The 71696-nt window shown below is 46.5% G+C and overlaps 1 protein-coding gene across 2 annotated transcripts; it reads right to left on the reverse strand.

Annotated features, from left to right (window-relative positions):
- Positions 1-17388: 17388 nt before the first annotated feature.
- ZBTB40 (zinc finger and BTB domain containing 40) lies at positions 17389-56299 on the reverse strand. Of its 2 annotated transcripts, XM_081145646.1 has the most exons (18): positions 56215-56299; positions 49709-50461; positions 49131-49264; positions 41589-41781; positions 40831-40973; positions 36876-37068; positions 35043-35179; positions 34402-34603; positions 33904-34037; positions 32154-32322; positions 31386-31850; positions 30395-30601; positions 27947-28111; positions 25165-25379; positions 23876-24038; positions 23095-23181; positions 21744-21970; positions 17389-19570 (listed from the first exon to the last, which is right to left on the reverse strand). In XM_081145646.1, the coding sequence occupies exons 2-18, from the start codon at positions 50385-50387 to the stop codon at positions 19376-19378; spliced, it is 3708 nt and encodes a 1235-aa protein (XP_081001772.1). In that variant the 5' UTR covers positions 50388-50461; positions 56215-56299; the 3' UTR covers positions 17389-19375. The 2 variants fall into 2 exon arrangements, with proteins under 2 accessions (XP_081001772.1, XP_081001773.1); XM_081145647.1 differs by lacking the exons at positions 34402-34603; positions 35043-35179.
- Between the last annotated feature and the right edge of the window lie 15397 nt (positions 56300-71696).

The raw sequence follows: 71696 nt of genomic DNA on the forward strand, positions 1-71696 counted from the left end.
GGTGTGCTGACCCTCTCTGAGCCCCTCAGACTCCTGGGGGGGGGTAAAGGAGCTCGGGGCCCCAAGGACAGACCACCACTGGGCTACAGCAGGGGATAGTGTAGGGAGGGTCTGCCAAGTCCAGGGTCTTCAAGGACTTGCCTGGCCCTTGGCTATATTATTGAGCCAGAGTTGGGCTCTACCTCTCACCTTGACCATGGGAGAGAGCAGGGGCCCTCCCTCGGGAGTGTCAGGGGACTGGGCTTCTGGGTGGCAGTTGGGGGAAAGTCTCTAGATTCGTTGGGAGGCAGCAAAGACCTTGGGCTCCAAAGTCAGACCTGGTTCAAATCCCAGGCCTGACCCTGCCTGTGTGCTGTGTCTCTGGGAGGTCACTTTACCTCTCGGAGCCTCGGTGTCTGGTCTGTAAAATGGGGACACCACCACCTGTTCTTTAGGGTTTTGGTGATTAAAAGGGTGCCTGGCACATGGTAGGCCCTGTGTGTCCCAGCTCTCCCCACCCAGCCCCGAGACCTTCCTCAGAGAGCAGGAGAGATCAGGCAGTGGCTCATTATCAGAAAGAGGAGCATTAATATCCCTGATATTAAAAAATAACCTTATTGTCATTCTACCTTGTTGGAGATGAGCCCCCATCAGCATCCTGACAGATGGGGAGCAGCTCCGTGTTTGCAGGAGACAGACAGACAGACAGAGATGCAGGGAGGAAGGGAGGCAGGGAGAGACAGTGAGTGTGTGTGTAAGAGAGGGAGAGCTGAGTGACAGTGACTCGCCGGGGGTGGGGGTTGTGTATGGGTGGGAAGGTGGGTGGGTGGGTGGTGATGGCACCTCTCCCGAGCAGGGGAGTAGTTTCAGGAGGGTGACTTGGTAATATCCAATATCGAATGTATTGAAATGCTAAGCAGCTCTCTAGATCTCTGTCTGCTTTTCATTAAAAGCGCGGAGGCAGAGGGTGTGATGGGAGGGGTAGTGGCTCCATCACCGCCTGGAAGGTCTGTCGCAGGAGCCAGAGCCAGGGTCTCGACCAGCTCCGAGGCCATGCCCACCGCACCTCCGCTGCCCCCTTCCCGCCATTCCCATCACCAGTCTCCACAGCACGGAGGACGCCCTGGTCCCGTGTTAGGCCACCTTGCTCATGGAGCCGCCTCAGTCACTGTCGCCGCAGGCTGAGGGCTGCCACCCCTGGGCTCCACTCGGGCAACCCCCCTGCCTTGCCTCTTGCCTTTGTTCCTCCATCGTGTGGGAAAGAAGAGTCCCTGTCCCACCCCCATCCCATGCCATCCACCCACGTTCTCTGAGGCCCAGCAGTCGGGATGGAGGGCTGCGCTGGGTCCGGGGACACGTCACCTGCCCTCCAGGAACTGCTAGTCTGATGGTACAGACAGGCCTAGAGTAGATCATCTCACGGCAGTGGGTGGGAACACCCAAGCTACTGCAGGGCCAAAGGAGGGAGAGCCAAACAGGGTGGCGATGTGTGCACGTGGGGAGGAGGGGAGTCGTCGCGGCCTAGGGAGGGCAGGTGGTCTCCCCAAGGTCACCCAGCGAACTGAGATGTGAACCCAAGGATATCTGACTCTCAAACCATGTGTGTCCCCCTCGGCCGGGCATGTTCTTCGAAAGGAGACAGAGTGTAACTCGGAAGCTGGAGACCCTTCAGTGGACCAGTGTCACCTAGAAGGAGCTCCCAACAGTCCGATTGAATTTGGAATCGTCCCAAATGCAGATTTACTCCCTGGGATGAGAGTGGAATTGGGGCTGAGAGCCCAGGGCTGCGGGGCCGGGAGGTTTGAATTCCGGCCAAGCTGTTCCGGCCTGGCCCAAGGTCATTTGTTGGGGAAGAAAAGCAGCTGCTCAGCCCTGCGCACCCCACCCGCCCTGCTCAGGGCTGGGAGCTGGGGAGGCTGAAGGACAGTGTTCCTGGTGAAAGCAGATTACCCTGCGAGGGGGCTGGCGGGGCTGGATGGCACTGTGGTGACAGGTCCATCAGGCCCTCGCCTCTGCCTCTCAGAGGGGATGTTTCCTGGGGCTGCTGGTGACAGGCCCGGGGCTGCGGAGGGAGTGCTGATGAGGTGGAGTCAGCCGGGCCCCAGCCTGGAGGTAGCGAAGGGCAGGGGCTCAGCTTCTCTGCCTCCCCCTGAGAAACCAGCTCACCACCATCCATAGAACGGAATCCATCCCCTCTTTAACTCTCTCGCCTCCCTCTCTCCTGGCCACAGCCTCGGGGGGCCTCCCTGCCTCCAGTGTCCTACCTCCAACCCCACCTTCACCCCTAGCCAGGATGATCTTTCTAAAGCACGACACACCCTGTTCACCACCTGCAGTGACCCCACTGTCCCAGGAGAAAGCCCAGCTTCTCGGCCTGAGGAGCGAAGACCTTCATAGTCTGGCTCTGCTTCTCTCTGAGGCTGCGCCTGGTGCTCTTTTCTCTGCTTGGGGCCTTTGCACGTGCTACTCCTTGCTCCTGGCACCCTCCCCTCACCTGCCACTTCTCCCACAGGTCTCAGCTTGGAAGTCACCTCCTCCGGGAAGCCTTCCCTAGGCTGAAGCCGTGCAGGCTATGTTGGGTGCCCCCCAGTGCCCCCAGAACTCACCCTTGGGTCATCCTCACGACCCCCACAGCTCGTTGTGATAGACTCTGAAGGCACGCGGGGCATGTGCTAAGTATTGTGCCCATGTTGCCTCATTCCACCCTGGCACCGACCAGAGTGTGGTGAATGCTTGTGTCCATCTCACCCACCAGGGGATGCCCTATGATCACCCACTTTATGAAGGGGAGCCATGTGCTCAAAGGTACCAGCAGGTGCGGGGCTGGTATGAGGCAAGGATTCAGGGCTCCTGACTACCCCCACTCCATCCCACATCCCGCCCTCAGTACCTCGGCTTCTGGGGGCTGCTCAGGGTTCGGCTGGAGCTGCTAGAACTGTCTGCAACTGCTCGAGTTCCTGACCTTCCCCAGTCCTGTCCCCCTGGCTCCTGGATCTCACCCCCCGACAGTCCCCGGATGCCCATCTCCACACTTCGGAGCAGCCTCTTGGCCCCACCCGCCTCCAGCTTGCTGGCTCCATGTGGTGGTGGGTGACCCTGGACCCCACCTGAGGCCCTGCCCTGGTCCTCAGTCTGGGCTTGGGCTTCTCCTGTCAGCCTGTCCTCCCATCCGAGCTTTGAACCCTAACATGTGAGCTCAGCACTCCAGCCCCACCTCCTCTCCCCACCACTGCTGAGGGGCTGAGGGGCTGAGGCGCTGGGGGCTGGGGGGCTGGGGATGATGAAGTCATCTCCGAAGAAGGAAGCTAAAGATGTAAACGAGTCCATGAAATCACCCCTGACAGCCGTGACCACTGCGGCTCCAGCCATTAAGCACGGAGCTTTAGCGGCCCCCGAAATACACCTGGGGCACTTGTCAGCAGCTGCTGCTCATCACGCATGCACATGCGGGCCGTGCACACGCCTGTAAACGTGAGCATGCACACCCAAGCTCAGTGAGCAGCACACAGGGGTGGGATAGGGACCCCGGGGGGTGGTTCCAGCAGTTCCCTTGGCCTGAGGATGGGGAACTGGGGTCCAGGGTGGGGGCCCCAGGCACCCTCGAAGTCCACATCCCTCAGGGCCTTCCTGTCTCAGATTGCATGTTCTATTTGCAGAGCACTCACCCGTCCCCTGCATCCTTCTGAAATGGCTTTGATGAGGGTCAGGTGCTATTTAATATCTGCCCGGCCCCTTGTCCCCCAGCACAGCCTCAAACATGTGGTTCGGTGCCTGGCACACAGCAGGCACCAGAGCTGCGTGGTCACCGAATACACTCAGCTGCATCAGCCATCAAGGAAGGCTCCCAGGCGAGACCCTGTGCTTTGTCTGAGGCCTACTTGGTGGAATTCAAAGCCCCGGCTGGGGAGCCTGGGCTCTGAGTTCTGGCCTTGGCACTAACTCCTGTGTGACCTTCGCCTCCTATGTGAGCAAGGCCCCCCCCTTTGGTGTCAGTGTCATTATCTGAAAAGCCCCTGCCCTGCCCTAGTTACCAGAGCAGCCCGTGGGGTTTGTCTGAATCGCTTGGTGAATGCTGGCCCGTCTGTGGTCCCTGCAGCCTGGTGGGGATGGTGGCCTGGCAGCTGTGGGAGCTCAGAGCCGCTGAGCACTCAGGGCTGAGAGGCTCTGTTAGGGGTCCTTCCTTTGTGGGCATCATTTTTGTTCACACAGCACTAAGCACAAGGCATGTAGTAGGTGCTCACATAGTAGGAAGCTTGGTTTGGACTTCACTGTCAACTCCTATAAGTTTGAATTTTCAGGAAGCCTTCAGAAATCCCTTCTGGGTCATTTCCCCATGGAGAGTTCTGTGTCCTGGCTCTTGCTTACCTCTTCAGCTGCGGATCTCACCACTCCTATGTCCCCACTCTAAGCTGTAACCACTCTTGACTTCCAGTTTCCCCAGTGGGTCTCTGGCTTCCCTCTGTCAGTGCCTCGGCTGGCACACTCCTCTGCCCCTTGCCCTATCCCTTTGTCCGGTGAACTCACCTTCAAATTACTTAAACTTCAGGTCTCTGGAAAGATTTCCCTGGTTCTCCGTGTCAGCACTGGGTGTGTCCTCAGCTGCTCAGCACACAGTGGGCATCCACGAGGACTTGCTGAATGAATGGATGGTCCGAGGGCTGCTAAGGGCTGGCAGGTTCTGAGGCCCATCCTGTGGCTCCCACTGGTTCCCATCATGATTTCAGCACCCTCCTGGCTCTGCAGGCGCCTGAGGACCTACCACACACAGCCACTTCTGGGGCCCAGAGCCCCCGCTGGGCTGCCCATCCTGGAGAGCCCAGGGCCGCTGCTCTCACACAGTGGGCGTTGCCCATTGTGCCACAGGCACGCTCAGCTGGGACCATCCTTCTAAAGCGCCAGGCACAGGGCCAGCTTGACAAAGGCCATTATTCTCTCCTGGGCACCTTTCCCAAAGCCAGCAGGCCCCTCTCTCCCTTTCCTAAGGGCCTCAGGCTCAATCTTTCCATCCACGTCTCCGTTACTTTTGCCCTTTCCAAGGGTTGACAACAGGAAACAGGTGCCCAGGACTTTTATTTTAAAGAAGCCAAGCAGAAAACTGTACTTGCCTGGTGGCAGTTTGTAACAAGACCAAACCCTGAAGGATTTATCTGTGGTGGGGAATGTCAGAGGGCACCTTTGGGGGGAGGGGACAGGTAATGGTGGAAAAGCAGGCAGGCCTTGCTGCAAGTGCAGGTGACTCCAGGCAGTGGGAATAGTGACGGCCCCTCGGGCCCTTGCGGGTCAAGCCACCTCCCTCCGCCAGAAGGGACTGCCAGGACAGTGGGCAGTGTTGCCAGGAGAAATTTAAGTGCAAGCAGATGGCAAAGGGCAGGCTCAGGACAAACTCCAGACCCCGGGTTTGGAGGTTGGGAAAGACCGTCTGTGGGGAGGAGCCGTGAGCAAGCTGCTTTACTTCTCTGGCCCCATTTCCATCTGTAAAATGGGGGGGACGATGCTGGTAGCATTTCCATAGGGCTGTTCTGGGGATGACGTGATTGGACACAGATGCAGCCTGAGAGCCGTGCCTGATGCGGATTAGCTGTGGTGGTGACTGACTGCACACAGGCCTTTGCTATTGTTACTATTATAGTAACGGCGATTGCTTACTGAGCAGGAACAGTAGCTCACTGAATCCTCCCATAGCCTGTGGGTAAGTACCCTCACTGGGGCTTCCAGAGGAGGCCTGAGGACAGGGCTTCTGGTCACACAGCTAGGGAGCAGCAGAGGGACAGGGCAGGGACAGTCAGGCCTCTCCCCGGGGCCTCAGGCTCTCCACCCACCCAGGCGTCTGTTTCTAAGTCCCCAGTTCTGCTGGGCAGAGGTGGGGGGAGCAGATGTCGGCCTGGTGAGGCAGGTGCTGATCCAGTGAGTGGGCTCTGAGGGAGCCATCGGTGACCTTGGTGGCCGGGCAGGTCAGCGGGAGGGGAGTATGGAGGGAGGGGCCTCCATTCCCAGGCCCTGGGATGGTGATCCGCCCAAACCCTCTGCCCACCATCTCATTTCCAACAGGGGCTCGTTTAAAAGCAGTGACCAGCTTGCTCGGGAACTTCAAAGATAGTATTTGATGAGTTTTAGCAGCTTCAGCAAAACTCTAATTTGAATTTCAGGCGCTGGTGTGTGATGTCCTCGGTGACAGCTCCGAGGGATGCTCGGGCTCGGCTGTCATCCAGTGGGGCCTCACACCGCCTGCCTTCCCGAGGAGGAGATGGGAGGCTGAGGGGAGCCGGGCCTCCACTGAAGCTCAGGGAGGAGAGGCATGAACAAGTGACAGGGAGAGAGGGGGGGACAAGGGAGGGGGCCCAGAGCAGAGACAGAAACTGAGAGAGAGGGAGGGGGAGCGACTGGAGAAGGGAAAGAGTCAGAGAATGAGGTGAGGTTAGGGGCCTCGGGGAGAGACAGAGCCACCGAGAACAACAGGGACAGGAGGGGAACCGTAAGAAGACCCAGAGGGGACAAGGCAGGGCAGAAAGAGAGGCAGAGACTGACAGGCCAAAGGCCAGACTGAGGGAGGGAGCAGGAGACACCAGACAGACAGAGGGACCGCCAAGAACGGAGGACGGGGGTGGAGACAGGGACTCAGTGAGACAGAGGAAGGCAGGAAAAGACGGTGGGGATGGGGAGGGTGGGAGGACAGGCACACACTGAGGGAGAGGGGTGAGGAGACCCCAAGAAAGACGGTCCACCCACATTTACCAAGCACCTACTCGATGCCAGGCCTGGGAGGGCGGGGGCCCAGCGGGGAACAGGACAGGCCTGTTCCAGGGGCCGTGGAGAGGCCTGGGCTCAGGGCACTGGGAGAAGGGAGAAGGGGCGGGAGAAGGGAGTTCTGTCTCCAGCCCCAGCCCCCTCCCGCAGCTCCCTCCCACCTTGATAGGGCTGTCCCAGGGTGAGGGGTAAAGTCCCGAGTCTCCCCGATCTGAGTCCTGCCCCGACCCCCAGCAATGGGACAGTTTGCAACAGGAGCTTCATGCTCAACCCCAGAGCTGCGTGCGGGAAGGGGACTCATTCCCGTGTAGCTCATTCACCACGCACACAAACGCACACACACGCACGCACATGCACGCGATGAGGCCGGGATGGCGACAGGAGAGGGGAGACAGCGTGAAAGAGGGACCTAGGAGCAAGGAGAAGTCACTTCCTCTCTCTGAGCCTATTTCCTCCTCTGTAAAAAACCAGGAGCAGAATATCACACATCTTACCTGGCTCCTGGGAGATAAAAAGGGCTGACCGTGTAACGGGCTGAGCCCAGCACCTGGCTCAGTTGAATCTGAGCTGAAGGGACACCCACCCGATAAAATGCAGCTGGGTTCTGACACCTGTTCCCCCCACGCCCTTCCCCACATCGCCCTGCTGGGGGAAGGGGAAGGGGAAGGGGAAGGGGAAGGGGAAGGGGGAGGGGAAGGGGGAGGGGAAGGGGAAGGGGAAGGGGAAGGGGAAGGGGAAGGGGGCGCCTTCTCCCCTCCGTCTCCTCCCCAGCTGACAGGGAGGGAAGCCTTACCCAGCTGCGTGTACCTTCAAGGCCACGCAGGACTCCACCAGCCTGGGAGCGAACCCTTGGTGTCACAGGCCCTGTAGCTGTGGCGCAGACTGGCACTCAGCCAGGTGGCAGGGGTTGGGGGAGAGGTGACTCTGGGCCTGGGCTCTCCCGGATGCGGGAGTGAAGGCTGGGGTAGGATAAGATGAAAACTGCAGCCCAGTGTAGCGTGTGGCTGTTGAGCACATGAAATGCAGGTCGTCTGAACTGAGGTGACATCGTATTAAAAATGTGAATATTTCATTAGTATTTATACTGATTGCAAGTGAAAATGAAAATAGCTTGGATGTAATGGATTAAGTACAACATATTACTGTATTAATTTCACCTTTTACCCTTTTAATGTGGATATTAGAACATTTAAAATTACACATGTGGCTCATTATACTTTATTAAAAAGTTTTTTTTTTTAAGAGAGAAGGGGAGAGAGAGGAACATTGACCGGCTGCCTCCTACCTGCCCCTCACTGGGGACTGAGCCCACAGCCCAGGCATGTGCCCTCACCAGGAAGCGAACCCCCCACCTTTCGGTGCTCGAGATGACGCCCAACCAACTGAGCCACACCAGCCAGGGCTCATCTTATATTTCTAATCAGACTTCGCTGTTCTAGAGCCATAATACATCCAGGACTCTGAACCCCCCGTGTACAGGTGGGGAGACTGAGGCCCAGAGGGGACTTGTTCCAGGTCACACAGCTAGAAAGTGTCGGGAAATGTGAACTAGGTCTCAGGGACAGGCTGGGGAGACAAACAGGTGAGAAGGCATCGTTTCTGAGAGTTCAAACAACGGCGAGGTGGGTTAGGAGCTCGAAAGGCTCCTGCCAGGGCTGTTGGAAGATCCTGACCTTGGCCTAAAGCCCTCAACAGTGACGGGGGCCAGAGAATTAATGATGCCGCAGCCACTGAAGAGTGTGCTCATTTAAAAAGAAAAAAAAAAAAAAAGCCAAGCTCAACTGGACAATAATGAAGGCCGCAGTCCTTACTGCTGAACGAAGGGCAGAGCGGAATTCTGAAACTGACCCGCTCCTCCCTGAGGCCCTCAGGGACCGGCAGAGGGCCCTGCGAAGGAAGAACAAAGCCCCCGTCTTGGGCTGAAGCTGGCTGGGTGACCTCGGGCCAGTCAGTAGCCTCTCTGGGTGCCAGCTTCGTCTGTGGCTCAGTGTCTGAGTGCAGGCTTTGGAACCACCGGGCTGCCACTTATCAGTGATCCTGGGCCAGTTAACCTCTCTGGGGCCACACTTCCTCCTCTGAAGGATGGTGGGGGTGGGGCTGGGGGCAGACGTGACGTGCTCAGCCCCTGCTGGGCACGTGGGAAGTACCATGGGCTCTGCAAACATTTGCTGCTGGGCTCTGGGGCTCCAACTGCAAACCAGACAGGCCGGGTCCCCGCCCTGCAGCGCTGATGGCGCAGGTGAGGAGACGGACCAGTGAGTAATTTATTTAGACCATGAGTGCAGGAAAAAATTGAGAGCAAAAGGATGGAGAGTGGCAAGGACTGTTTTAGGCAGTAAGGACAGGGAAGGCTCTCCAAGAAGGTGACGTCTGAACTGTTACGAATGTTGGTAGAATCCGAGAATCCTGGTGTGGGAGGGTCTACAGAGGCCACCGATCTCAGCCCTCCACCTCCCTGTCCCGCACTGGCGAGCCTTCCCGCACAGCTGCGGCTGACAGCCGACTCCAGGCTTCCGTCCCAGGTCTGTCTCCTACAGCTGCGTGACCCCCGTAAGTGCCTTTACTTCTCCGAGACCCCATTTCTTCACTTGTATAGTGGTGATGATAATGCACGAGGCTGCTCTGGCCCCACTGTGAGGGCCAGCCGGGCAGTTGGTCCCCAACAGATGCCGACTCTGACCCGGCCCTGTGCTGGCGAGGCCGACACAGACAGCTGCTGTGTCACCAAATCCCAGGATGGGGAATTTAGCAGAAGCACTTCCTGAAAAAGGTGGCATCTGAGTCGAAGCTCAAGAGGTCTTCAAGCATAAGCAGTTGTTGCCGGGGAAAACGGGAAGGACAGGCCTTGGGGACAGCACCATCAGAGGCTCAGGCAGCAGGCAGCGCTCTTCCTTCCTGGCCCAGAGGTAAGAGGTAAGGCCAGGCAGAGTGTGGGAGCTCCCAGCAGCTTGATAACCCGGAGAGTGAGGTATGAGGCCGGGGGCCGTGAGTGATGAGGCCGAGGAGAAGGCAGAGGTCAGATCTTGGAGGGCCCTGCCTGGCCAACTAAGCCGCCAGGACTTCACCTCGGTGCTGTGGGGGTTGCAGCCAGGGCATGATGCGGTTGGATCCGCATCCTCAGCAGAGCCCTCTGACAGTTGGAAGGTCTGTGAAGACAGCTCTAGAGCCCCTTGGGCCTTCCTTTTCTAGCTTGGGGCCTCCAGGGCCTCCAGCTGCCCCCGAGCCCATCTCCTCAGCACGTGTTCTGCTTGTCAATGGCACCCACAAGAGCGAGAGATTGTGGCAACTCCCTGGAGTGAGAGACCTTTGGGCTGGGCCCTGGAGGATGGGGAGAAGCCGGGGGGGGGGGGGGGCACATGCAGAGGGCACGTGCAGAGGGCAGGGGGAAGATGGGACGGGCCAAGGCCGACAGGGAAGTTTGGCCCCTGGGTAGGTGCGCTTGGCTGGGGTCCACAGGATCTCATGCTGGGAATCTTTTGGCCTTGTCACCTCCCCATCGCCCCTGGCAGCCTGGATCCGAGCCCTAGGAAGCCTTGAGAAAAAGCTTCTGATCAGAAAATACGGGGCAGCCCGTGGTAACCAGGGGACCCTCTCTCCTCAGGCTTCCTGAGTGGTGGGTTGAGGAAGCCCCCACAAACCTGGGGTTCTGGTCTTGATCACCCAGCCAGGCCTAACCTGGGAGACTCTGGTCACAGAAGCAGCAGCCTCAGGCCCTGACTCTCCCTGTTAGTTCTGAGGTGACGGCCTCAACAGGTCAGGAGGGGAACCCTTACACAGACTACCTCCTTCTAGTGCCTTGTGGCACCAGAGCCCAGACTCGAAGCACAGCCTCCTCCTGCAACAGCTGGCCTTCCTGGGGTCAGGCCCAGGGAAGCTAATACTAACCCCTGACTGAGTCCCTTCTCTGCCTGCGTCACATGGGCACCTTCATGGGTATTAGTCTATAATCCAGAGGCAGGTGAATACTGTTATCCTCTGCGTGTCATAGGTAAGGAAAGTAGGGCTCAGAGGGGCTAAATGGCTTGCTCAGAGCCAGAGCACTGGGCAGTCGCAGTTGACATTAGTCCGAGCAACTCTATAGCCCCGACTCTCAGCCTTCAGGCTATCCTGGCCTGAGTTGTGCTTTTCCTTGTGAAGTGGCCGTAATGCTGGGGCCAGTTGCTCTGACTGCGATTCAGCTACTGACTCCTCATGTGACTGAGTGGTGCTGCCTCCTGGAACCTCAGTTTATTTGCAAAATAACAATTCACACTCCTCTAGCCTCAGAACATTGCTGCCAGAGTCAAGCAAGTAAACGATTAAAAGTGCTCTGAAATATGGGGACCACAGGGCCGGCACGGAGCGGAGGGAAGAGCATGCATCTGCTGATGGAAAGCTGGGCCGCTATCAACCTCTCATGAGCGGAGGACCTTTAAGTCCACAGAGGAGGCCGCGTCTGAAGTCCTTCACTCTGAAAGGGGTAACAGCGAAGGTAATACTCTAAACTTTCATGTTACCGTGGGGATCAATAATGTAGATGACAGTGATCTGGAAATAGCAGAGTGGTACTCAAGAGTAAGGCTTGTGGGACTGCGGTTACCAGAACCTAAACGGGGAGGCGAGGGAGGCCAATGTGGGCCGAGTACTTGTCACCACCTCTCCTTTCTGTGCTCCCCTTGCTGAGAGCCCTGCTCCACTGGTGGTGGGGGAGGGCTCTCTGCTCCAACAGACCCGGTCAGGACAGAAACCAGGTACCAAATGGATACCTGGTACCTGGTATTCTGCTGATGCTGGAACAAGACACCGACTCCACTAGGGCCACATGGCCCCGCCGTGGGGTTCAGTCACATCTAGGAAGTCCGCCTGCGTTTGTGACCATAGGACCTTCTCGGCAGCTCTGTGGCACAGCAGGGGGCGGCATGGGGAGCAGGGTCCCTGCCAGGCATCCACAGACCCCGCTCTACTCCTGATTTTGCTGCTCACTGAGTCATACAGCAGGTGTTCCCTGCGTACCAGCCATGTGCCGACACGAGGAAGTGGGCACAGAGAGGGGGAAGACCAGGCCGCCCTCCCGGGACTCTGTCCAGCCTGTGCTCTTTCTTCTTCCTCTCGCCTCCCCGCAGGAGCCCATCTTACCGGAGCTTCAGAGGTGCCCAGAGGGGTCTCTGCATTGGCGCGGGGACCACCCTGGAGCTTTGGGTCCCCGATAACGTGACTGGTAACATTTTTATTGAGCACTTGCTACATGCCATTATCTATACCAGAGTCTTTTAATCTCCACAATTACCCCAAGAGTTTTTTTTACAGAAAAATTGGTAAAGAAAGTTAATATACCTAGAGTCACACATCTAATGAGACAGAGCAGGCATCTGAACTCAGATCCGAGTGGCTCTAGAGTGGCTCTGAATCACTGCACTAAGTTATCTTGTTTTCCGATCCGATACTTCCCAAGAGAATGGGTGCTGCTCCAGAAAACATTTTTCCTTTAGGGGCCTGGAAATAGGGGAGAGACTTTAAGTCAGATCAGCCACGATGCTTCTCGGAGCTGCCTGGGTGGGGAACCACCCTTGCACACTTGCGCCAGGCGCTGTGTGGGGCTCAGCTGACCCCACGCTGTCCTGCTCCACTCAAAGGAAGGGCCCCAGTGGAGCTGCCAAGTGTGGGCTGAGGACTGGTGAAACTGAGGGGCAGGCCTAAGCCACGGTCTAGTCCAAAGCAAAGGCAAAGGACATGACCTGTCGCTACTGGATGCCACACTTCCAGCTGATAAAAGCAGTTTTAGGCCTGGCTGCAGTCTCAGTCAGGATGGGAAGAAAAAGGAGAGAGCAGGTGGGGAGACTTGGTAGGTGCTAGGACAACAGTCCAGGTCTGACAGACCAGGCTGCTTAAGGACTGGGAAGGATGGCTAAGTTTTAAGCAAGCAGTGCTTGAATACAGCATGGTGTTTAAGAGCAAGTTCTAGAGCCAGAGGGACTGGGTTCAGGTCCCAGCTGTGTTGCTCACTGGTTATTAATTCAGGTGACTTCTCTGGTGGTGGTTTCCTTATCTGTAGCATGGGAAGAGTAACAGCATGGCATCATGGTGCTGGTGACATGAGAATTACACGACACTCTTCGTCCAGTGTCCAGCATGTGGTGGGTGCTTAACAATAGTAACTATTAATTATGAGAACATTTCTAAAAAAAATTAATCCCCACCCTCATGCACGGGCATGTGTGTGTTTCGTACTTATTTCTCATATATAACCCTCACGTGGCCACGGGTTAGCAGTCCCCTGGGAGCAGGACCCACGCACCATTTAGCTGGATACGGCCCCAACCTCCACAGCATCTGGTGTGGGACCGAGCACCTGATAGGCCCTCAGAGCCTCCAGAACTTCAGGTCTAAGACACCGATGTGCCAGGCTCCCTGCACGCATGCATGTACGAGTTAACAAGAATAATGCACAGTTCTTGCCCTTGAAGGGGTCACAGTTTGGCGAGGGAGGACCTGGAGTCATCCTGTGATAATCTAATAACCCTGTTCTCTCAAACCCAGTGGCTCCAACCTGCCATCTCTCACCCCAGTCACACCCGCACAGCTACCCTTTCCTCATTTGCTTCAATTTCCTGGGCTCACAAGCAGCTCTAGCCCTGGCCTCCCTGGAAATGCTGGCGTTGGGCTGGACTCTGCATGGAGCACAGAGGTTTCAACCCTAAATGGGATGAAAAGCTGTTCAGTCCTGTGCCAGCCCCATGGGCTCCTTTTCCCACCTCCTGCCCATTCTTATCAGACCCTCCTGATGGCAGGTCTATGAAATCTCCCCTGGAGGGGACTGTGGGTCCCTGGACTGACCTTGTCCTGATGTGTTTGATCAGCTGTTTCTGGCTTGTGCTGGGGGAACCAGAGCAGAAAGGGCCGGCAGGAGTGGTGTTTGACCAGAGCAGCTGGGAGCTCCGGCCAGCTAGCTGCTCTTAGTCTCCTGCTAATGTCTCCTTAGAAAACAAAGAAAGGAGGAAGCTTGGACAGACCAGCCCACAGGTCACTTGGGAACAGCCTTGCTGGAAGGGAGATGGAGAAGCTGGGTTCTCCCTAAGTGGCCAGTGAGGGCAGCACTGCTAGGTCCCAGCGGAGCAACAGCAGCTACTAAGTACCCTGCACGCACGCAGACTAGTGCAAGTATCGGGGGAGACACAAGTGTCTTTGTGGACACGAGACCTGTGATCTGGCAGCAGTGGGTGACAGGGCAGAAGACAAAACATGCACAGAAAGAAAAGGAGCTTGCTTTCTATGCCTGTGTCCTAGACCCTCTCTTCTCAGCGAAACCTTGAGTCCCAGGTTATTTCCCGTGAAGGGTGAGGGCTCTTGGCATAGGGCAAGTTACTTTCTCACACCAAACACACCCCTGAGCCCAAGGAGGGTGAGATAAACAATGAATGCGAAAGCACAGGAGGCCAGGTGGGAAGGCCAGAGATCAGTCCATACTCAGTGCTCCATTTCCCTTGCTCTTGCTGTGTGTCCCTACCTGACACTTAGCCTGTGCCTTTACTTGGACGTGACCTCTCAGCTGCGGTGCCACAGAGCTCTGAGCCCCTGCTCCAACCCCCTCCATCCGTCTGGTCTGGGGCACTGGCTCTGGTTGCTATGGTGTAGCCCAGAGTAAGTCTTGCCTCAATCCTGGGCACCCTGCAGCTCAGCTCATTCCAGGCCCTCGACCTCAGGACGCGCCAGCCTTCCTCCTTTCCACCCTCTGCCCTCTTCCCCATGGCTCTTGTACATGGACAGACATCCTTAACAGAGCATCTGTACTCTGTTAGGCATTTGATAAATGTTAACTTCCCTCCTCACAATCACTGTTAGGAGTCACTTGCCCAAGGTCATCGTCTAGTCTGAGGTGGGCTGGGAAGCTCCAAGTTCAGGCCTGAGGTGACTGGGTCACCAGGGACTCACTCGGCCCATTCCTACCTCTGCTCCATCACTCCTGTGCTTCCTTCTGCACAGTCACCTTCACGGCTGGAGCCAGCTGCACGCTGCAATTACCCCCAGCTGTCTGGATGCTCTCAGGATTACTGCTCCAAAGATGACAGCTCCAGCCTCTCTCCAAAGACATGGCTTAGGCAGAGGGGCATTCCTTCACAAGGCCCTGTGGGCTTGGGACAAGTCGACTGGGCGGGCTACTCCAGGGCAGTCCTGGGAGAAATTAGAAGAGTCCCCCATCCCCCGCTTCCCCAGCCTCAGCTGACCTGAGCTGAGAGGCTGCAGGATGACCCCTTCCCTGGCCTCACACACTGGATCTTACTGCAGAAATCACGACAGCCTCTCTGTGCCTCTTGTTTCCTTGTTGACTGCCAGCAACGTGACATTTCCAGTTTCCACCACAAAAGGTTTCTGCTTATTTCACAGTTATCTGCTCAGCATTTTATGCTTTGGGGGCAGTGGAGATTCTAGAGATAAATGAGAAGTGGTGGGTGTTATAAGGATCCCTAAGGATTCGGAGAGACTGCAAGAAGAGACGTAAACGTGAAGGAATGAACATTTTCCTCAGTGCTAGAAATTGCAGGGAATGGCTGGCCTGTATGTGAAGGACTTGATTATTAACGACTAAAATTTCCAACACTAAATTCATTAAGCCCAGGCTTTCAATCCCTAATACAATTCTGTAGGATAAATATAGTTAATTTCCCCCATTTATAGATGGGAGTCAGAGGAGGGGGCTCAGAAAGGGTAAGTATCTCATCCAAGGTCACACAGTCAGAAAGTGGCACAGCTGGGACGTGCCCAGGTCTGATACTGCTCCGCAGGGGCTCCCTGGGAAAGAGGGTTTAGGAAACAAGACTCCAGAGGACAGGAGGCCATTGCTCTCACTAACATGGCCTGAGGGTGCACAGAACCCCTAGGACACCAAGCCTGTTTGACAGCTGCCCAGAGAAAACATCATCACCGTCTATCTGAATCTCACGCAGCATCATGGCTTTCGAAGTAAATATTTATGTAGAATAGAGCAAGGTGAGCACGAGCAATAGTTTGTAATCCAGTTATTCAGCATCATGTGCTGGTTAGTGGTCCTGACTATGGGTGGTGGTGGGGGGGGGAGGCTGGCCCTGGTGAGGGAGGTGACAGATAATTCCATGAGTTGGAAGTGATCTAAATTAAGTTAGCCCAGGGGATACAGTTTTCTCAACAATGTAATCCCCAAAGCAGACAGCTTCTCTTCGCTACAGGCCAGTCATAGGTGTAGCCGGTTTCTGAGTTCTGACTGCGCTTCTGAGCTTTTGGCCCAAGTCTTACCAGCCCAGGGTTTTCCATGGCAACAAAACAATTATCAACTTGCCTCCACACTCCCTTTAACCCCAAGTCTTCCTTTCACTCCCATTTTCTCCCTACCTCCCAAGTGTCCCTGGGATGCACTGGGCCACGGTAGAGCAGGGCTGGGCTGGGCTGCTGGACCCTTCCTTTGGGAGGACTGATTAAAATACGCCAGCACTTTGTCCATCATGGTCAGCTTCCCAGCCCCAGTGTAATAGAAACATTGCTTGTATAAGCCATTCAACATAAGGTGAACAGTTTTCTCCATCCTTAGTTAATTCACGGGTCTCAGGCACATGAGATTTGAAGGCACATCCCGCCCTACTCGTTAATATGCCATCAGGCTGTGGTGACCACATTTCCTGGGTGAGAGAGACCCTCAGGGCCCACCTCATCTCCTCCATCCTAGGAGTATTTCTGATTAGACCAGGCGCAGAGAACAGGGACCCTGTCTCTCCATTCACCGTCTCGGGCTTGACTTCGTTTCATCCCTCGGTCCCTCTCGGGACTCTTCCCTGGGGTATGAGGCTGAAGTGTGTTCCATGGTCAGCAGGAGGGGGGCGTCAACACTTCCTCAGAGAGGACTGGAGTCACCAGGGGGAACCCAGGATCCACACTGTAGACCACGGGAGGCCCCTGCCTCAACGTTTCCAAACACAGAGCTTCCGAGTCAGAAGAGCTTTACAAAATCAATGAGGGAACACCTTTGTCTCTGCCCCTGTGCTACACCCCTGGCCCCAGGCTCTGCTCATGTATGTGGACATCTTGCTCCCGAATCATCTATGTGCTTCTCACTTACCTGGGATGGGTAAGTCCTGCTCTGCAGTGAGCTCTATCCTTCCCACCAAATTAGACTCCAGCTCAGAATCTGCCTGCCTGTTCCTCCTGACCAGCTGCTTCATGAGCTCTGCGAGCCTGCAGGGCAGCACCCATGGCAACAAGGCAGAGAGAACACCACTGCCGTAAGGAAGTCACTGATGTGGACCGAGACCACGGTAACAACGTCCTCAGTGGCAGCAATTCACCGCAGAAATGGGAGAAAAGAATAAAACAGCCAAATAGAGCTAGAAAAAGTTTTTGTACAATAAAATTCACACCTGGGCATCTCTAGGGAGTGACTGTCAAATCAGCACCAAGGCCGTGTCTCGCAAAGGTCTCCCTGGAGCTAAGACTAGATTCAGGACGGCCTTTGTCATCCCTGACCAGAATGAGCAGGCCTGTGCCTCCTGATGAGTGAGCCATGGCAGGAGCCTAACGGCAGCAGTCACACATCTGTGTTTGCTCCCAGTACGGTGACCTGCTAGTCCGGTGACTGAAGAAAACGCATATCCTATCACAACCCATGTCCATGAGAAACTGAGAAGGGTTTCTCAGTACTGGAAATGATTTGACACTTAGGTTTAATACGAACAGCTTTCTTTATTCAGAAGACTGTTTAAAAAGAAAAATCACTTTCTCCTACAGGCCCTCAGCGATTCATTTTTATTTGTGTTTTGGCTGGAAGATGTTTTGATGACATGCAGTTCCCAGCCGTGGCCGTGGCTCGGGAGGAGCTGCATTCCCATCCACTGGGCTTGGCCTCACAGCACTATAAACATGGCCACTCCACTCTCTTTCAGTGAGTTTTATCTGGTGTCAACGGGAGATTCAGTGCCATTTTGCCACTTGCAGATCGAGAGCTCTCCAGGTCTGATAGCTCACAGGACTGAAAACCTTAAGGAGACAGAGATGGGCTTGGCAGAGCAGCAAGGGCTTCCCATGGAGGCAAGTCTTAAAGGTTTGAGCACCATCTTCTGGTCAGTTTTTGGCTTTTGAGGCCCACTTGCCTCTGAAGAGCTCATTTACTTCAGAATGAAGATCCCTGGGCTGACAAGCTCAAGTGATTTGCATATCACAGTGAGGACACACTAGAGGCCAGGGCCTTGTGGGTGAGCCGGCCCAGTCTGGAGACTGGAGCTTGCTGCCTGCACAAAGTCAATGGCCAGCTGTGAATGGCTAGCCTGAGAACACACTGGTCAGTGCTAAGGATCCACTTCTGCCTTTCCAGCAGTGTGTGGTGGCAATAGAAGTCCCTCCCGTGACCAAATCGACCTTTATCCCTGCTTGCACATGTGAAATGTGCTTGGAAAGGGGTGGGCTAGTCTTCTGCCACCTAGAGCTGAGGGCCAGTGATGAAGCTGGGCACTACCCTCTGCAGGTGGGTGTGCAGGGATTGTGCAAGCCCTGATGTGGCAGGGAGCCCGCCTATGTGTAAACACTGCACTAGCAGGACCTTCTGGCACAGAGGAAAGGAAGATAAATGCTAGTCATTCCCTCCAAACGGCGGGAACCTACATCCATCTAATTGCACTTCATAATGGACTCCACAAACCATTAATTATCAGATTACATGTTAGGAACTGAAAATAAAGGAGCTTGGTGAAATTCAGACTCCAAGGGATCACTGACCTGCAGTAGCGGTGGCAGCCTGGAAGAGCTCAGACAGCAGGCCATGCTCCCAGTGTGGAAGCCGGTGGCAGGAGGCAGAACCAGGGGTGGTCACGGTCACCACTCCACCTGGCGCTGGACACTTAGCTATAATACATGCTCCAGAGGGAGGGCAAAGCCTCCAGGTCGGGCAGAAGTATAGGCGTTGATTAGGGAAGGGGACGAGGCCAGCGGGGGAAGGCTGCAGGGTCCAGCCTTCAGGTACAGAACAGCATGAGGATCCAGAGGGGCAGAGACCGGCTTTGCAGCCAGATGCCTCACACTGAGCATGCCCAGCAGAAACACTTCAAAGGCTTCGTTTTAAGAAGGGCTGACTGTACTGACCAGGTGGGTCTCCCCGTGTGAATGAGGCCCATGTTAACCCGCTGCTACCTGTCCTATGACCACCAACAGCTGGGAGGATGAGAGAAGGGAGGAAGGAGCCAAGTGTGCTCGAGACTGGGGCTCCCTGGATGGTCTATGGGTAATTTTCTCTCATTTTCAAGTGGCCAGAAGGCGCTGACAACATCTGCAGCCCCACTGTGTGGGCTATGGTCCCACGCCTGCCATTCTACAGAGGGCTGCCCGCTCACTGCTCTCTGGTTACCCTGATCACCAGCTCCTGCCCATGGCTCTTTCAGACTCTATTTCAGAAGCTATACTCCACTTAGGGAGGGACAGTGTTGCGGAGGCCATAGTAGGCCTGTTGGGAAGTGGGCCGGCCTGCTATGGAGGGCTGTGGGTCAGTGTTCACTCAGGCATTGTTGGTTCTATGAGAACGACGACTCTTCTTCAGTCTGTTTTCCAAGTGAGACCATTTTGGTTGGTGCTAGGCTAAGATGCTCACCACTCAGGACAGTCAGGGACCAAGGGCAAAGGGCCTTCTATCTGCTTCGAATGCCTTCACCAGATAAGCAACCACTCACTTGGCCTCACCACAGATCAGGGTCACGGTACCATCCAGCAGATCCTCTACGGTCACCGCCACGAGCTCAGAGCTGGTCTGAGATGCCTGCGAGTCTGGCAACGTCACAAACACCTGGGAACCAGCAAGCTGGGTCTCCTCCAAAGTGATCACCTGCTCTGTTGAGGCTGCTGGCTCTGAGGCTTGAATCACCTGAAAGGGAAAGACCATGAGGCTGCTCTGGGCAGTGTCCACAGTTAGCTCCCCAGAATTTACATGGTTTTCATCTCATGATGTAATGATGATATTTATGTTTTCACCTGAGGAGAGCAATCACATGTGCCTAATGGGAAGAGGCAAATCTTACACACCACTGATGCAAAAGAGAAGGCAGGCAAACAATTTAAATAACCGTGTGCTAAATTGCTATAATTTAGCTCAGTATGCCATCTCAGGGGGCCCGGGCTCTATGATTACACACCAGTGAACGCTGGCTCGGTTTCTCACACTGGGTTTTCCTATCTTGAGGATTACACTGCAGAGGTAAGTACCATGTAAAAGGAATGCTACTGAAGGTGGTTAGTTTCAGGCTAGAACCATGGAAACTGGAAAGATTTACCAGAAGCCTTGACTTGCCAAAAGTAGTGTTTCTGGACTTCGATCAGGCTAAGAGCCTTTCTCGGTGGCTACACGGCTACAGAGCTAATGGCTACAGAGGAAGAGCAGGTGGACGAAATGTGACTTCTGTCACTCACTCATTTGGCGCACCAGGCTGTTAAGACAGGCACCTCCTTCTCTCCTCCACTGGCCACATACCCCTTCCAAATCTACATCCATTAAAGATGACCTTCCCATCTTGGGGGGTACTAGTCTGTGTCTAAATACAACCAGTTCCTGCTGGAACCCCCAAGTTCATGCTTCTGAACTATGGAGCTCAGAACAGCTTGACGCCCCCTAATATTTTCAAACCAGATTGCCCGCAGCTGGCACAGGTACCCTCGCTCTTGAGAACTAGCCAGGAGCGGGAGGCAGGGTATAAGACAAGAGTGGGCAGAAGTGGGGCAGCCAAGCTCAGCCACATCACTGTGCTGTTGGGAGTGAAGATACCAACTGTAATGTTCAATCAAAAATCATACAGGAAGCCTGGCCAGTGTTGCTCAGTGGTTGGAGCATCGGCCCACAAGCTGAAGGGTTGCAGGGTTGATGCCCGGCCCCAGTCAGGGTGTGGGGACAGCCAATCGATGTAGCTCTCTCACATCGATGCATCCCTCCCTCCCTCTCTCCCTCCCTCCCTCTCTAAAAATCTATGGGGGGGAATCCTGGGGTGAGGATCAACAAAACAAAACAAAAATCACCTAGGAGAGTAGTTTTCGAACTGTTTTTTCTTTTAGCAATGGAACTATTTTTCCCCAAAGGACATCTTACCAAGAATCCTAATGGATGAAAATGCTAAAAGCAGAGCCGCTCTGGTTAATAAGGACAGAGAATCACCCAGAGGCCTGCTCACCTGCTCGCCCTCCGTGCCCCAGAGGCTGGAACCAGTTTATAAACGATGCTCCAGAAGGCTGGGTGGCCTGCAATCAGCCTGCAGCTCCTGTCCCGTCCACCCTCACATTACTGCCAGTACACAGAAGGGAGCTGCTTTTCCTTCCTGCCCACCCTTTCTGGAGAAGATGGAAAGACCAGTGAGCCCAGCTGGGAGTGGCTCAGCAGTTGAGCATCGACCTAGGATCCAGGCAATCGGGGTTCGATTCCCGGTCGGGGCACATGCCCGGTTGCGGGATTGATCAATGACTCTCTCGCCATTGATGTTTCTATCTCTCTCTCTCTCTTTCTCTCCTTCTCTCTCTCTGAAATCAATAAAGATATATTTTAAAAAAAAGGAAGACCAGTGAAAGAGGGGCTGGAGCAAGCTTAGCCTTGACACACATTAGGAGAGGCAGCTTTCCACCCCAGTAAAGGCGAGAGGCCCAACACGCCACATGTTCTGTGCCCAGCCCGGAGGAGCTATCAGAGTGTTCCTACTGAAGTGCTCCCAGCAAAGAGCTCGTCCACCCTTCTCTGAGGTTTCCCACAACTCTTGCCACACCCCACAGTGTTTCACCGGAGGCAGGAAGTGCCAAGGTGGTTCTGCTTTTGGAAATTCTTGTTCTAGGCTCCTATTACTTAGGGGTCATCTTGCATGTGGCCACCAGGACACTAGAATTTTCTGTTCTGTTTGGTGAGAGACCCAGGGAGACTCTTACAGGTCATCTTGGTGATGAATGTATTGCTTATAAGACCCTCTGGGAGCCCCAAGAGAGAAGGCTGGGTGCTGTGAGAGACCCCTAGAGAAGCCTTAGGAACCCCATGTCAACACCTTCATGTCAGGTGGCCCCACAGTCACCTGCACCACCTGCGAGGCTGCTGCTTGGGTTTCAGTGCCCGCCACCTTTGGGTGTTCGGATTCCAGGTGACCCTCCAGCTGGGCCTGGGATGTGAAGAGCTCACCACAGAGCTCGCAGGGGAAGGTGCTCTCCGACTGTTTGAAGTGCTCTGTGGTGACGTGGTGCTGCAGGGCTCCGGGGAAGCGGAAAGTGGCCGCACAGTACAAGCATCGGAATGGCTGTGACCCTGGAGGGGGAGACAGGGAGATGAGCTGTGGGTGAAATGGCTGAGAGAGACAAGGGCAGGGCAGGAGAGAGGACGCAGCAGCGAGGAGCACAGCTCAAAGGCAGACCTGGGTTCTGCAGGACCCGAAGCTTCTCTGAACCACAGACTCAGTAGCACTAGGTTCAGGCTAAATCCACCTCTGCTGAAGCCCGGTACTCATTCAGCTGTAGAGGGTGGTGCTGACGACACTGCATTTCATCAAATCTAGGAAGCACGTTTCAGCATCTCTGAAATGGACTCAATGGCATTTAATGACTGCTACGGGAGAGGGGGCAGTTGGGCATCACTGTCAACGCCTGTGCATGTAGAACATTGGAACCTGCTGAAATCCTGCACCAAGACCTGCAGGATGTGTGTCAGGGCTTGGAAGAAAATCCGTAAGACACAAGTGGTTAAAGCCTGTCTTTAACTGAGGCAAGAAGTGAATGTTCAGAATGCCTGGGTATCCCCAAAGCGGGAATCAAAAGTACACTGGTTTCACATGGTGCACAACAGACCAAGCCAGAGGCCTCACTACGGGCTCCATCCCCAGGGCTGAGGGCAGAGTTTAAGACCACGTGCAATAACATGCGCACAAACAATCTGAACTGAAAGCTACTCTGAGAAGCTGGGTTCTTACCTTAATTTATTTCTTCTGTTTTCCTTTTTTGCACGCACACAAGAGTATATAAAAATCTATGTCAAATTAAGTCCAAAACAGCACTTAGCATAACCTGTAAGTTCTAAGTGAGAAGGAAGCATAGTTTAATTGGCAGTTGCTTTTCTTTCTTAATGGTTCATTAAAAAGGGCGCCTCTTATGACTGGCATTTTAGATTTGATGAGACACAGCAGTAACCATAATAACCACAGGTAATGCTTACGGGACTCTCACTGGTGTCAGCCGCTATGTGTTTTCTGTCTATTAACATATTCAATTGTTACAGCTCCCTGATGAGGTAGGAACTACACCTGTCCTCGTTTTATAGCTGAAGAAACTGAGGCACAGTTAGCTAAGTTACTTAGCCTGGGCTGCACAGCTGTGAACAGTGGAGAGGAGAGTCACTGCCAGGCAGTGCCACTCAATCGCATCCCCAGGGGCACTGACCTGAATGTTGGCACTTGATGTGAACTTGAAGCAGAGCCTGTGTGGGGAAGAGCTCCTTACACTGGTCACATTCATGGAACTTCATATCTGCAAAGCACACGAAGGAAGAACAGAAGGATGGCTCCTAAGGCTGGACAGTAACAAGACTGGGCAGGGAGTAATGGTTAACACTTAGCAAGTGTCTACCAAGTGCCAGGAACTGTATACCTATGATGTTAGTGATCTCTAGAGGCAAAGACTCAAGGTCTGGAGCCAGACTGCCTGGGTGCAAACAGGGCTGTTGTGAGGGTTAAATGGCAAAACACACATGGGGTACTTAGCATAGTGTCTCGCACATAGGAAATGTTTTATAACTGCTGGCTGTTGTAATTATCCCCAAATTTACCTGCAAGGTAGGTATTAAAAACAGCCATTCTGAAGAGAAGAAAACAGGCTCAGAAAAGAGAAGTTACTTGACAAGGTTATGTAGCTGCGGTCAGGACTTCCACCCGGGCCCATCTGCACCAAAGCTGCCCCCTCCAATGTGCTGTGATTTAGAGTCACTCAGGGGCTGGTAGGCGCTTACACTGCCCCAGGTCTCTGAGTTTGGGAACCACTCAAGCTACTGTTACTTGGCACCAGTGAGGCATCCGTCAGGTGCACTGGGGCAAAGCTAAGGTAATTACCATAGCATCCCCCATTCTAGCACTGTAAGTTGACGTTTGGGCACAGAACCGAGGATGCATGTCACTAAGCCACTCCCATTCATCAGCCCCCACTCAGTCTCTGGCGCCCCACTCACCTGCATGTTCTGTTTTGATGTGCTTCTTGTGTTCAATGGTGTTGGAAAAGGTTTTGTCACATGAGCTGCATTGGAGTGATGAGAACTTAGAAGATCGATGGTTCTGAGCAGCAAACACGTCAGGGTGGTGGGTCCGATTGTGGTACCACAAGCCAGACAATTGCTGCAAGGAATGTGACAAGTGTTCACATTAAGAACGTTCCAGCAAGCTGGAGCACTCATACAGCCCTCACATGAGAGGGAAAACCATTCTCAGGTCAGCTTATGGGTCTAGAACCCCACTCCTACCTGTCACACTGAGTGCTGACATGACAGAGCCTAGTGTTTGCAGGAACAGGCACTGGGGTACTTCCGGAGAGGCCACTATGGGGCAGGCTCAGCGAGAAACTCACTCCTCACAACAAGCCAGTGAGGGAGGAGTAGGACTCTTTTGAGTGAGGGATTAAATGACTCGCCCAAGGTCACACAATTAGTAAGTAGCAGGAGCAGGATTTTAATCCTGCCATCTATTCCTCACTACTGAGCCATGTCTCAGTGCTTCCCAGGGTGCCAGTTTCAGTGGAGACACCTGCTGGAGCAAGGCACGCATAGCCCCTACTCCACAGGCAAGCGTCCCCCTCCTTCCAGGGTTCAGAGCAGCACTGGGACACTCTCCCTACAATTCCATGGTTTCCTAGAGACCAAGCTTGGGTCTTACTCAGCTTTGTAACTCCAAGGTCACAGCACAAGGCTTGGTACAAGGTTAACTCTCAATCTTTGTTGAAATGGATTTAACTGCTGTGCTTTTCTCTCTGACTCAAACCTTACAGGTGTCAGCAAGGACCATCTTTTCTCTGTGGTCTTAAGGGTTTCTCATGGATGTGGTTTCTTTGTAGTTCTATATGGAATTTTGCTTTAATTACATACCAAATTCTAAGGTAAAAAAGCAGAGCCCTTCCCTGGGAGTTAAAAAAAAGAAATTGTGCTAAATAAGATAATTCTAGGCGGTATTACATACCCTACTGTCATTCTCATGTCCCTGACACACAGGGTCAATAGAGTCTAAAGAATGTTGAGTGCCCCAAGGCGAAGCAGTATTCATTTCAGAGGGGTGAGAACTCTGCTCCAATTAGAGCTCCCTCTGCATTGCTCCAACCAGATCACCTTAGAGAATCTGAATTACAGGCTGCACCGTCATGAGAACCAGCCAAATCTTCCTCTCTGGAGACAAGATGTGCTCCACAAGCCAGAGCAAAGGGAGAGTAAGTAGCTGAGGGACAGGGAAGAGCTCCCAGGAGAAGCTGCGTCACCTGGTAGGCCTTGTTGCAGATCCCACAGCTGAAGGGCTTCCCTCCAACGTGGGTCACCATGTGCCGCTCCAGCATGGAGGGGGCGCTGAAGATCTTCCCACACGTGGGGCAGGGGTGATACTCCTTGGAGTGCACCTCATGGATGTGCTTGCGGTGATCCTGCAGAGTGGGGAAGCTCATCCTGCACTTCTTGCAGTCATAGGGATCTTCTATGTCTGGTTCCATGAACGATATCCATGAGAGGAAGGCACGGGGAGGAAAAACACCACAGGCAGCAGTCAGTAAGGTGTGGGTGGTTGTGCACAGCTCCAGATACAAGACTGTTTAGAGGTCATGCAAGGTCACAGACTCCAAGGACCAGAAGTCAGTACAGTGATCACCTGACTACCCCCTACCTTTATCCTGGGAGGTGGGATTCCTCCCAGGCTTCTGGATCAATCATCTCTGCAGTGTCAGACAGTCCACCTCAATTCTCCATTTTACACCTTACAAATTAAATTCCACTTGACTGCTTTCCAGGGTGCGTCTATCGCTCTTGCCCTTCCTCTGCTTGTAGTGGGCATTTCTGTTTTCCAACTCTCCCTAGAGGTTTCCAACATACTCCCAAGAGCATCACTATTTCCTTTGCTGTCAATCACATGAATGACAGCAGGAATGCTCCCTTGCTCCTCACTTTAGACTCAATAATAAAAACACTTTCATAGGTAATGTTTAATGACACCATGTGACGAGCACGTTCTCGGTGCCGTACATATATTAACCCACTTAATCCTTCCAGGCTCTGTGAGTAGGTTCTAGAATCAATCCTATTGTATAGATGATGAAAGTCAAGGCTTAGTGCCCAGTGGCATGGGTAGGAAGTGGCTGAAGTAGGTAATGATCCCAGCTTTCATTCCCAAGGCCACACTCCGAGCTACACACTTAAGTGGACATGCCACCTCTTCAGTGGAATCTCGAAAATAAGAACTAGCACGAGAAGAATGCATTTGCCATCCCTATGGTGGGAAACTCAGTCTTTTTCTGAAGAGAAAGTGAAATGTTTTAATAATAAAATCCCCTGCCCACAAGAAAGGTGCAGTCCACCAGCCAATCTTCTATGTGCACTGACTCAGACTAACTCAGGAATTCTGACATGAGCAGCACTCAGTATCATTAACTAGTTTCCCTGTGGACATGAGGCCTTGAAATCTGGGTTTTATGTGGTCTTTTAAGACACTCTGAAGCAGTTCTCCATAAGCAATGATGTGGTCCTATGAATCAGGTATGGAACAAAGAGAGGGACCTGGATGCTGGGCCTGCTGCCAATGATCTCTAAGGTATGGCAAAATATTTCGGGTCCTTTCCATTGTGAAAATTGATAGTGTCTCCCCCTTTTCCTGACTCCCATGTAATGCTACGGGGAATAGGAAACTAAAGCAAAATGTCATTTAAAGAAGTTGAGAGGACATCAAAATTGTGGCACTAGGTCAAAGCCACTCTCACTCATTGGAAGTCATTGCAACTGGGAATTTGGGACAGTTACGTCCCCCCTGGGGGGTACTTTATATTCTTCCTGCATCGCCCAGTGTCCAGCCACAGGATGGGCCCACAGGTGCTTTGGCAAAGTCCTTTGCTAGCCAGCTGACGACAGACCTGAAGTGCTGTCATAAAGCTCAGGTCTGTGAGGCACCGTACTTGTGGACAACTGGAAAATGCTGGGTGGGGAGCAAGGGCAGGGGTGGGAGAAGGAAAGAAGGGTATGCAAGGTGCATGGTACAGAAAGACAGGTTTGATGGTGACAAATGGTACCAAGAGGGTTGCTCTTGTTCCCGATAATACTTTCTGGCATTTACTGAGCATCTTTTGTGTGTCAGGTGAGGAGCTTCATGCATTACATGTGATAGCTCACTCCATTCTCACAACAATATAAGGTGCTACCATTATTGTTTTCTTTAGTTTATAGAGAGCCCCAAGAGACTTAGAAAGGTAGAGGAATTTATTTAAGGTCTCAAGGAAGTAAATGGCAGGGTCAAGATTCAAGTCCAGGCCTGTGTGATTTAGGGACCAAGCTCTTAGGGCGCTGCTGTGCTGTGCTGATTACACCCCTGCTGCAGTGAGGGCAGACGCGGTGCGATGTGCTACCAGCGCCATGCGGTGGTTTCCTGATGCTGTGACGGGACTTGCAGGTCCTCTTCCTTCCTGCGTGTGTATTCAATAGGCGTGTGTTTTTGCAGGTATCAGTTCTGGCAGAAGGGGAGAAAGATGGGGCAGACCCCACTAACTGAGTGAACACAGTGGCATCTGAAAGACACTGTTGGCAGACGGCTTTTAAGGGCACGCCACCAGGGACCCCTTACTATGGTATATGTGAACTCAAAGTGTCCGGTTGCTCGTACAGGGAAAGGTGGATATGACCATAAGATGAGAGCAGGGAAGGAGGGTGGGGGTAGAAAACAGACACTCAGTGGACTAACACAGATATTCCGGTGCCCTGCGAACCTGTCTGTTAAGGAGGTTCTCTCCTTCAAAGAGAGTTTCTCCGTCAGCCAAAAAGGGCCAGGTGGGCTAAAAAGGAAGGCGAGGAAACAGCCTGCACAGAGAAAGAGGTGCCACACAATGACATGTTAAAATGGGATTCCTCTTGAAACAGACATGACGGACTCCGGGTTTTGCAGGAGAGCAGGGGAGGGGAAGGCCTGAGTGGTGCCCAGCTCTGAAAGAGTGACAATTCCGTTATGACTGTCACGTCTTCTCAGGGCCAGGTCTGTGCTGAATGCCCGACAGCCGCAATCTCAGTACATACTGTGAAAGGTGTGCAGGTGGATAGAGAGTCCATTGGCCTGCCGAAAGCCCTTGCCACAGTCCCTGCAGACGTAAGGCTTGTCCCCAGTGTGGGTCCTCACGTGGCGGGACAGCTCGATGGACTGGGCAAACACAGCATCACAGTACTGGCACGCATACATTTTTCCTGGAAATACACATGAGTTTATTAGAGCCAGCATCGAACATTTATGGCATGCCTGAAAAGAAAACCACATTCTAAGGCATGTACCAGGAAATATAACCTGGGAGGTGATAGTACATCAGGCAATATGCAATACACTGGGTGAGAGTCTGAGCCATCCTATGAGATGATGCCTCATAAACACAGCTGATTAAACAGGGTGTCAGGGTGGTCTCCCTACCCTAAGGAATGAGGACAGAGCTCTCGTCACACAAGACTGCTCATCTTTTAACCAGGCCACAAGTATGGAGGAGCTCATTCTACTCGCAGGAAACAGATATGTCCTTGTGCCCAGAAACATGCAAGTCTGGCTCCCCTGAAACATTCAGAACAGAACTGCAGCAGCACGCAAAGGTGAGAGGCAGGGATCTGGAGAAGCAGCAATGCCTTCTCCCAGTGACCTGCTGTAGTTAGTACAATTCACTTGGCTTCTCTGTTGTCTCACTCTGCCAAAACGTTAGCCTCCTAAGACCCATTTGGGACTTTTAACCTCCAAAGCAGTAAGATGATACGTGATACATCTGCGTTGTTTTTTGTTGTTGTTTTTATTAATAATATCTGTCACTTTTTAAAAAATATATTTTTATTGATTTTTAGGGGGAAAGGGAGAGGGATAGAGAGATAGAAACATGGATGAGAGAGAAACATCCCTCAGGTGCCTCCTGCACGCCCTCTCCTGGGGATCCAGCCCACAACCTGGGCATGTGCCCTGACCGGAAATCCAACCGGTGACCTCTTGGTTCCTGGGTTGCCACTCAACTGCTGAGCCACACCAGCGCTGATACATTGTTTTAAGCCACTGTTAGTAATACATGGTCTACGTAAAACCAAAGCCCTTACCTTGGCTCATAAGACCCTGCAAGATCTGGCCTTCGGCAACCTCTCTGACCTCATCTCTCAACACCCACTCGTTTACTTTGCTTCAGCCCCTTCTAGTTTCTTTGGTCTCTTGAACAGCTCAGGCTCACTCTCACTTGGGATGCTTTTCTCCTAGAGCTTCCACTGGTTCCATCTCTCACTTCACTCATTCAGGTTTCTACTCAAATCTCAGCTCTCAGAGGCCTTTTCTGATGATACAAACAGTGCCCTCACCCCAACCCTGTCACCCTCTTGCTGGTTATCCTGCCTTGTTTTTCTTCATAGCAATGACCACTACCTGAATTTATATTACAAATTGATTTGTTTATGGTCTGCTTTACCCACTGAGATATTAGTCCCTGAGAGAAGGTGGTGTATAGTTACACTATCCTCAGTGCTTGCTATAGGGCTCAAGAAATTCACTTACTTAGTGAATGTTTACTGACGGCTTTCTATTGCTAAGTACCGTATCTGAGTTCCACAGATATAGCAATGAAAAAGAGACTAACAGCTCCATCCTCACAAAGCTTTCATTCTAACAGGGGGAGACCAACTGTAAACAAATTAATAACATAGATAATGTATCATATGACAGGCACTATGGAGAAAACAATGTGGGGAACTGGGGTGGGGGTCACTGAGGTTGCACATAGGTGGTCAGGGAAAGGTGAGGTGTTTGAGAAGCCTTCGCAGGGTTCTGAACAGAGAAGAGCAGGATACAGTTCAGTTTCAAAAGAATCACTGGGCCTGTGTATTGAGAACACTGTCCAGGAGAGGGATGAGAGAAGGGGACCAGTTAGGAGGCTACAGCAGCAATTCAGGTGAGATGCAGGCAGATTATCACTTACACACGAACGCTCCAAACTGTGCACAGAATCCCCGGAGAAGGTGCCTCCCCTCTGACTGGACCAGACATGCCTACCTCACCCTCCTGTATCTCCCGGCCACTGCTGCATATCACACCACTGAAGACCCTGTACTGTCACTGTCTCTCTACTAGACACACGCTAGGCCCCGAGCCCTGTGAGCACAGGATCCAGCTTAGTCACTCCAGCATCATCACTGCCCAAACCACAGTAGGTGCTCAACCAAGGTCTGTCCCATGCTCGACGTCCACCTTAAAGGCCAAGGAGTTCCTGGCTTTATTCAAATTCTATAACTATAAAGCCACAGCACTACGTCAGTCACCTCCCTTCAGAAACTGTCACCATTAACATTTTACATGCCTGTGCATACATGAGTTCCTAGTCCTCTGTGTGCCTAGAGATTTTACATTCTGTTTTGCTTTTAATCTACCTGAGATATATATCATGCCTAATTCCAATGGGTTTTCAGGCAGCTCACACGGTGAACGTCTCGGGAGAAACGCAGAACTTCTCCACACCTTACCCTCTGAGTGCTTCTTCTTGGTGTGGTAGGCTAGGGCCGAGGCCTGGGTGAAGGTCATGAGGCAGTGCTTGCACATGAACGGGCGGTCCCCAGTGTGCAGGCGCAGGTGGTTCTTTAGGGTAGAATTGGCTGCGAACTTGGCCCCACACTCTTCGCAGGAGAAAGGCTTCTCGTCAAAGTGCTCAGTCAGTTTGTGGTACTGCATGCCTGGGGAGTCAGGGACCAGAGCGATACCAGGAATCAGTGTCATGAAGCTGCATCATATCCAGCATCAGGACACATCCCACAGCACTGCCCCAGGCCAGGCCCCACCAGGAAGCACGGCATGAACCACAGGATGCCTGGCCACACTCACTTTGACCTTACAAACTCACGCTGCCCATCTGCCCACCACCCAGCACTCCAAAAGTCACTTTGGTCCCATTCATGGTTTAATCAGGCATGAACTGTCCTAGGTTTATCTTTCCTATCCTCTCTCTCCTTCTCTTAAATAGGGCCCAGTCACCCAGAAAGAGTGACACAAAACTCACTTTTATGTGTCATTAGGTTTATCCAACATCTGGGGCAAGGAAAAACAATTCTGACTATGCATCCCACGGTTCTCTTGTTCATTATTAAGAGACAAGTGATGCATAGAAGCCCGAGTAAGGCGTTAAATAGCTGGTTATCATTATGAACAGTAACAGCCACAATTTACTGAGTACTGACTCTATCATAGGCACTGTACTAGGTGTTTAGCTATATTATCTTAAATCTTCATAACGATCTGAAAAAGTAGGTGGTATCAGGGTGCCTATTGATGGGGAAATTCAAGATCAGAGAGCTGATTCCAAAGCTCACGCTCTTCTCAAAACACTGCCCTGCCTCTGTAGGAACCTGCTATTTTCTAAGCCCTCACTGCATCCACGGCCTTATTGCATACAACTAGAAGCCAGGCCTGGAACCTAAACCAGAATTATGGTGCTCAGTTACTTCACCCTCCCGAACGTACCTGAGGCGTGGGCAAACTCTCTCCCACAGAGGTCACATGTCACTGGGTGTCTCCTCTTCTTCTTCTTGGGGGCTTCGGGCGCTCCGCCCGCTCCATGGGCCTCCAGCTGATGTGTCTCCAGCTCTTTCTTAGAGTCCTTGGTCTCGTTACACTCCTTACACTGCACCTGTTTGCTCTTGGCCACCCGGCAGCGCTTCATGTGCACTTTCAGGCGGCAGTAGAAATGGAAGCTCTTGTCGCAGGCCTTACAGACGAAGCTCTTCTTGGCAGAGTCTGGGGAGGCAGAAGCGTCTTTCTCTTGCTCTGGCAGGGAACTCGTCTCTCCTTGGTCGCTCTGTTTCCCAGGCCGGCAGTCTCCTTCCACGGGCTCTGCTGCCTCTTCATCTGCTTTGTCATTGGCTTCCAGGTGAAATTTACTACTCACCTTCCACCTGTCCTTCTCTCCGTTTTCCTGAGCAAGGACACCTGCATAGGAGAGAAAGCTCATGGCTCTGGAATTCTCTCAGGTTCTACTTCGCTTTCTAACTTTTCTTCTTAGAGGCGAGTGCAGACTACTTGAGACCCTCATAAGACTGAAATAATATCATTGTCATCTTTACTTGATCAACACAAATAGTATCATTTTACATCTGTCTTTGACTCTCCTAAGTACTGAGAGCATATGAAATAAATAAATAAGGTAGCTATGGATGGACTGCTGCTGCCTCTTCTCTCCAATAAGGAAACAAGCTGGGGGCCGGACAGGACCCCGCCCACCCCGTTCCTTACCAGTGTGTGCTAACTCCTGCATGACAGGCTGCAGGCCTGGGGAAGACCTGTGGACGCTGCACAGGAGCTGACATATTTCAATAGCTGAGATGGACTTTTCCATGGCTCTACTCAGCACTGCTCTCAGGGAAGCTTCAGGGCTGGGTGTCTCAGAGGAAATGCTCAGAATCTAAGTGAAAACCACGAGACAAAGGTTTGTGGTTAATAGTAACAGATTTTCTACATCATTTTCAACTTAAAAAAAATAAAAGCTAATTTCAGGAAGGCACTGCTCCATCTATAACAAGTTTACATGGCTTGTGATGAATGCAGTGGAGAGTGCTGTTTTCCAAAGAGCAGGGAAATTAACAAATGAAAAACAGGAGGCACATGGGAAGACAAATGTGCAGATACAGAGAAGGTGCACGCAAGGAAGCATTAAGCATTTTCTATGAGCAATACCCTCTTGGCAACCAGGAGTCTCCCAAAGAACTTTTCTACATCGTAATATTAAAAGCTTGGGAAACTGTAGGATTCAGTTGTTGGTGTTTCTGCCTTGAAGATCAAAATAATTTTACACAATATATAATCGTCTCAATGTCTGGACGTAATTTTGCATGATCAGTGGCTTCATATTTTTAGATACTTAGATGTACCCTTTTAAACATCATTTTCTTTCATAAAGAGACTCAGCTTTTTAAAGAAAGGGCCTTTAAAGAGGCCAAGAACATTATTTCAAAGCTGTCCTCTTTCAGAATGTGAGAGCTATCAGCAGAAAGAGTCGGGACACTGAGAAAATAAAGCAAAACCATCCACAGATGGCCAAATGGAATTTTCATTTTGGAAGATATTTTATTTCTGCTCTTTTCAAGTCTATCTAAATAAACCTGATGTCCCTGGAGGCAGGCATGAGACTAATTAGTGAGGCTAAAACTGATCAACGGTAGAAGCCCCATCTCTGCAGTACATGAAGTGCTGGAAGAGAGTCTAACAGACAAATCTTTCCTCTGAAGCCCACAGAAATGTGTGCTATCTTCCTCCCATCTGAAGAGTCAGACTAAGGTGGAGTTGTCACCTGTGTGGACAGTTAGAAGGCAGCCCTTGTAGATACCTCCCATTCCTACATGGATCAACAGGCATAGCAGGTGAACTTGTGGTTTAATTTATGTTCCCTTATAACATCCCCCCTCAAGATGCACATGATCCTGGGCTGGACATCCACAGATTCTCCCCCAGCTCCCACCTGGTTTTTCTGGGATGCTGGCCACACTGTGAGAAGCCTTACAGAAAATGAGTTGGCACTATTTGCTACCCCATATGGGCAAGAGCTTTGTTCTATGTTCATCTTGGCTCTTTCTAGAAGCGAGAATGGAGCATGTAATAAGACCATTTTACTTTCCTTCCTCTAAAAGAAGTTGCTTCTTAAAACATGTTAGAGAACAATATCAGGGCTCACTCTGAGTTGACCGAGGTTTAGACAAATGGAATAAATCTAGGTTTGAGTCTCATAAATCTGGGTTTATATTCTGGCTTCACCTCTGACAAGCTGGAGCATCTTAGATAAGTTCCTGAACCCTTGGAGCCCCAGTTCCCTCATCTGTAGAATGCGGATGACATCATCTGCCACTCAGAGTTGGGAGGACATGAGGGCAAGTCTTATGAATGGCAGAGGCCTGGCACACAGCAGGCACACCGCAGAAGCTGGTTCCTCCCTGAGGAGTGGGAGAGGGGCACTAACTCTCCAAAACAATGTGTTTTATTCCCACCACACCTCCTTCACAGTCCCCGCCAGGTGCTCTTCGTCTGAGGTCAAGCTCTTGAGGTCAAGCCTGTGCTGGATGGCCTCTAGGATCAACGTATGATGCCGCAAGATGGTCCCCAAGGCAGCACTTTCTGGAGTGGTCACTGAAAGAAAGGGGGTTGGGAACTCATTAGTAAAACTGTGAGCACCCTTTTTGGCTCTGGAATTCTCTTCACCTTTTCTCAGCTCAACTCTTCAAAATCAGAATACACTTCACCTGTCTCCTACCTGGGGCTGGGAGCAAAGAAACTAGCAAATAGACTGCACTCAGTATAGTTACTAATATAAGCTTAGAATACTTACTGCATATTTTATTTAAAAAGGTTTACATCCTGGAACAAAATTATTGGTCCTTACTTCTAATGGCAGGGATGTGGAAGACCACCATAAGAGAGCTCTTTTTATTTTCTGACAAGGCTGACAATAATCTCCAGTGGGGACAGTCGTGACCGAGGTCAGGTAACCTACCTGCCTGGAAGAAAGCATCAGCTCCAGGCTCCCTGCGTATTTCCCCCATGAGTGGGCTCAGCGGGCAGGCCTTTGTCTCCTGGACCAGCAGCAGCAGTTGCCACATGGCTGTCGCAGAGAGAGTCTGCTTTTCCAGAACTGCTGACATCAGAGAACTGAAACCACCCGAACCAGAGTCACGTTTCACAAGCTCCTCCATGACCTTCAAGATGCAGCACAAACACACACGTGAGGGGTTCTGGCCGCTGGGCCAGCGGCAGGGCTGCCAGTCTGAGTACTGGGTCCCAGGGACTGTGCTTCAGGGACTGTGCTTCTGGGAGGAGTTTCTCAGCATCCTTCACCTCTCTCTACCTGAGAGTTTTATACATAACGAAGTTCTCCATTCCTCCTGCTGAATGCCTTTCCTATTGCTGCAGAAATTACCACTATCCTACTTGTCTCACTGCCTCGGGAACTGAATCACCTTCGATTTCTCCTCTACTGACTCCTTAGCATTTCTCAGCGTGGTTGTGTGTGTATATTTATATAAAATATAAGTATCTTCTTAATATATATATATATATATATATATATATATATATATATATATATTCATCTTTTTCCTTACTTTCTCATTTTACCGCCCCTGCCCCCTCTCTTACCTCTCGTTCTCCAGGGGCTAAGCTCTTCACATGCGGGATCATGTTTAGTAACATCTGGTTGTCTGTGAAAATCTCAGAGAGGTTTTCGTGATACCGCCTCAATAGCTCAGTCCCGTAATGATCAGGGCTCGCTGGGACTGTAAGGATATTAGCAAACAATAATGTTCGATAGAACGCAGCTTCCTTAAGGGCTTCTATGGAAGACCAGGGAGTTACAAGCGAGAGGAAGAGAGAAATCAGCGCACGAGCGCTGAGTCTCCTCTGGAGGGCAAATTCAGCTCCTGGCTTAGGGCCTCATACACGTGTTCAGGTCTCCTTCCGTCTACACTTGGTCACTTGGTGCTTCAGGGTCACAGACCACTAAGCCTTTGAAAGTAAGCGCCTGGTGGCAGAAGCTAGCAATTGCTCAATGGGGGGGAGGGAGGGAGAAATTAGAAGGCTGCACTTATAAGAGATTCAGATGCACAGATTCAAGGGGTGTTGTTCATCAAGGCGGAGGTAAAGGATCCATGTGGTGGTCCAAACATAGGCAGGCATGAGCCAAGACTGGTAGGGAAGCTGACCCACCGTTCTGTTTATATGCCCTTTGGGCCAATCTGTTAGATACTATCTTCTAAAAGGTCATATTTATTAGAAAGTAAAGAAAAATCAACACCATCAGGTATTTCCATTAGCTTTGCAGATATTTAAAAATTTATTCTCCTCTTTTGCCCAATAACTCCGCTTCTGGGAATCTATCTTCAAGAAATGATTTGAAGCAAAACAAAAATCTATGTACCAAGGTATTTGTCACTGTATAACTTGTGGTGGTGATGAAAAAAACAATATTTACTGAGTGCCTATTATATGCCAGGCACTGTGCTAAATGCTTTGCATATATAATCTCACAGTAGCCACAAAAACAAATGTGGTTGGTACCTTTCTTATCTTTATTTCACAGAGGACAGAATGAGGTTCAGAGAGCTTAAGTCACTCGCTCAGGGTCACACAGCTACAAAATGAGCCAGAATGAAAACCCAGGTAGTCCTGACAGTCTTAACCATGATGCTACGTGTGTACGCAAACAAGGGCATGAATAATACATCATCACATCCTTGTGAATGAAAACTACATAGCCTTCAAAAACAGGATTACAGGGAGGTTTCTGAATGGGGGAGAATGTTTATGTTATACTGTTAAATGGGAAAATTATAAAATATGTAGAGTATCCCAAAATTGTACAAATAATGTGACAGATGAAATATGTTAATGTATGAATATAAGCAAGAGGTAGGGCTTTAGGTTGTTTTCTTCTTTATTTTTAAAATGTTCAAGTTTGTATAAGTATATATTACTTTTATAAACTAGAAAAAGGTTCTCACATTGCCCAAATATTCTTTTTCTGAAAACCATCTAGTTTCAAATGCTCTAAAATAGGGGAGACCTGGTGTTTTTCTAAGGAATGGAATATGGACTCACTGCCCCAACAGCACCCAGGTGGGGATAGGGAAATCAAGATTTGAGGTTTTGCTGCTCACATTTGTAAACATAAAGTGTTAAAATGGTGAGCCTTGTGAGTACTTTTGGTGACACATGACAGTTCTGGGAAAGCCACACTTTAACAAACCCTGCACCACTGGAACATAAGGGAGCTTAAAAGAAAAGAATTCTCAGATTTCACATCTTAACTCCAGAAATACTAGAATCACTGATTTGTGACAGCTAGTTTCTGCTTTGCAATGGCATTCCTAACATTATCTTGCTCCCCAGCATGGAACTAAAAGGGTGTTTTAAACTAAAGGGTGTTTTATGTAGGGGTGGTTCCAGTCCAGAGCGCCAACAATTAACTAATACCTGCGGTGCTCGGCAAAGTGGCTAGTTTCTGCAAATTCTCCAGCAGAAGGGCCAAGTTCGGGAACGTCGTCTTCACAGCCTGAAGGAGTTTTACCAAACTCTCCGCAGTCAGGGTCCTCTCTTCAGACATTCTGTGCAACAAATTTTCTATCATCTCCTTGGGTGTTCCGCCCTCACAGCAATTCAGAATCACCTGCAGAGGCAAGCAATCAACCAGAAACCAGTTACTGGCAATTCTGTGTATCTGACGCACCACTGGAAAAGCCAGCAAGATGGTATTACAAGATGCCCTGTCCCCAGGTCCTCCCTCTGCTGGTCTCTAGTGTTACCTTTTTCAAAGTCTCTTCCTTATTCTGTATCAATAAAAACCCGAAACATTCTCTAAACAAATAGCTCTATGAAAATCAATCTTTGTCGGTTGCATGTCTGTGTATATTCTTTGCCTCCAACAGTTTGCACTTTGTGAAAATAGTCTTACACTGGCCTATATGGCAGAGCAAGGAGCTTACATCTAACCTGATTCTTTAGATTTAGTTTGTTCAGACACTAAAACTGAGAAACAGATTGGCAGTTTTTAATATAGTTATAGTGTTTTTTTTGTTCTGTTTGGTAAAGTATCCGATAGTGGTACAGGTTGCAGTTTCAAAGCAATTCTATTATTTTACTTTATTTGTATAGCCATTTGAATACCCAGATAATTTATATATTAGTTTGTGCCCTCCAAAATAAGAGATTTAAAGTACATTTGTGAATTATTTTTCTTGCAGATTCTTTACTATCTATTCTTCTCATTCTCGGTGGCCTCACGTACAAGCTCCAGCCACCGTCCCATAGCCACTCCTGTGTTCCTCCTTGGTATGTTAAAGGATGCTCTCAGTCCAAATGCATGGGGCTCAAGCAAAGGTTGAAAAACCAAACAAATGGCATGTATTTTACAGACATTTCCTGTTACAATAGAACCATTTCTTAGTGGGTTACAACTCAATATGCATAACTACTTGGTTCTTATGGAACTGATAATGCAGGGGGTTATTTCAACACATGCAATCTATAGAGTCATAGTAACTGAATTTTGAGCTTTCCTTTGGGAAAGTCCCAGTTCTCAGGAGAAACAGTCAAGCAGGTCAGTTGTAATAGCATGCCATTATCAAATTAACTCCCATTTTAAAATAATAAATTTTGCTATAAAACCAAACTGGTTTTATATATATGAAAGGAATGTGTGTATTATAAATCAAGTTGTCATACTCCTTGTCAGTACAGAACATAGTCATTCTCTTTAAGGTCTAACTTGTATTAGATTTCTACTAAATGAATCACAATTTAAAATTTAAGAGCTTGTATCTAAAAACCATACTGGTTTCAGTGCTATCTCTTCGTTCCTAAGCAATAACCTGATACATAACGAGGTGGCCAGTCACTGTTAAGAGGAAGAATGGGTTTTAAAGCCAGGAAGGCCTAGTCTGAACCCCAGTTCTAAGATGTACTGCCTGTGTGAACTTGGGCAAGATATTTAACTCTTTGAGCATTACTGTCCTCATCTGTAAAAGAGATAAGCATACGACCTCTTGCACAGCTCTTACGAGGAGTCTGTAAAATGAAGTTGCTCTCTGTGGAGTCTAGCATAACCCCCAGGACACATGACTGTGAATCAATGACAGTGGTTACTGATATTATTAGGAAGCAGTGTGCGCAGTGGTTAAGAGAATGTGCCTTGTTTGAAGTCTGGATTCCAGGACTGGCCACAAGCAGTTGCGACTTTGGGTGAGCTGCTTAACCTTCTTAAGTGTCTGTTTCTTCATCTTTAAAATTAAGGCAATAGCCATGACTTCATAAAGTTGCTATGAGGGTAGAATTTATATGCTTAAAAGGTCCTCGGCATATGTCTTGGCCACAGTGAGCAAAGTAAATGGCAGCTGTATAATTACTATTTCTGAATGTTGCCAATCCTGAAGACACTCCCATTTACCATTTCTTTCTTTTTTTTTAAAAATATATCTTTTATTGACTTCAGAGAGAGGAAGGGAGAGGGAGAGAGAGAGAGAGAAACATCAATGATGAGAGAGTCATTGATCGGCTGCAGCCTGCAACCCGGGCATGTGCCCTGACCGGGAATCGAACCCTGATCACCTGGATCCTAGGTCGATGCTCAACAGCTGAGCCACACCCGGCTGGGCCCCATTTACCATTTCTTACAGAACCCAAGATATGTACAGGTGAGGGCCATGGTGCTTGTGATTAGCATCATTCCACAACAGAAAAAGTTCTAAAAGACCTGAGTGCATGCTCCACGTGATGTGGAAACACAGTGGCTATTCGATCAACATTCACCCCCACGCACCTGCTTTATCATTTCGCTTCAATTTTCGTGAGAAGGAGTAGCTTAATGAAGCTCTAGTGGAACCCCAATCCTAAGAAGTGTCTTTTGTGATTTATAACTAATTTAAGTTCTTCTTCTTTAGCTCTTTCTGTCAAGTTAACTGAAAGTGACAGAAGAAAATGACAGCGTGGTCTGTCTTGCTGCAGAGAATGAGGCTGAGTTTGGGATCTACCTATAAATGCTGTTTTACTAAGAAATGAAACAGTTCAAAGGACACATTCAATCCAGCTAATAAGGCAAAGGCTGGAATGAGTAGTCGAATGGAATCACTAAGGGGATCAGGTACCTCCAGAGCTATAAGCAACTTGCTTTAACCGAGTGCCTGAAATTACACTTAATCTGAAGTCTAAGGATAAAACGGGTGTAATATTCATCTTATTTCATGTATTATCTTTCTCTAAGTTTAAAGGAGTTAAAAGTTTAAAAATACAATTAATTTGCATAATACAGTTTTGAGATTAAAGAATACTCACATTTTATATGAAACAACAGCAATGACAAGACTACTGAGAAAAAGAGAATCTGGACGTCAGTCTCACTGTGAATCTGGTGCTTGGTCATTATACCAGTGGTTTCTCAAAGCTGCTCTCCTGAACCTCTAAGCCACTTCCCACCACGAACTGACACCACAAAAGTTCTGTCTCTACTCCTTCCTTCCAGATATAAAAATATTTTTAGCACAAAGTTGAAATCAATATCACCAACAAATCAGTGATCTAGTTGACTTGAGGAGTCACGCCAGCAGTTTCATGAGGATTTCAGTAGCTGGCGGTGGGAGAGTAAATTGGTATAACCTTCCTGAAGGGCATTTTGGCGACATATATCAAGCACTTGAAAAATTTTATACTCTCTATTTCAAAATCCCACTTCTTGAAAATTATTCTCAGGAAATGATTTCAGAAGTAGGCAAAGACTATGTGCCAGGATGTCCTCTGCAACACCATTCACAACAGCAAAATACTGGGAATAAAGGCCCAACAATAAAGAATTAATAATTATGGTACATCCATTAGACAGAATACAATACAGCTACCAAATCCATACTGTAAGTATGGAAATGTCACAATATATTAAGTAAAAAGTTAAACAACTGTTTGATAATCCCATCCCAGAATGATGGAAATGAGCACGGGGGAACACGTGCGAGACGGTGTCAGCAGCGATCACCTGAGTGATGGGATGGTGGGGTATTTGAATTTTCTTCTTTCTGTTTGTTTCCCCAGTTTTCTACAGATAATAGTATATCATTTCTGTAAAGGGGAAAAGTGTCATAACAATTACAAATATACCTAGACACTTCAACTCTCAGAACAACTATTTTATAGTAAAAACTCATTGGGTCAGAGCAGGAATATCCATCCCCCTAACCATCTAGTGTACAATTGCGATGTGCAGGGCCCTCGGCAAGCTGTTGCAAGGATACAGAGGCATGAACCAAGAACATGAACTTCAACGTGCTTACTGTGTAGCATATACAAAAATAGTGCAAGGTTAAAATTGCTACGTGCCACAAAGGAGGTGAAAAACCCAGTGCCATATGAACTCAGGAGGGAGGAGGAAACACTCGACAGTTACCCTTTTCTCTGCACTGGGCAGGAATCCCTCCTTGGCTGTTTCCAGGAACTCCCTAATAGGTCTCAGCTGTGTTACACACCGGATCAGGTCCTCTTTGTGTTCTAGCAACAGAGCAGACAAGGTCTTTCCCTCCTCTGTGCTCCCTGAGGGAGAAAGAGTTAGAGACACGCAAGAGAAGCTAGTCAATTTGAAGAAAATGACAGCATGGTTTGTCGAGAGAGATCTAACAGAATAGTCAAGTGATTCTCAGCCTATTCTGAGGACCCAAATGCAGAACCTCTCTTTTCGGAAAGGAAAATACTTTATTATTCTGTTTAAATTGTATGAAAGGAAAAGTGCTTCATTTATCTGTCGAAACACAAAGCTGCAGAGCCAGCCAGAGGTTAACTTCTGGTTGGCAAGGCCACTGCTTTGTACCGAACCCAAATGAGAGAAACCACAGCCTTTAAAAGTGCTGTCAGCGAACCAGTTCACCCCAGCTCAAAACACTGAGGGGGACATTTGGCTTTCTGAAGGGCAGGACACTGATGGTATTCTCCAGCCTCAAGGCGTCAGACCAGTTTAACACACTAGGGGACAGAAATGGAGACACAAATTAAGCTTGTATAAATTTAACACGTGGCTTCTGGAGTTACATGTACAACTTATGTGAAAATCACTTAATAACTAGGCCACGGAAGAAATGAATCACTGGAGCAAACTTCAGAGCATCTGCCCAGAATAAAACTCAGTGACTCAGGTGGATGGGTTTCTCCTACCTTTTGGCCGCACCGCTCCCACATCCCCTGGCTTTCCGCCTGACAGTGCTGTCTTTACTGCAGGATGAGAATCTTGGTGCAGCCTCAACAGGGACACGACAGTCTGAACATCCAGGCTCTGGTCTCTTACTTTATCCAGGATTCTCTGGAATGCTGAACGTCCTTCTGCACCCAAGAGACATCCCATTATGGTCTGCAGAACACAAGTAAGCACCAGAAAGAGAGATTAGCCAGACATAAGAACCCCATGCTCCTTGGATTTGGCAAGTAGGGCCTTAGCAATCCCATTCCCACCTACCTGACCTTTCTGTGGCATTTGGCATTGCTCCTGCCTCTGTATAACATTCTCCTCTAGCTTCATACTGACACATGCAGATACGTCCTTTCTGACCACTCCTTTTTGGCCTTCCTCGCTGGTTCTTCCAAATCTATAACCATAACTCAGGACTGGTCTCCACTCTTCATTTTTTCTCTCTTAATTCTTTCCCTTTTGAAAAGCTCTCAACTATCACTTTTATGCAGATACCCTGAAAAACTGCTCTTTAATACTGAGCTTTGTGTTTAAATCTAGAGCCACATAGTTTCTGCCTAGAGATCTCAGCACCACGTGTCTGAAAAAAAAACACCATCTTGACTCTTCTAAACCTAGAGTACAAAAAATATCAACAACTCCAGTGATAAAAGAAACAAAATTATCTTTTCTTTCTTTGATCTGATAGAGCAGCTCTCACACAAATGGAAGGAAGGCCAATTGGAAGGTGGGATTAACACTTCTATTTTAGCAATAAGGAATTTTTTGAAAGTAACCAAAAAGTAATTTCATGTGCACAGTCTTATATAGTCTTTACATTTCTACTCAGCAAAACTACAACCTACCTTTGATGTTTTTTACTGTCGATACCATAAAACAGTTTTCTCACAAGGGTCTTTGGAAAGCAAAGTTAAGGTTTTCTATACACACACACACACACCATGACAGGATCTCATCAAGATCTATACTTGCAAAGTTCAGCTAGATAGTTATCAATTCTGGTAGGAATTATATGTTTTGAAATTTTTGTTTAGAGAGATTTTGTCTCTCTCCCTCTCAAATAAATAGGAATTATAAATGAGTTAAGACTTTGTATTTCTTGGTTTTGCTTTAGCTTGTTTCTTGATTGCAGAATGACTGTATAAAGCAAATTTAAAAATACAAAGGTCCCTTTGTTTCTTGGTCATCTCCAAAGTAAACTTAGATAAAACACAGTTTAATAATCCACATTAAGATTTTACTGAAGTAACTACCATGAACCTATCTTGTCTCTATTTTAAAAATAATAAATAAGATAAAGACACCAATTGAATTCTTAATCCCCTATAATCACACTTATTCCACCCTCCATGTTGTCGTTAGCTGGCCTACAATATCTGTAGAAGACCTTTTCCCTGACAGCAGTAGGGACCCGAGGTTGGCAGCCTCTACAATGGTTCTCAATATTCCTGCCTCCAGGTACTCATGCCTTGGGCTGCACCTAATAACTAAGGAAGGTAATATGGCAAAGGTAATGGGGTGCCACTTCTGCGATCAGGTCGTTGTGACTTCCACCTCACCTATGTGTCTGTCTTTGCTCTAATGCCAACTGCAGTGCTGTAAGCTGCCTACAGAGAGGCAAGAAGCTAAGGTCTCTGGCCAACAGTCTGGGAGTGAACTTGGAAGTGGGTCTTCTGAATTCTGCCAATAGTCACGTGAGTGAGCTTGGAAAGAGTCACTCTCCCAGCTGAGCCCTGAGATGTCTGCAGCCTTGGCTGACACCTTGAGGGCAACCCTGTGAGAGACCCTGAGCCAGGGACTCAGCTAAGCTAGGCCTGCCTTCCTGACCCACAGAAACTGTGAGGTAATAACGTTTGTTCTTTTAAGCTGCTAAACTTGAGAGTACTTTGTTACACAGCACTAGGTAACTAACAGAGGCTCGCTCACTGCTAATGCCCTTGGTACATGTTTCTTTCTCTTTATTTTCCCTTTCTTTCCTTTCTTTCTCTAGCTTGTCATAATTAGACAGCACACAGTTATCTCATTCTATACTTGGCCAGCTCTGTGCGCCAAAGCCTTCTGAATATCCCGAATCCACCTTTCTCAGCATCCAATCTGTCTGGCATTGTCTGAGCCACTGGAAGAGGCGCCTCCTCAATGTGGCATCTGATGTGCTGCTCATCCTTGCTGCTGTCTCCTCCTCTGCAGAACTACTCAGCAGTGAAATGAAAACATTTGTTAACTTCATTGCTCAGCAGTGACACGAGGGTGACCATCTGGGAAGAGAAGGAGTGGTGGGCTGATGAGGGCCAAGAGGGAGCCGTCAGTTGCCTGGATGGCCCTGCTCTCGGCTCTTTCTTCCAGAACCTACTGGGGACCTGTACCAGAGCCAGCGTTCATAACTGGCACTCCACCAGCTCCCGCACTGCCTGGGGCGCCACAGTGGAGAGAGCTCCTTTCTGAAATAGCGTATCTGCCTAAAAATAGTGTACTGCTACAGGCGGGGGTTCATTGATTGCTACCATGTAAAGAACTCTAAGACATGAACCAAAACAGAGTTTTGTTCTTTAATCATACATTTGGAACTTTGATTCTTAGAGTTAAAGGTACCTCAATAAATTCATAGCAATTCATAGTCACATGTGTAATCAAAGCATTTTATCTGAGTAAAATATTTAAAGATGAGACCGTTTCCTTTCCCTCTATTATATGTGAAAAAGCATTTAATCTTTCCCTTATATTCAGGTCTTTTCGTTGGACTTACTTATTTCTCCCCAACTGTTTGCCTAGTGCCCTCAGATTTGTTTGGGCTACAGTACATTGTTGTCTGCTCATGCCTCCCCTAAGTGCTAAGAGCAGTAATGATATAGACCCAACAGCTCAACACCACCCCAGGCTCTGTGCACACGCACCACCTACTGAACCCTGCATGTCAGTCCTAGGCAGCATTACTGTGACTGGTAAACGAGAGTCAGAGAGGTGAAGTGACTGCCCAGGGTCATACGGCAAGTGAGCAAAGTAGCCTGGAAGAAACACTGAGCTCATTCCACTGACCTGGCACCCTTTTTACCCAGTCCCATCTCCCAGATTTTGAGTGTAACTAAATGCATTTACACTGGGTTCTACTGGACTTACTAGAATCAGCATCCCTTTGAACACGGTGTAGTGGTACCTCTAAAACCTGTAGCATTCCTCTTGGTCTCAAAGATTAGTAGAGAGTGGTACATAGTAGGTGCTTAATAAATGTTTAACTGAATGGAATTTCCTTGCCATAAAACCACTAGCCCTTCTATCTATGGCAGCATATCTTACACCTGATAATTAACACAGAGGAGGTTTGGAAAAACAACTTGTCATCTCTCATAGACCTGAAAAATGAATCCTACACATACTCACTTCTCAAGAGGGCCTACCCTGTCAGTGAATGCAGGCCACACAGCACAGACTGCATTTCTCGACAAACCTCCAAAGCGGTGACACAACTGAAAACATTAGATCAGAGGAGACGAGATTGTTTGTCTTTGAAACAAAGTTGAAGGGGAAAAAATGCTCCTATATCCTGGGCTCTGGGAGTCGTTCTAGAACTTTCAGGGAAGAGCGGGTCAAACAGCAAGGAGTCAACAGTAGGAAAGCTGTCTCCCATTCCAGTGAGAGGCTCGCTCTTCTACACACATGATTAATTAACGCAGGGGCGTGGCTAGGAATAAAGGAGACAATGAAAAGTTCCAGTGTAAAATGCTGGAGAAATGTCTTGAGTTTGCCTTTAAATAAAGATTTTACTAAGCTCAGGCGAAAGCCTTAGGTCAGTACCTGCTTTTCTAATGGGTGGGGGATACTGCACTGAAATAAAGACAGGCAAAAGACACACCCCATCCCAGCACCCCAGAGACTTCTCTGCAATCAGCTTTGGCTTTGGTTTCACACAATTCAAGCAGCCCAGCCTCTTCTCATGTTGCCACAATCATTGCTCAAGGAATGGCTTTGCCACCTTTCATCATTTATCTCTGGAAATAAAATAATCAGGACACTGGTCCATGGTGTCCTCCCTAAACTCAGTCCAGGCCAGCTGCACACCCTGTATCTGTTTTTCAGAAAAGGAACAGGCTGGTCCATCTCAACCAGAACATCACTCACAAGTCTTGTAAATCAAGTCTCAAAATGACACATCTAAGGATAGGTTATTTTTAAGGTTAAACTATCTCAAGTTACGTTATGATGATTAACCAAATAACAACCACCCCAACAAAAAAAAGTACTGAAAGCTCTTTGGGAACTAAAAATATGTAAGCAGAAAACAACAACAAATAAAACCTCCAAACCACCTTTACAATTGTAACCGAAATGCAGACTGATGCAGAACATTCTTAAAAACCCTGAACACTGACATCTTTCAGTGATTCCTGCAGTTTGGTGACTTCTGTGTACACTTCCCCCCAAATTACACATGGCAGGATTTCTTTGCTGTTGGGACATTCTAAAGGATAGGGATCCAGTCTTAGGTTTGTTTTCCTAGCAACCAGCTCAATGCCTGGCACATACCAGTTGCCAGTAAATATCTGCTGAATCAAGGGGTAAGCAAAAAGTAACACTTGGAAAAAGTGGATATTCAGTGACCCCTCAAAAGTCTGAGATGTCAGCAGGGACACTGACATCTGCTGTCATACACTAAGAATTCTGTGAGCCATTCATTTTCCGGCAGTGCTTCTCAAAATGTGGTTCAGAGATCCCCAAACAGCAGCCCATGGGGAAGGTGTTAAAGATGGAGATGTCCAAGTTCTGTTACCACCTGGGAATCAAACTCTCTGGAAATGTGTCTGGAGGTGCACATTTTCACAAGACCCAAGATGATTTTTATATACACTGAACAACTGTTCCAGAGACCAATGGCTTTGTACGGGACACTACGCCTGCAGTCTAGGAAGCTGCTGCCAAGAGGGTAATGGCATCCATCTGAAAATATGACTCACAAATTCTGCCTAAAGTAATAGCGAACCATCTCATGTAGGAGGAGCAAATGACCACAGCACTAGAATATTAAAAGGCATCAGGTGAAAAAGGGGTTTCAAGGTCAACTAAGTCTAAAAAGGCTGTGTTACCATACAACAAACAACAGCAGTCACCACCTACTGAGTCTTTTTATGTGCCTGGAATTTTGGTATGAGTTTAATATAAATAGTCTTAATTTCACTATGAGTCTGTGATGCAGGTGATAACATTCCGATTTTACAAATGAGGAAATTACGGCTCACAGAGATGAAGTTGCTCAAGGTCACAAGGCTAGTAGAGCTGGATTAACTGTACACTCATACAATGGAACATGGCTCAGCAGTGAAAAGGAATGAACACGGAGCCTGAAAATAATTATGCTGAACGAAAGGAGCCAGACAATAACAATACAGGCTATATGACTCCCTTTATATAATATTCTAGAAAATGCAAATTAATCTGTAGAGGCAGAAAGCAAATCAGTGTTACCTGGGCATGGGCAAGTGGAAGGAGCAGGAAGGAAGGATTACGAAGGGAAATGAAACTTTAAGAAGTGACAGACTGTTCTCTACCTTGATGGTAGTGATGGTTTCAGGTTTCAAACTTATCAAACTATACACTTTAAGTAATATGCACAGTTTACTATATGTCAATCATACCTCAATAAAGCTGTCTAAAAGCAAGTAAAAAGAGAGAGGCGTGCAGGGCCTAAGAAAGCAGTACCTCCCTAACTATATATATTTTTCTTAATCTTATGTTCTTGAAGTATCTTTTTTCTTTTTCATTATGCAGAGGGCAGATTTATTATGGAATATAACCAAATCAGTTTTAAATACAGCCACCAAATGGCTTGTAGAGCTTACTCTGACCTCTAAAACTGAGGAAGAAATAACATAAGCCTATGATGATCACCAACAGTGATTCAGTGTTCTTGCAAAGTACCAGTAATGCTTTTGCCATCAGAAGATTAGGACAGGAATTGGAGGAAAAATGTTAAATGAATCCATGTCTCTAAATATTTTTGAACCCCTGTTATGTGCCAGATACTTTTAGGCACCAGTGTTAGAAAAGAAAAATGCATTAAGACAGTTCAAGTCAGTACAGAGGTGTCACTATGATTGCAGTATTGCTGATCTAAGGAATGATGCCACTCTCTGTATCCAAACTTAAGTGGAGTGGAAGTCTTAAGAGAGAAAATAAAGAAGTGTGACTAGCTCTCACAGTAACAAACTAGTGACAAAAATGATGGATTAAACAGTTAAGAGAACATCCAAGTGCAAATACATAAAACCATAATGTCCTTCAGTACAACTGGTACACAGGATACCAAGGATTTATAACTTGAAGCTCCCTAAGGAGTCCTCAGGGTCAGCCCAGTCTTGTAAATAGCTTATCTCTTAAGAAAACAATTTACAGCCAATGGTTGATTAACCATGGTTAAAATAAATACTTGACTTTGACTTTGTTTTTTATAAAAGTGATTTGCTATGCATCAGGGATATATTTAAATATTAGAAGGCATTTATTTATTGGATTAATAGTAACTAACAAAAACTAAATGCCTACAGCAACATGGGAGACCTCCCAACACTGCCCCGCCAATCAGATGAGGAAGCCTACGGGGCAGTGCCCTCTTGCTCTGCTAGCCCCTCTTGGAACGGAGGGGTGAGAGATAGGGAAGCAAGGGGAGTTCCAAAGTGGCCATGGAGTCAATCCTGCAGGGTCGTGAGGAATTAGGTAGTGAGGGAGCCCACAGGTGGGGGTGTGTCTCACTGAGATACTGAAGAAAAAAAGGTCAGCTGAGCAACAGAGCATGACAACCATTTGGCAGTGTCCTGTCAGTTCATTCCTAAACAGTTACACACACGATATACACACATCATTTTCACCCTGTTGGGAGGCAGTATTAGCTCAGCATGTAAGGGAATAGCTCAGAGTCAGAATGCTTAGGGTTGAATTCCCGCTCAGATTCTTACAGGCTCTGTGACCTTGGCCAGTCTACATCATCTCCTTGAGACAGTTTTCTCATCCATAAAACAGGGCTAAAAAATAGCAAAATAGTATCCACCTCGATGACTTCTGGGAGGATTAAATGAAATAACATATGTTCCAAACACAGCACAGTAAATGTTCAATAAATGTTCACCGTTATTGTTTTGATATCTGAAAAGAGCCATTATAGTCTAAACACTGGATGCAATTTACTATGTAAGTTTATATTACATCCTTTTTGTACCATGTGCTAAATATTTGTTGTTGTTTTGTTTAATCCATGATTAATCAGAGGGGATGGTGTAATAACGTAAGAATCAAAATTGGTTATAAGCTGGGATTCACTTGGTAATCAAAATACAATTTTGTTTTGAAAGTATCTTGCCTAGTACTTTTTGCAAGACTTCCCTTTAGGGAATAAATGTAAAAAAAAAAAAGTTTGAAAAAAATTGAGACTCTGGGGGATTTTGCCTTTTCATATTTCTGCCCCATTTGGGAAATGAATCTGGTAGCCTGAGAACACTAAACTAGCAAGTAAAACTCATAGTACCTACCTCCTTCTGTACACCTTTAATTTCTGAACATTCCTCTAGTTTTTTTAAAACATCCTGGGTAACCAAGAGTGCGTCTGAGAAGATATTCTCATTTTCTAGAAGAAAATTCAGCTGGTAGTGTTTCTTCTCATACTCTGAATGTAAAACAAAACAAAATAAAAAATCATTGATTCATTATTTGAAATGATTTTTAAAAGTTTAAGCTATTGAGGATTTAGGTCACAGACTGCATTTATAATTGACATCAGTTATGAGTAATAAATAGAAATCAGTGTCTCTAACATCTTCCCCCTTTGTGCCACCCGCATCCTGGAAATATTGAGTAAGTATCCAAAATGGCACTGTTATTTCAACGTTGCTTTTCTGCTCTGTAGTTCAGCTTCAGACTTCCCACACTCTCAAACACAGACACTTTTACCAGAAGAATGTCCCAGTAGGAGTGATACATTGGATTTTGACATCCTACCTAACAGTGGTCTTTGGTAAATTTATCAATGAAACAAAAAATTCATGAATATCACTGAATCCAGTAACTGATGATGGAACATATTACAAAGCAACTATGACACGAGTATTACCTGGTTCTGCACTCGCCTCCTTTGCATCGCTGAAGGCTCGTAGGGCAGGGAAGGAAGGACAAACTTCAGCTGCGTGAGGAGTCTCCGCTGGGGCGCCTGCATCCCCCTGGAGCTCCCGGGCAGGGGAAGGGCCCACGCTCATCTCCTGTGCAACCGTGGGGATGGCTTCCTGCACGTGGGCTTTCGCGGGGGCGCAGCCCTCCCGGGGAGAATCTCCCGCACCCTCTGAGGAAAGGACTTCTACTTCGGGCTTCTCTGCCTCCTTCCTGAGTGACTCTGAGGGTGGCACGGAGACATCCCTCACCACCTGCCCCTGGACAGAGCAATTTACAAGGCTCGTCAGCAGATTTTTACAGCTAACGGCCACGTCAAACATCTGGAGGCTGTCGGCTAAAGAGATGATTTTGGAGAAGTTGTGCTTGCCCACGGGCAGTTTGCCAGTGTACATCATTTCTAACAGGAGGGCGAACTCCTCGGGGCTCACCACCGACGCATCGATGGAGATGGTGTCTGTGTTGTCCAGCAGGGTTTTGAACAGGAGGCTGGCTGCAGCCAGGACAAGTTTGTGGGCCCTGAAGTAAATGGTTCCAATGGAAATGGTGCAGTCGCAGAACTGCTGCTCCTTGCACAGCGTGTAGAGCTGTTGCAGCAGCTGCCGGCTATAGTTGGGGAGCTCCATCGCCTTGGCTCTGCCCTAGGGCTTCTCCTCCTCTCTTCTTCCAGAATCCACTTTGTAAGGATCAGCACTAGATCCTAGAGAAACCCCAAAAAAGCCATGTTAATACTTCAAAACACAGGGAAATGCCATGAATGAAATAGTAAAACAAACCAACAAAAAGGCACTCATTCATTCAACAAGTGCTGCTTAATATGGAGGGGCACTGTGCCAGGTACAAAAATTAATAATGCTGATAACTGTCATGTGTTTAACTACATGGACAGGACGATGCTTCGTGCTTCAGCTGGATGACCTCAGTTAATCCTCATGACGGTATGGAAAAGATACTATATCCCCCCCATTTTACAAATGCAAGGGGCTGAGAGCCAGCCTAAGGGAAGGCAGCCATTAACCGGCACACCCATGTCTCACTGCTTTCAAAGCTGTAACTAACTACACCTCTGCATGTGTTCCCGCTCCCAACAGGTACTCAGCCAACTGAAGGAGACAGATATATAAACAGAGACTTGTAACACAATGTCCTCATCTTATTCCACCTATCTGCAACACTGTGCACAAGTCATTCTCTCCCTCTTAAAATGCATTTCCTACTGGCGCCTGCTCTCCCTGGTTCTTCTGCCTCTCTAGCCTTCTCAGTTTCTTTTGGTCAGATGCCCTCTGCATTGCTTTGGCCTCTCAAGTTTGGAGTGCTCCAGGACTCAGTCATCTCACCTCATATCTTCTCTCATCTGATTCCGTAACTCTGAAATCTCCAAATGCAGACAACTTTCAGATTTATATCTCCACCTCAGACCTCTCCTCAGAACCCCAGATGCACACCTCCAGTGAAAATACTCTGTATGGTATTACAATGCTGGATTCATGTATCATAGGTTTGTCGAAAATCCATTAAATATACAATACCAAAACTGCACCCTGCCCTGGCTGGTGTGGCTCAGTTGGTTGGTAGTCCTCTCATGCACAGAAAGGTTGCTGGTTAGATTCCTGGCAAAGGCACATGCCCTGGTTGCAAGTTCTGTCCCCTTAGGAGGCGTGCAGGAGGCAGACGACTGATGTTTCGCTCTCACAATGATGTTTCGCTCTCTCTCCCACTTTCTCTTCCTCTCTCTCTAAAAATCAATAAAAACAAAACAAAAAACTGTACCCTAATGAAAACTTTGGACTTTGGGTGATAATGATGTGTCAATGTAGGTTTGCTGATTATAACAATCATATCATCATGGTGTGAGATTTTAGGGAAGGTTGTGTATGTGTGGGGACAGGGTTATATGGGAACTCTCTATACTTTCCTCTCAATTTTGCTGTCAACCTAAAACTGCTCTAAAAAATATAGTTCATTTCTTTACAAAAGTTTCCTAAAATGAATGTAAATTTTTCAGTTCTAATCACCCCAAACCCTATCTAATACGCCATGGTATCTAACATTGTGGGGCGTGCATGAAATTCATAAAATTTTTTAGTATACTCCAAAAGTATCTTTGAGAACATCCAGCCCTACTGTTTCAGCACAGTATGTCTTAATATCTGTATTATAAAAATGCATACTTTTTTAAAACAGATAAAGAAACTGTGGCCAAGGAGATAACCGACTTGCTGCAATAATAGCAGCAGTAAAAGCAGGACTGGACTCTGCATCTCCTGGTACTTGTGGAAAACAGGGGGGGGTGAGGATCCTGTAAGGTTTAGAACAGACAAAAGTAGGAGCTATCTTTAGAAAAAAGCAGATGGTTCTAAAAAATTATAAATTGACTTATTTTAATATCTGAGAAAAAATCAGAATAATTCCATTTCCAAATAGCACAAAACATAAACTACTAAACAGGCAACAATGTGGTTTTTCTAAAGGACAAATTATAGCAGCATAATGTACTTTCTTCCCTAAGAGAAGACACAGGACTTATGGATTATAGTAAATCAAAAGACTTATTGGACATACATTAGATGTCTTTAAACATTCTTTTTAATAAGAAACAAGTGACTGGAATTATGAGTTTTAGGGCAAACTAAAACAATTAAAATGTTGTATTTTGTTCACTTTTCTGGGGAGAGTATCCACATCTTTCATCAGACTGAAAAATAAGAAGATATATCAGTGATCCAAAGGGAGGTCTTTTGAACATTAACTGCAGGACCTTGTGGTCAGAGCTATTGCATATTTTGTTAACAACTACATTAGATGAGAAAATAGAATAATTTTAGCAGAATAAGCAACTGCGCAAGGTTAAAAAAAATTGAACAGAATTTTGTGATTTACTAATACACAGACACTAAAAACATGGTTATAAATTTGAATAAAAATTTTCAATAAAAAGAGAATGCAGAAAGTTTTCAAGGGCCACTTAGTGAATGTAAGGTGGCAATGTTGAAAGCTGAAATTGTACTGAGATTAATAGGAATACCAATTAAAAGACAGACTTGGCAAAATGGCACACTGAGCTGATGTAAATGGACCTTTTCTCCCACAGAGATGCTGGATAAAACAAAACAAAAATGCTTTAAAAATATATAGTCAAGCTAAAAAAAAAAAAGGGAAATCCTCAGGCACCCAAAATGAAAGAGACATCAAAATCAAAGCCAAAACAGTAAGTGGGAGTTAAGGTATTGGTGGCCCACAGGGGTTTCAAGCTCCAATACAGGTCCTGAGCTTGGAGGAGAAAGCACTAATGCTCACTTGGAGACTGAAAATGTAGCTTTGGGCAGGCAGAAGGTGGGGGAGTTGGAACTGAGGCCCTTGCACAAAGAGCCTCAAATACCTATGCTTCCTTGAAATGCAGTCTGAAAAATCTCTGCTCACTGGCTCAGTGAACACTGATGAAAGTTGCTGATTATCCAGGCCTTGAGTAGGGGAAAAGGTACCTGCAAGAAATCTAAAATGTAGACTTATGCCATAGAGGTGTAAAATCCAAATTTATACCCTGCATCCTACAGAAATCCTGAGCTCAGAAATTAACATAAAAACTGGTCTTTGACATGCAGCAGGAAAAAACTGGAATACTTTCATAACCCTAGGCACAGACTCACACAGGGAAAAAGAAATATAGAAATAAGAGTTCACTGTTATAAACCGTATGAGGAGACATGAATGTGAAAGGTAAGTCTATAAAGGCTACAGCAGAAGATGTTAGAGGGTATCTTTGAAGCAGGGCTAGGGAAAATTTTTAAACCAAAAAGCCAAAAAAATAAAAAAAATTAAAATGACTAAAGGATAAATTTGACTATATTGATAGTAAAGGTTTCTGTCAAAGAACTCTGTAGACATAATTAACAGAACTGGGAGATAATATTCACAAAGTTTAAAGGCAACAAGGAATCAATATCTAGAATATTTAAGAAATTCCTGCAAGTCTTTGGGGAAAAAAATTGAAATCCAAGGGAGGATGGGAAATGGGCAAATGATATAACTAGGCAATTCAGAGAAGGAGAAGCTTACTTAATTGATAACTATAGTAACAGTAGTTGTTATAATAGCATCTACGATTTATTTTGATGTTTATCATATTCAGGAAGTGCTCTATATACTTTGTATATATTAACTCATTTTATCCTCTTAACAACCTGATGAGGCAGATGCTGTAATTATCCTCTTTTACTGATGGGGAGACTAAGGCCCAGAGAGGTTGAGTAGTTTCTCCAAGGTCTCACAGTAACATGTGGTGGAACATGGATTTGCATCTAGGGCACCACTGGTGGGTATACAAATTGATATACTTGCTCTGAAAAAATATTCTGGTAATATTTAGTTAAATTTTCTGTGCGTATATGCCTTATGACCCAGGAATCATACTTCTAGGTATATATCCCAGAAAAATTCTCACTTAAGGAAACATGGCCAGAAAGATCATTGGGGGATTGTTTGTGATAGCAGGGAGATGAGAGGCAATTCAGATGTCCATCACTAAAAGAATATAAATGTATAGGATGTATATTATGGAATAGTAAGTGCGTTACAAAGAAGCAACAAGTAGCTATTCAGACCAAAACACGGGTAGATCTTAAATACCCAGTGTTGAGTGAAGACATAAGAACCAGAATGAGATCCAGAGCATAACACCATTTACGTAAGTCAAAAATACACAATCAAAACAATACTATAAAGTACATAAAGAAACATATGTAGCCAAAGACATTTTATCAAATACATAAGAGTGGGTGCCTATAGGGAGGAGGGGTTGGAGGTGAGGGAGAGAAATAAAAATCAAATAAGAGAAGCCTTTCCCAGATAGACACAGGAGGCTTCCTACAACACCCCAAAATGTAAAAAAATAAAAATAAAAAGTTACATGAGGAAATGAATCACCAAGAAGGAAAGTCCTTAAATGCAGGAAACAGCACAAATAACATCCCCAAGAATTGAAAACCATAAAAATTACAGAATGCTAAAATTGTTCATTTTAACGAACAGGAAGAATAAAGGAAGGCCATATGAGAGTACAAGATAATACGAAAAAATAGACACATGTGAAAAAAACTTATAGGAATAGAAATTAAATCACCAAAATTCACCCATTGATGAATTAAATAGGTTAGATATAGCTAAAGAGAAAATTAGTGATTAGGAAGAGAAGTCTGAAAAAATTACTCAGAAAGTAGCAGTTAAAAAACAAACAGAAATATGAAAGGGAGGTTAAAGGACATGGAAGAGAGAATAAGAAGGTATCTAATAGGTATTCCAGATGGAGACAATAGAGAACATGTGGGAAAAGCAATTTGAAGATATAATTTCTGAGAATTTTCTAGAATTAAAGACAATGAGTCTTCAGAATTAAAACTTCAAAATATCAACAACACGGGGAAAAAATTGTAAGAAATCCAAGAAAAAAGATATTACTTACAAGAGAATGACAATTGGACTGATACAGACTTCTCATTTATAAAAACAGATGTCAGAAGAAAATGGAATAAGTTTACAATTATTAAGGAAAATAACAACCAACCAAGTAGCTATATCCTGTTTGAAATAAAATCACCTTTAGAGAAAAATAAGAGACTCACAAACTGTCATTGAAAGAATTACTGTAAGAAAGAAATTGAATCAGAAAGAAGGGATATAATGTGAAAGAAAAAAAAAAAGTAGCAAGCAAAGAAATTGCTAAACATATCCACTAGAAAAATTAAAATCAGAAAGACTGATAACATCAAAAGTTGGTGAGAACGTGGAGTGACTAAAGCTCTTATACATTGTTGGTGGAAGCGTAAATGGTATGACTACTTAGGAGAACTGTGCAAAGGTTTCTTATAGTAAAGAATGAACCACTGATACAGGCAACAACATGGATACTCTTTAAAATATTATGTTAAGTCAAAGGCAGGCAAAAAAGAGTACATACTACATGACTTAATTTATAAGTAATAGAAATACAGGCAAAACTAATCTATGGTGACAAAGTCAGACAGTGGTTGTGGAGGCTGTTGGGGTGATGTGGGGAAGGGAGCTGAATAAAAAGAGACAAAGAAAACCTGGGGGAAATGGAAATGTTCTAGATCTTATTTGGGTGTTCATTAAAGAGTAGATTACTTGTCAAAACTCTTAAAATAGAAAACTTAAGCTCATTGTACTGCATGTTAGTTATATCTCAATGAAAAAAGAAACTAAGAAACATGTTAGTGTACCTAAAATGCACTAACTGTTTAAAAATGGGCATGGAAGGGGAAGTTAAAGACAATGGAGAATAACGACAACCACAGTACCTACCACTTATTAAATGCTTACTATGTACCAGACACTATTCTAAATGCTTTACCTATTACCTCATTTAATCCTTTTAACAACTGTATGAAACAGGTACTCTTATTATCCCATTTTATAGATAAGAGAGATTACACTAACCCAGGGTTACACTAGTGTGTGCCAGAGTCAGGGTCCAAACTCGGGCAGTCTGGCTTGAAGTGCTTAAAACTCCGCTGGCTCTCTGAAATGAAAAATCAACGACATGAAAGATCAAAGAAGGGAGACTTGAGTTAGGGTGTTCCAAGGTCAAGGGGATGACAAAACCAATGATTAACTTTAACCTTTGTTAGGTGATGTATGTTGACAGGTAAGGATAAAAGGGAATAGAAGCTAAATAAATATTTGCAAACAAGAGGTATAAAAGGAAATAAAGAAAAATGTGACTGACCCAATAGCAAGTGAGAAAAGGGAAGAAGGCAGGCAAAGAAAGTGTAGTAAATAGAAAACAACTTAAGATGGCAGAAATAAGTCCAAAAGTATTAGTAATTACAATAAAAATTTTAAAAGCAGATTAAACTTTCTTGTTAAAAGGCAGAGAGAGCCCTGGCCAGTGTGTCTCAGTTGGTTGGAGCATCATCCCGTGCACCAAAGGGTCGCAGGTCCAATTCCTGGTCAGGGCACATACCCAGGTTGCAGGTTCAATCACCAGTTGGGGCGTGTGCAGGAGGCAACCGATCAATGATGTTTCTCCCTCTCTCTGAAAAAAAGAAAAAAAAAGGCAGAGATTCTCTGATTGGATTTTCATAGGCGAATTAATATGTGGGCGTATTTACACTTAAAACAGTGCTTAGCACATGATAAATACTACATGTGTTAGTTGTTATTATTATTACCAAGAGAAGCTGTGAGTCATTCTCATTAAAGAGTTTTGAAACTAACCATCTGACATGACAGTTGACAAATATCTGTAAATAAACAATGAAAGTATATAATCTTTGTAGACTACTTTCAGGTACAGACTGCTGTTATTAAGTAAGTCTAATATATAATCATGAGGGATACTGAAATATACTATAGAGGCTAAATTATACTTTGCTGATCTCACAACTAACATACAAATGCCTCTAACATATATTTTATTGAGTTTACCCTAACTCCCTTTGCAAGGAAGTTAAATGGAGGTGAGAGAATATAACACTAGATAGAATGTCACAAAAGTGTGCTTTTCAGAGTTAAGAAACTACAGGGTAAACACTATGTGTTGGCAATCTCTAAGGGAATCCTGTAGATTCTCATATAGAGGCAACCTAAATCATGTTATTAAGCACTTACTGAAATTGCTAGGCTTGGAAAAGTTGTCAAAGATCCCAGGAGAAGAACATTTAAGCTATGAAAGAGCACCGGAATGATGAATGTTCCTCAAAGGAACAATATTAGAGCCTCAAGAAAAGACTATACTGATATGGAAAAAAAATACTTAGAAAGAAAAAACTTAATTGGTTGAACCAAATGTTGCATAATGACCCAAAACACAAATGGGACTTCAACACAAAGTGAAACCAGGCCAGCTTTCTACAGGGAGTACAAAGAACATACATTCATCTATCTATCTATCTATCTATCTATCTATCTATCTATCTACCTATCTATCTATTTATAATTTTATTCTGCCTATTTCTAAAAATGAATTGAAAGTCTGAAGATTCTTTCAGTTACAAAGAAACAAGTCACACACAGGACAAAAACCAGAAAATGCAAAAATGAGAACTAAGTCGTAGTTGGTAGAAAATATGGAACCCCTTTAATGAACAAAGAGGAATATAAAAACTTACAGTTTCAATATGTATTGCTTAATTAAATGAAATAGATGCTCTGAAATCCACAATTGCTGGCAATGTCCTTAGCAAAGCACTCAAACAAAGGCCCTTGCTGCCACTACCAGACAGTAAGAGGCTCTTTTCTGGGCCTTAGGAACTGGACCTGCTATTTCCCGATTCACTTATTTTCCCATAAGTCAGAAATACACACGTCAACCAATAATTATTTATGGGTCTATTGCCCACTATTTACTCAGCACATTGCTAGGTGCTGTGTGGGAGTCAAGTGAAATATAAAACAAGAGCCTTGTCCACAGAGAGTTTGTAATAAAGTTGACCCAACACTGAAATGATCAAAAAACAGAACTCTTAAAAGATCCAATCCACAAGAGACAAGAAGAGGGAAAGGAAGAGGAGGGGGGGAAAACAGATCGATGCAAGTGAGGGGCAGGGAAAGGGGAAGGGGCAGGGGCAAGGGAAGAGGAAGAGGAAGGGAAAGGGGAAGGGGCAGGGGAAGGGAAAGGGAAAGGGCTCGAGCAGGTAAACGCAAGTTAGGCACACTTTCAACAGGGAAGGGTGAAGAGGGAAAGAACTACAGACAGAGGAGAACCATGAACCCAATTTCCGGCCTGTGTGCTGACAATAATGTATATGCAGAGACAACTGACAATGCACCTGGCATTGGAAAGGTATCCAATGAGTAGCTGCCATTATCATCATGGACATGGGCCTGGCTAGGGTGGGTCTCTGAGGAAGTGTGGAGCCCAAGGCTGCCCAGGTTAGGAAGGCCAGAAAATGAGCAGAGGAACTTATACCTACTTGGAGGGAGGAGCTTCTGAAATAGAAACAGCACAATTAAAGCAGAGCTTTACCAGTGACAGGTGGGATGGACTAATGAGGAAAAGTGAGCCGCAATGGGAAGGAAGGACAGGCATCCTGTACATACTGCCTACCCCTAAACTGGAGTTCCACGGCGCAGAAGCTGGCCCACCCGGCCTGGATCTCTGTACTCCACTGTTCAAGAGCTAAAAGCCATTTTAATACTTGATCAAGGGTCTCCACTCTGGCTCCCTAACAATTCTGTGCCCTCCTTATGGAACATCTGTCTCAGGGCCTAAGGCATCTCTCTTGTGGTCTGGCTAGACGCTGCCTTACCTGCTTAAAGAATTTTTCCCCCCTTATTGTTGCTGTTGATAGTCCCTGTCTCCTGAACAGAATTTTTACTTCTATCTGGATGCCTGGCTCGGCTGGAACCAGAAAGCTGGAGGGATCTTGCTGAGCCCTATTCACCGCTCTCAGCAAACAGTTCATTACTTCATCTACCACGTACTCTTGTCATGTGACCAAATGACCTTAGCCCAGTCTCTTCCCTTTTTAAGGGAGGACACTGAGGTCCTGAGAGGCAGAGTTGCTCTTTGATCTGAGTCAGCTTTAACCCTGTGGCTATTTAGTATCTCACAAACAACCAGAATCAGGTGAAATGACAGGCACTCTCAACATAATTAGAGCAAAGATCACACATTCCGAGACAAGAAATGGGGCATTTGCTACACACAAAAAGATGATTTAAAATGTAAGGTATCTAAGGAATCAGCTAAGTTAAAAGAGAACCACTAGCAATTATTTCTGAGAGCGCCAAGGAGGATTGGTGAGGTTAGAAAAGGGTGACTGCAGCTTTTAACGGGCCCAGATTTCTCAAGTTCAAAGGCAGCTGTCATTTGGTCTCTTATCTTACACTGACAGCCTGAAAGGCAGCAATTTATAGCGTGAGGGATGAAGATTTCTGTATCTGACACTCCTGGGTTTACGGTAGTATCTTTTCATATGTATCATCATTGTTATTTTGAATGTTACCACCACATTAGATATAACCATCATCATTCCATCCCAAATGCTAGTCTACTACTGCCCCAGTCCCTGAGATTTTCAGCAACACCTGAGTGGCCTGCATGCATTCCTAAGGGACATCCTGGTCATCGGGAAATCCAGGTAGCTAGGACAGCTCTGAAGAACTCCAGTACTGAAGATTCTAAAGAGGCTGAATCAGGCATAAAATTCACCTTTGGGGATTCGGATGGCTATCTCCTGAGCTCCACGGCAGAAACCAAGTAAGGGTGATGCCCCGACAATACCACCTTGCTCACACACTGGGATTTGTACCTCGTAATCCCATTTACCTTCATTTATAGATGAAGACAGGCTCAGGGGCGCCAAATGCTTTCCTATGAGCCACAGAGTGAGTAAGGGGCAGAAAGGGCCCAGGGCTCAATTCTCTAGCCATGGTTCTTTCCTCTGAAATGCGAAGGCCTCACTGGATGCCAAGACCTAGCTACCGCTTCTGCAGATAACTCTTCCTTCTGAGAGCTCAGCAGCCATTACGAAGTCTAGCTGCCAACTCTTGGTCACTAAACAAGCATACTTACGGCCTCACCCTGAGGGAACTGGTTAGTGAGCTGGCCACATTCACTGTCCCATTGGCTCAAGAGGCCGTGTTCTTCTCATTACCAATTCACGTCTCACAACAGAATTAGTCCTAATGATGTTCTGCTCTCTCTTTTCATGTTCTACCAAATCATACTAGGATATTACTCATCAAATAACCACTATTAAAAGCTACTAATAATTAAACACCTTGTTATGTTTCTAAAACCTTTTTACATGTTACCTTCTTTAATACTAACCTGGCAAGATAGTCAAACCCAATTTAAAGTAAGTCCCGATAGTGAAGAAATTAAGGAACAGGCCCAAGATCATATAGCACATCAGTAGAGGAGCTGAGATTTTAGCCCAGCCGACCCGATCCTGAAGCTCATGGTGTTCACTAGAACAGTTTCTCAAACTTGCATGTGCGTAAGCATCACCTGGGGATCTTGCCAAAGGAAAGATTCTGACCCGGGAGCTCTGGGATGGGGCCTGAATTCTGCGTGCTTTTTTTTTTTTTTTTTTAATATATCTTTATTGATTTCAGAGAGAGGAAAGGAGAGGGAGAGAGAGATAGAAACATCAATGATGAGAGAGTCACTGACCGGCTGCCTCCTGCATGCCCCTGACTGGGGATCGGGCCCGCAACCCGGGCATGTGCCCTGACCAGGAATTGAACCCTGATCGCCTGGATCCTAGGTCGATGCTCAACCGCTGAGCCACACCCGGCCAGGCTGAATTCTGTGTTTCTAACAAGCTCCAGGTGATATGAACGCTGTTGTTTCAAGTACTCCTCTCTGAGTCACAAAGGACTACATGACATTATCTATTCTCAAATCTCAGCTTTTCACATCTAATTATTATATAATGTTTTAAGCAACTCTTCACCTCTAAAAAGTAACACGTCATCCTCAAATCCTTCCTTTTCCACCTGCCCTTGGCTCCAGCCTGAAAAACAAACTCCAGAATAGCTCTCGGAATAAAATCTACAAAATACAGAGGATTCCACTAACCAGGCCTGAGGTGAATAGCTATATGGCCTGGCACCAACCCGAACTCCTTTAAAATGCATTCAGCAACCAGTCCTTCTAGGACTAGCCCAGCTTCCCTGGCTGCTGCCAAAGTAATGAGAGGTCAAACTGCTCCTGATCTAGAGTCAAGTGGTCCACTGAGCCTGGTTAGGCCTAGGATGGTACGGCCAATCGATAAATGTACTCTGAAAGGAATACAATGAAGAAATCTTCGTTCATGACATTATAGATGACCTACTGTGACATATCCTTTCTAGCCACTGTGCCATTAGTCTTCCCCCACAGAATCAGACAACTCTACTTATCTTCCATAGCCTCCTACTCAGATCCCCTGAAAATGGTACTAAATAGTATTTCAAGGCCTGTATTCTCTTTCCTAGTATCAAGTCTAAAATTAAGGATCAATATTATGCGCTGCCTTGACATTTGGTAAAATCTGCTCCCATGGATGAGGTCCTGCAGCCAAACAATCGTTCTTATCAAGGGGACCAAGTACAGTTCCTGCTTATCCTTGAGCAGTGGGATTTAGTTCCCTGCGCGCCCCCCCCCCCCCCATTTTTCAAATAAATCAATCCCATCCTCTGGCAGGAACCAGAGAGTAGCAATCCAATTAATGTTACAAAGCCTGCCTCCCACAGCCCCTGGTTCTGCTGCTCCTGAGTGCAGTCGCCTGTGACCTGGCATGGCAGGCTGTATGCTCCTCTGGGCCTGAGTGTACATGTGACTAATAAACTGCTCCCAATCTCACCTGTCCAGGGTCCTGTGTTGTATGTTCAGCCATAACCCTAGGATAAGACTCCCTCCCTTCTCAATGGGTGAAGATGAGGTCGTAAAAACACCTGTTTTGCCCCATCCACTGGTCCCTGCTCTTTTTCCTGTCTTTGAAGCTCTTGAATGCCTCTGGTAAGGTCATCAACTACTCTGTGATGGTAATGATGCCCAGCACTGCGTTAATCACAGTCCATAGCTTTCCCATTTACTTCCCCGGCCCTCCCTATGAGGTAGATACCATTATTATTCCTAATTTTCAGGTGAGGAAACTAATGTCCAACAAGGTTATGCAACTTGCCCAAAACTCACAGCTAATGAATATGGGCAGAGCTCAGATGCAGAGCTGCCTGGCTCTTAATGACTACCTTCGCCTTGACAGGCTTTCCAGGCTCGCTGCTGTCATTCTTCACACCTCTCACAGACAGAGATGTACCGCGGGACACCCAACAGGAGCACCTGCATTTGAGGCACCTTGTTTCTCCTGCTGGTCTCTGCTGAACGATGGATGGAGACATGTATCTGGGAAAGAGAGCTGTTGGAATAGGCCAGCTGACTAGCTGGATGCCAAGAGACTTCCCTCGATGGCTTGAACTTAAGGTCTGGCTTGGTTGTCAACCCTGCAGATACAAAAACGCTATCCTGTAAGTCTCACAGTTAAATGGACTTGGGGAGGTTAGATAATACCGTCTAAGTTCAGAAAAGAACTATAAATCAGAAAGTAATTTATTAGTTCATTTACTAGTGAAATATGCCTACTCTTTGCAGTTATCTGTAAAAAAAAAAAAATTAAGCAGTGAGGACAAGTATCATCAGAAAGCCTCTTAAGAATCACAGTAGAGACTGTATGCTGCATTCACTGGAAGCCTGGTGATCTGTTTTTGCCATAGAAGTAGATGCCTGGCCTCCAGACTGGGCAGGTAGAGTCTGAGGGTCAATGCACACTGCAGGGCAGTGCCAGGTACCACTCTGTCTTGTCACCTCTATCACCGAGTTCCTGGACTCTTCTGTGGCTCCAGCCTCTCTTTTGGTACAGTTGGGCTCAGCTTTGTCCTGAGGTGACCCTCTGCAGGTACCTAACAGCAGTGACCATGTGCTAATTTTCGTCCCAGAATGGAAGGAGTGCCCTCCTTTTGCTCCTGCCCACAGGCTTTTCTGTTGGCGCCGCAAACAGCTATCTATAGCAGATAGAACTCCTTCCAGGAGTCTAAGTCCAACGAAGCTTTCAACTCACTTCAAACTTACCTGCCCTCTAACTTCCATCTGGGCTGTCACCCAACACTGCCTGTCATCCCAGATTCAGCCCTCATCCCCTTTCCCTCTGTCCCTTCACCCACTCCTCCCTCCCATGCCTTTCTTTCACCTGTCACGCTGCCTGCCTTCAGGCCACTCTGCCACGTATCACTAATTTAAACTTAAAAGAGACGGCGTAATTCAGTCCTGTCATTTTACAGATGAAGAAAGTGACAGAAATTAAGTGACCTGCCAAGTCATGTATCTAGGTAACGGCAGGGCCAGACCCGGGACCCAGGTTTCTGGGCTTTTGAACCAGTACTTGAAACAAAACCCGTAAGCTACACAACATGCTGTCCATGGGGAAGGCTCCCTATGATCTCTCAGACTGGCAGCCACTAGTACTAGGTATGTATACAGCATATTTACTGTGGTTTTTTCTTTGAATGATGATTAAACATCAACCATTGATGGCTCTTTGAATAGGAAAATAATTATCCTTAAGCCATAAAAATGCCCCAAAGTGTCTCAGGGGATGATTGCAAATTTCCCAATCTAGTATCATTAGTAGACCTATAAGGTAGATTTATGACTTAAAAACAAAACAAAAAAATTTAAGTGATTATTTAAAATATTTAAAAGATAATATATCAATGACTATTTCACCAAGGTCAAGATGAAGGAGGTCTTTCTATGCCTAAAGGAAAATGATCAATAGATTTGACTATATAAAAATGTAAACTTCCCCAAAAAACCATCCCATGAAATGAAAAATAAGTAGCTAATATTAGAATAGAAAGATCACACAAATCAATAAGGAAAACATTAACACTGAAAGTTTTTAAATGGACAAACAGCTAATTCACAAAAGAAATAAAAATAAACCTTTTTTTTAAAGTTCATCCTCATGAATAATTAAAAATTGCAAATTAAAACAATAGTGTTTTGGGGCAATCAAACTGGAAAAGTTTTGCAATGATAGCGTTTAATTAGGAAGCAGTGGTTTTAGATCATGGACTCTAATTTGGCAGATTTTGAAGCCTTAGTGACCTTGGGTAAGTCACTTTAATTTCTGTGAGCCTTAATGTCTTCACAGTATTGGTGGGTTATTTATTTATTTATTTATATTTTTTATTTTTGAGTGATAAAAATGTTACAGAATTAGAAAGTGATGGTGGTTACACAGGCTTTTGAAGCGTATACTTTAAAACATTAAATTATATGGTATGTTATATCTAAATAAAAATTTTACATTATGCTCTTGAAGATTTTTAACAACGTGGAGATATCCTTTCAATATACTATAAGAAAAAAAACAGCATGCAACTGTATATATAATTCAAATTTGATTTAAAAATATAAGTACACATAAATACACATTTGCACTAAAAAAGACATAAAATATTTCAAAATGCTAACGGTGGTTATCCCTAGGTAGTGTCATTATGAGGAACTTACTTTCTTCTTCATACACTTAAAATTTTCTATAGTAAACATGCATTATTTTTATAACCAGGAAATTTAAAAATAGAAACCCAGGCAGGTCTGGCTGGCTACAAAGCTAAGGTCATTTCCAACATACTACTCACTCATTAACATTTATTTCACTTCTACTAAGTACCAAGCAAAGTTAGTAAGATATAATCTCTGCCAGCAAGAAATTTACGTAAGTCTAGGGTGGGATTTAAACTGCAGTCGAGGACTGGAAAGGGGAAGGAAAGTCCGTAGCACACCTTCTGGGGAGAGGCCCCACAGCTGTCCTGAGCAGCAGTGTAGTTTGGAGGTTAAAGGCTGGAGCTAGGGCCAGACTACCTGGGTGTGAAGCTTGAATATCCAATTACACACTGTGTGATCTTGGGAAAATTACCTAACCTATGTGGGGCACAGTTTCCTCATCTACAAAATAGGAGGAATAATAGTACCTCTCTCACTGGGTTGTTAGAAGCTTAAGTGAGTCAACACACCTAAAGCACCAGCACTAGGGACATACTAAGTACTCAATAAATTAGTAAGCTGTTGGCTGCCATCACCATCATCACCATCATCACCATCATCACCTCCACCACCACCTCACCACAGATTCTCAAAGAGGTAGAGACACAGCAGATTAAAGACTACTGGCAAGTAACCATTCTACTCAACTAATTTCTTTGTCCAGATTCTCTCAATTTCAAATGGAATTCTTCTTTTGAGGCATTCTATAAAATACCATGACACAAAACATCAAAATGCTCAGCATAACAGACTACTAGTATCCTCTTACCTTCAGGCTAATTCATAGAAACAAGCGATTTAAAAGGGAAGGAGGCTCGATGGGCGTGGCTCAGTGGTTGAGCATTGACCTATGACCCAGGAGATCACTGTTTGATTCCTGGGCAGGGCACATGCCTGGGCTGCAGGCTCGGGATAGTGCAGGAGGCAGCCGATCAATGACTCTCTCTCACCACTGATGTTCCTATCTCTTCTCCCTCCCTCTCCTTTCCTCTCTCTGAAATCAATAAAACATATATATATATTTTAAAAAAAAATTTAAATGCCCGGCCAGGCGTGGCTCAGCAGTTAAGCATCGACCTAGAATCCAGGAGATTGCAGTTGGATTCCCAGTCAGGGCACATGCCCGGGTTGTGGGCTCGATCCCCAGTAGGGGGCATGCAGGAGGCAGCTGATCAATGACACTCTCATCATTGATGTTTCTCTCTCTCTCTCTCCCCTCTCCTTTCCTCGCTCTGAAATCAATAAAGACTTTTAAAAATAAATAAATAAAAGGGAAGGAGGCTTTGATAGACTTATCTGCCTTTCTGGGCCATGCTGCAGCGAACCAGTGGTACTTCCAAGGTGACTCTTGACAGGCCAAACTGCAAAATCTCCTAAGCACCACATTCATCTAATGAGTGACTGGGGACAGTGACTGCATCACATCTAATGTGACTCTTGCATCTGCAGTTGAGAGTCTCCACACGCAATCATGCTTCAGTGCTCTCACATCCAACCTCTTAGGTGCTAATAAAAGGCCCCTGGCTTTGTCTCGGGTACTGAGAGATATTTTGTTCTGACCTGAAAAGGTGGATGAGCTCTGAGTTTCCACCAACTTGATTATGAGAATATACTCTTCCTCAGCAGGGAATAAATCTGGACCACACTGACACAGTATTAAACTCTAAACTCAAAACACTGGTCTAATGTGAACATCAAAGCACTCAGGCAAATCAAGAACGGAGCCGAGCCTTGGGACTTCAGGCCGTGTGCTTCCAGTCAAGGTCTGGCACATCTGCTGTAGAGCCAGCCAGGCGTGATGCACAGCTCTGCCCTTCTTACTCCCTATATGACTTTAGGCAGGCTGCTTAACTCTCTGGGTCTCAGTTTCCTCATATGTAAAATGGGAGTAATATTAGTCCTTATCTCATGGGGGAGTTATAAGCAATGATAAGTCACTACATGTAAATGAGTTAATGTACATAAAGGACATTTCCTGTAACATTTAAACATTCACTAAATGTTCAAAGGAATCATAAAAATACAGCTGCCAAGATAATTTGTTTTTATAGTTCTTAGGCTGGATGGTCAGTTGACAGATGTACTTTTTTAAAATCACTCTGCCTCATCATTTTATATGTTACATACGTATCTTCTCTGTATGGCAAATGTAACAAAATTCTTTTTTAAAAGAAAATTTCTAGACAATCCCATAACTAGTTTCACACAGCTGGTCTGAGATAAGAGTTAGGTAGGAAAGAGAATGAAGAGGGTTAGGCCTCTCATAGCACAGATCTCTGGACCATAATCAGAGATTTCATTCTAAGCCTTAAACTCACTGAAAATTAAGAGATACAAAGTACTTCTGAAATCACCTGGTCCAATTCCCCACATTGTGTAGATGAGAAATTGAAGTTTGAGAAGTAAAGTGGTTTTAAGAACTTCTAGTTAACTAGTGACAGACATGAGACTCTTCCTGCTGCCCACGTATGAGCTGTATATTCTAAGTGGAAGCAAAAGGGAGACATTCTGGAAAGGGGGAAAAAGACATACACAGTCTGGAAGGGTTAAGGTAGCGACCTAGCAACATGTAGCTAACATATACTAAGATTTATTATATCCCAGGCACCGTGCCAAGATCTTTGCATGGGTGGCCTTACATAATTTTTGCAAAACCTGTGAGGCGGTTACTATTATTAACTCCACTTTCAACTGAGAAAGTGGAGGCCTAGCGAGATGAAATGACTCACCCCCAATCACAAAGCCAGTGAGTGGCAGAGTCAGTAAATGAGCCCACGCTGTCTGACTCTGGAGCTGGAACCTTTACCACAGGACCTTACCCAAGCTCAAGCACTTAAAAAGCAGTTTAGCTCTTGATCCTAGAGTCTTTCTCCTACTTTTCTGGTAACTTCTTTGTTCAGAGGCACTGCAAAGATACACAGTAGTTGAAGTGATTTTTTAAGTAAGAGCAGGTGACATTATTTAGAACTTACTTAGCTTGTGCAACATGAGGTACCATACACACATTTCTCAAGCCCCCGACTTGCCAAGACCACACAGCTGGGATGTGAAGCCCATGCAGGCCCAGCATGACTCCAAGGCCCTATTTCCCTATTTCCCAGCCTCATCAGTGGACATAGCTTGGAGGAAGAGACCACTTTCAGCTTAACATCCTTCACTTCTTATACCTTTGCAGTTAAGTAGCAGAAGCACTGAAGAGAGGACGAACCCCCGCCCCCGCATTACTGCCCCACTATACTGCTCAGACCCCACCCTTGGGCACACCTCTGTGTCCGTCTCAGAGAAGAACTCCACCCTCCTCTTCTCCTAGGGCTGTAGCTTCACTCACCTTTGAAGAAACGGGAATTACTTTCATCTCTGTCTTTCTCTCATTCATCACCAGGGAGTAGGACAAGAGGGTTAACTTAAGGAGCTAATAAAAAAATGCAAAATGGCAGAACTTCCCTATTGTCTTTAACTTTGGGAAAGAGCCTATGGATTCTATAGTATTCGTTCAAAAATGTTCAAAGGAAGACATGGAAAATTTCATCCTCAACAATTTGCTGCCCAGGAAGAAAACCCAGAACTTTAGGAGCCAATTAGTCTGCTGTCTTGGACTTTGATCCTGGAAAGTCTCCCTCTGGTTTGAATCTAACTGGAACTGAGGGCAGCTGATAGCAGAGTGGTGTATGGGTGGTCAAATTTAATGACTGCCAGGGCTTCAGAGCAACATTCAGAAGTTACAGTACCACGCCAACCTATGGCCTAAATGTATAAGAGCAGTAAGTTTCGCTGTTATTTAAATTTATAAGTTCTTATTATGTTCCTGCAATCATGCTAGGAGCTGGGCACCCAAACCACTGGCAGGCCTTTAAAAATCAACGAATCGAATTGCACTAATAAAACCAGGCAAAGAAAAGGCAAAGCGTGAGCAGAGAACACAAGAGGAGTGATGACAGGAGGGCCTACTGCTTGCAAATGGCTAAAGTTTGGGCAGTGTCTGTGATATGTAGCAGACAGGAAGACTAATAAAACACTAGCAGTTTGAGTGTAGATGAGTGGCTCTCAACTGTTTTTCTTCTGTTTTTCCCTAGCCAGCTGGAGTTTAAAATTTGAAAAACAATCTTAACAAGGAGCTAAAAAAAGAAAGGTTCTAAAGCTGACTTTAGCTTTGTAACCTTGAGTTACTTAACCTTTCCAAACCTGTTTTCTCAAGTGTAAAATGGAGCTACCATGTATATGGGAGCTCACAATGCTATCCTCACTTTGGTATGTTTGACATTTCCATAATAATTTTTTAAATGGGGATAACAGTACCTATTGTTTAGCTGCTGTAGGATTACAAGAAGTAATTATGTAAAAACACCTAGTACAATGCCTGGCGCTCTGTAGGTGTGTTCAATAAGTGCCAACTATTATTACCAACATGCTCTTTTTTAAAGTTCGGGGATGGGAATAAAGAGAGCAAAACACTGTGAGTCGGTGGATTAGTGGCTGCAGAGTGCAGACTTACAGGTCTCACAGGCTGCTCCCGCTCCCATCGCCTTCAGTCCCCCTGCTGCTTTCTTTATCAATTCAGCAACCGTGTGCTGACTGATTACTGCGCAGGACACAAAGCTAGGTAGTGAGAATGGGAAAGAGGCAGACAGACAACAGAAGGGACTCTGAGGGGACAATATAACAAGATGGGCTTTTGCGGTGTATCACAGAACCAAACAAAATGTTACGCAGTAAGTCTGGAGTATATGGGTGTATGCAACTTCTCTGAGAAGTTTTGGAGGAATTCTCAAGGAATTATTTTTAAAATTAAGACTGAAAGCTAGTAAACTGAACAAGAAGCATACAAATTTTATACAAGAAAAAGCATAATGCTCTCCTGAAACGTCATAAAAGTAACCTTGAGCAAACGGAAAGACAGGCCGTGATCTTGGAGAGGAAGACTCAGTATCATAAAGATGTCTGTTCTCCCTAAGCTGACCTATAAATTTAGACTGATCCCAATAAAAACTCCATCAAGTTGTCTCCTCCTGAAATTAGACAAACTGATTATAAAGGTCACATGGCAGAATGAGCAAAAACAGCCAAGAAAACTCTGAAAAAGGGAAATATGAAAAAATTGGCCCTTCCAGATAGTAAAACAAGTTAAAAGGCTCTAAAATTATGATGCTTTTGTAATGGCCTATGAACTGACAAACCAATGGAACAAAACAGAAACTCCAGCAAGAATTCCAAATGCACACAAGAGTTTTATATTCAAGAAAGACTGCATCTAAAGTCAGTGCAGTGAAGGTAAGGATTTTTAGTAGTGTTGGGACACCTGGCTGGGAAAAAGATAAAACTGATCCTTCCTCAAACTAAATGCCAAAAAATTCCAAGTGGATCAGAGTCTCTGATGTTAAAAAAGAAAAAGTGAAACCATGTATGTAAAAGGAGAAAACAATGAATTCCTCATAAACTGAGAATTGGGCAAACTTCCTTACTCTGACTCAAAATCTAAATCAGCGATTTTCACCCAGTGTGCCATAAGAATTGTTAAAGCATGCAATACCTGACTATTTAGTTAGGGACACTGACCTCTTCTCCCAAAGACTGTTAAATAAACAAATGACAACAACCAACACAACAATAGTTGTCCGGTGTAAATGAATCAAAATTATACCTTTTTTGTCAGATAGGCAAAAAATATATTTTTTGGTGTGTCGCAGAATTTTAGTAATTAGTTTATGTGCCATGAGATGAAAAAGGTTGAAAATTGCTGGTCTAAAGCAGTACATACACTGCAAAACTGATAAATATGACTATATGAAGATATAAAACTTTAGTATAGCAATAAAACAGGCAAAGTCAGGCAGATGACAAATCGGAAAAAATATTTTTGCAACTTATACCACAGACATTGGGCAGATATTGTGTATCTCAAAAATGGAGAAAACAAATTTAAACTACACTGGTATGTTATTTCTTACCTAACAGATTGGCTAAGCCCAAAACTGACAGCAAGACTCAAGAAAAAAAGAGGAGTCAGGCATGAAATAAAAATGTCTATGCATGTACCTTGTTATATAGTTTTGATTTTGGAACCATGTAAATGTTTACAGTTAAAAAACGAAACTAGACTTTTAAAAGCAATTTTTAAACTTAAAAACAAATGAACAAATGAATGTGTTTATCAAGTTTATCAAGTTGGTGGCATAACCACACAGAGAAAACAATGACAAGTGCCATTAGGACAGTTTTGACTATACATCTCAAGTAGCATATAGTCTAAGGACAAAGGAACCACAGAGAAGCCTAAAACAACATTCAGTAACCTCATGGTCAGCGGTAACAGCATCACCACTGGCCTGGTCAATAATGGCCAGGAGCTCCAGCAGCCTCAAAGCCCCAGAGTGTGGCCCCTTGTCCCAGGATGAAGTTCTGCGGCCCTCTGAATGTTTGCTGCAGCTCGAGCAGAAGAGGGGAGCAGAGAGTGTGCTGAGATGAGGCTTGAGACTGGCACAGCGAGCTCGAGGGCAGCACATGCCAAGCCGAGGAACTGCACCATCCCGAGGGCAGGCAAGCATCCTGGAGTTTAAGCGTGGGAGTGAACTGTTTAGATCTGTGCTTTATAAAGATCACTGACAACAGTGTACAAAACATACTGAAGAGGAACAGAGTTGGAGGCCAGCCGACCAGCTAGAAGGCTGTAGCAGTAATCTTGGACAAGAAGTTGTATATTAGCTATAACCAAAAAAGAAAGGGGCCACTAGCAGGCTTACAACCTATATAAATGTGTGCTCTTTGCAGGTGGGGAGTGCAAGAAGGGCTGCGGGTTCAGAGAAGGGCAAGAACATGGGAAGACTCCCAGGTTTCTGCCTTTGGCAACTCTGTGGCGCCATTCACTGAGTCTAGGAGCTGA

The sequence above is a fragment of the Miniopterus schreibersii genome, assembly GCF_964146895.1.
Source record: "Miniopterus schreibersii genome assembly, chromosome: 8".
Classification (NCBI taxonomy): Eukaryota; Metazoa; Chordata; class Mammalia; order Chiroptera; family Miniopteridae; genus Miniopterus; species Miniopterus schreibersii.

What these genes read in the sequence shown, in the direction of transcription:
- ZBTB40 (XM_081145646.1), bottom strand. Translation starts at nt 50,387, where the DNA reads ATGGAGCTCCCCAACTATAGCCGGCAGCTGCTGCAACAGCTCTACACG. An exon ending in TTAAAGGTGTACAGAAGGAG is followed by an intron (nt 41,782 to 49,130) that starts GTAGGTACTATG and finishes TGTGTTCTGCAG; the next exon opens with ACCATAATGGGATGTCTCTT. An exon ending in CATCAAAACAGAACATGCAG is followed by an intron (nt 23,182 to 23,875) that starts GTGAGTGGGGCG and finishes TGTGCTTTGCAG; the next exon opens with ATATGAAGTTCCATGAATGT.